The sequence below is a fragment of the Pongo pygmaeus genome, chromosome 1 (assembly GCF_028885625.2).
Source record: "Pongo pygmaeus isolate AG05252 chromosome 1, NHGRI_mPonPyg2-v2.0_pri, whole genome shotgun sequence".
NCBI lineage: Eukaryota > Metazoa > Chordata > Mammalia > Primates > Hominidae > Pongo > Pongo pygmaeus.
Window position 1 is genome coordinate 198,266,951 of NC_072373.2, and position 71,898 is coordinate 198,338,848.

The window sequence follows — 71,898 nt, forward strand, 5'->3', positions numbered from 1 at the left end:
GAACTTCCTTTTAATGGATGAATAATATTCCACCTGTGTGTGTGTGCGTGCATGTGTATGTGTGACATTTTTGTTTATCCATTCATTAGTTGAACATTTGGGTATTTTCACCTTCAGGCTATTGTGAACAGAGCTGCTATGAACCTTTGTGTACAAGTTTCTGTTTGAACACCTGTTTTCACATAACTAAATACACTTTACTCCCCTTCTAATGGAAAACGCTACAGCCACCTGCAGTTTTTTCCCCCATTAATTCTGGGAGCTCCTGGAAGTATATCATGTGCATTCTGTGGGGAAAAGAGAGAGAGAGATCAGATTGTTACTGTGTCTGTGTAGAAAGAAGTAGACATAGGAGACTCCATTTTGTTCTGTTAATCTATAACCTTACCCCCAACCCCGTGCTCTCTGAAACATGTGCTGTGTCAACTCAGGGTTACATGGATTAAGGGCTGTGCAAGATGTGCTTTGTTAAACAGATGCTTGAAGGCAGCATGCTCGTTAAGAGTCATCACCACTCCCTAATGTCAAGTACCCAGGGACACAAACACTGCGGGAGGCCGCAGGGACCTCTGCCTAGGAAAGCCAGATATTGTCCAAGGTTTCTCCCCACGTGATAGTCTGAAATATGGCTTCGTGGGAAGGGAAAGACCTGACTGTCCCCTAGCCCGACACCCGTAAAGGGTCTGTGCTGAGGAGGATTAGTATAAGAGGCAGGAATGCCTCTTTGCAGTTGAGACAAGAGGAAGGCATCTGTCTCCTGTCCGTCCCTGGGCAATGGAATGTCTCGGTATAAAACCCGATTGTATGTTCCATCTACTGAGATAGGGGAAAACCGCCTTAGGGCTGGAGGTGGGACATGTGGGCAACAATACTGCTCTGTAAGGCACTGAGATGTTTATGTATATGCATATCTAAAGCACAGCACTTAATTCTTTACCTTGTCTATGATGCAGAGACCTTTGTTCACGTGTTTATCTGCTGACCTTCTCTCCACTATTATCCTATGACCCTGCCACATCCCCCTCTCTGAGAAACACCCAAGAATGATCAATAAATACTAAGAGAACTCAGAGGCTGGCGGGATCCTCCATATGCTGAACGCTGGTCCCCTGGGTCCCCTTATTTCTTTCTCTATACTTTGTCTCTGTGTCTTTTTCTTTTCCAAGTCTCTTGTTCCACCTAACGAGAAACACCCACAGGTGTGGAGGGGCAACCCACCCCTTCACATTCCTCTCAAATTTCCTGCCAGCCATGATTTTATTTATTTAGGAGACATGTAGGTCAATTTTCCTGCCCCTCTCCAGGGCCCCTTCTCAGGGGACCTGTCCCCATGACCACCACTCATCCTTAGTCAGAGCCTCCTGCTTCCTGACCCAAGGGGTGCCATGTGATCTGAGGGAACCGATCTTTTGCTGGGCAGAAACTGAGGTGTTTTCCATTGGAAGATTTGGACTGGAGGACAGGACAGTGGTTAGGTCAGGGCTGGGCAGCACTTCTGAGCTGAGGAATGGGCAGGAGAAAGGTGGTCTTCTGAGAGTTGCCGGGGACCCCACACAGGCACAAAGAGAAGTGGACAGGAAACATGGGCAAGGCACATGACTGACCAGGAGCAGCCTCAGCCCTGCGTTCCAATTCCAGGTGATCTGCTGATTTCCTCTACCAGAATGATCATAAAGTCACTCACTTTAATTAGAAACAAATCCTCTTAAAACTATTCTCGGTCGGGCATGGTAGCTCACGCCTGTAATCCCAGCAGTTTGTATGGCCAAAGCAGGTGGATCACTTGAGGCCAGGAGTTCAAAACCAGCCTGGCCAACTTGGCAAAACCCTGTCTCTACTAAAAATACAAAAATCAGCTGGGCATGGTGGCAGGCGCCTGTAATCCCAGCTATGCAGGAGGCTGAGGCAGGAGAATCACTTGAACCTAGGAGGCAGAGGTTGCAGTGAGCCAAGATCATGCCACTGCACTCCAGCCTGGGTGACTGGAGCAAGATCCTGTCTCAAAAAAATAAAACAAAAAATAAAAACTATTCTCAAAACTTTAATTTTTATTTTATTTATTTTTTGTGGGACCGAGTCTCGCTCTGTTGTCCAGGCTGGAGTACAATGGCACAATCCTGGCTCGCTGCAACCTCTGCCTCCTGGGTTCAAGTGATTCTCCTGCCTCAGTCTCCCAAGTACCTGGGATTACAGGCTCCCGCCACCACGCCCAGCTAATTTTTTGTATTTTTAATAGAGATGGGGTTTCACCAGGTTAGCCAGGCTGGTCTCGAACTCCTGACCTCAGGTGATCCACCTGCCTCGGCCTCCCAAAGTGCTGGGATTACAGGCGTGAGCCACCGCGCCTGGCCTTATTTTTAGTTTTTGAGACAGGGTCTCACTTTGTTGTCCAGGCTAGAGTGTGGTGGTGCAATCATGGCTCACGGCAGCCTCGATTTCTTGGGCTCAAGTGAGCCTCCCCACTCAGCCTCCAGAGTAGCTGTGACTACAGGCACGTGCCACCACATCCAGCTAATTTTTGTATTTTTTGTAGAGGTGGGGTTTCATCATGTTGTCCAGGCTGGTCTTCAACTGGTGAGCTCATGCGATCAGCCTGCCTCGGCCTCCCAAAGTGCTGGGATTCAGGCGTGAGCCACTGTGTCCAGCCTATTCTCAAACTTTAGTTTGCATCAGAATCTCCCTGGATGATGCCGATCCTGCTGGTTCCGAGACCACACTTTATGAATCATTGCTTTAAGCTTGTTTGAGTGTCTGTTCCTTGAAGCCAAATGTGCCCTAACCAAGACAGGTTCTCTGGATTCCCTCTGTGAGGTTTGGCGCTGCATTGTAGGTGTCAGGAAAACTGAAATCCCAGCTGCCTCTAGTGTTAACCCTTAGAGCCCATCCAGCAGGGACTCAACCTCTCTTGCCCCTGCCTGGGCCACACCTGTACTGAGAACACCCTGAGGACATGCAGTGTTGCGGAAGTGCAGGGCAATGCCCCTGCCCTCCTACCTGGCATCAGGTGTTTAAAGCAGTGCAGCAGTATTTAAATTAAAAAAAAAAAAAGCAGTACAGTTTGAACTCCTAGCATCTCACCAAGATTATAGGTCATGCTCAGTTTCTGCGTGTAGCTCTCAGACGGAAGGCTTAGGCATACTTCCTTGGAGCTGAGCCAAGTGACCATCTTTCTCCTGGCCAGATCCTTCTAGTGACTTCTCTAAAAAAACTTCATACAGATCAGCGGTGCCCGCTCCACTGACCTTCATACATACCAGACATGTTTAAATCCTAGTGATGCTCACAGATTGGTCCAAAGTAGGGACTTATTCTACCTCCATCATCCCTACATAAGGAATAAAAGATCTCCTGTCCCACCCAACATCATAGGTAGGCAATTCTCTGTGAAGGGCCAGATAGTAAATATGTTAGGCTTTGTGGATAAAGGTGTCTGTAGCAACCACTCAACTTCGTCACTGATGGCATAAACAATGACAAAAAGGAATGGATGTGCCTGTCTTCCAATATAACTTTATTTACCAAAAAAACAGGCAGCAAGCAGGATTTAGCCTAACCCCTGCTCTACCTAGTAGCTTTTTTTCCTGTTACTAAATGAAGTTAATGAGTGTTTAAACAGATGGAAACATATTTAGTGTCAGCAGTTCTATATTATTATGGGAATCCTTTAAAAATTTATAGGCTATACATGTTTTTCTTAAGAGCAGGCAGTGAGCCCAGCTAATCTTAAATAAACCCAGCCTCAACATTTAAAAAAATGTAAAATTATATCAATACATTGCTGAAACTAAACCAACTTTCTGTCTTTAAAAGAGAAATATTTGAAACTGTTGTTTAAGCAGAAATAATTTTTAAAATAAAAATATGCACATGTCTTAAAGATTTATATAAAAAATGGAATGCCAAACAACTGAAAGGAGAAATCAGATTTAGATTATATCCACGAATTTATTCTCTCGTAATTTTAGTTCTTTATATATAAAAAAGTGAAAACAGCAAAACAATACAACCTGGGCAACACTGACCTATATAAACAGACCTGGTACATTCACTTAAAAACCAATTCAATTCCAAAAAGCAGAAACTTTCTTACTTCTTAAACAAGGTATTAGTTGCTATTTTTTTCATGGTCCAGATGATTTCCAACTCTGGCTCCTCTTTTTAATAAATATGTTTTGACAAGTGCCTTTGTAATGAACTAATCCATTTGCAAACTTGGCAGGCAAAGATAAAGTCAGTTTCTATTTTTCTTCCAAGAGTTGTTGGACAGTGTGTAACTGTAGAGCTCGGCATGTAGAATGGCTGCACTTCCTGTGATTTTTGTGTTGTCTGCCTTACTTTTTTCATACATTGCATCATCAATTACCCATTCATCAGACAGTAGTCAGTCTTCTTTCACAGAATCTAAAATGTCCCAGCTTGGGATAGTCTGCCAGAAATTGTCTCGTATTACTAAATTGTTGGTCCCAACACCGTGGGACAAAAAAGTGGGAAAAACGGTTTGATGGAAGTTTCTTCTGTTTAGAGCTCTAACAGTTCTCTTTATTTTGTGAGGTTATTTTTTTCCTAACTAAAATCTTGTCCATAAAATTCTCCATTAGAATTTTATATAAAATAATTGCCCCGAGAAAAACAGTTAACTAAAATTATGAAGGGTTATTAACTCATTAATGTGAGACGATCCTCAATTCCTTATTGTATTCATTCAATTAAAAAAAAAACTTTTTTTTTGAGACAGGGTCTCATTCTGTTGCCCACGCTGGAGTGTGGTGACATGATTCTAGTTCACTGCAGCTTTGAACTTCTGGGCTCAAGCAATCCTCCTGCCTCAGCCTTTGGAGTAGCTGGGACTACAGGTGTACACCACCACACCCAGCTAACACACTCATTCTAAAGAAACTGTTTTAACTATTTTAACCTTAGCCATTTTAAATTTACAGGTACCAAATTCAGGTCAGCTTCAAATTTGGGAAGGTACAGAAAATAGTTAAATTGTATTTGTTTCTGAGGACAAAATGAACAACAGAGGAACAAAGGACTTTTTCTTGAACGTAGCTGAGGCCACTCCTATTCTAAACTTGTAACTAGGGTGTTTCAATCTGACTGTATATAAATCAAAACAAAAATTTAGCTTAAGATTATTTCCATTTACTCCCAGGTTGATTTAACCAAATTAAAGATAATTTGCATTTTTGATGGCCCTAAGTTAATTTTAATCCCAAACTAGATAAATATTTCATTAAAAACCAGGAATACTGCATCTAGGTATTTTTAGATTAAGTGGCTAATCTGTTTTGCTAATAATTCTTATATATAATTGCAGCCCTTTAAATAAAACTAGCTTTTGCAGTAGACTGATTAAAATCCACTGAGTCAAGAAATACCTAAGAATACATTTTTACTCAATACCATCTTATCATGTGGGCTGCTGACTTAAAAATATGTGGTTTTCTGTTTCAAATAAGATTGTTCTTGTTACATTCCCTGAATCACACCCAATTTATATTTCAAAAATCAGTTAGAGGCCGGACATGGTGGCTCACACCTGTAATCTCAGCGCTTTGGAAGGCTGAAGCGGGTGTATCACTTGAGGTTAGGAGTTCGAGACCAGCCTGACCAAAATGGTGAAACCCCGTCTCTTCTAAAAATACAAAACTTAGCCAGGCATGGTGGCATACCTCTATATTCCCAGCTATTCAGGAGGCTGAGGCATGAGAACTCTTTGAACTCTGGAGGCGGAGGTTGCAGTGGGCCGAGATTGCACCGCTGCACTCCAGCCTGGGTGACAGAGTGGAACTCTGTCTCAAAAAAGAAAGAAGGAAAAAAAATCAGAGAGGTTGGAAAAAATCACTTCAAGTTAATAATATATATATTTTTACTTTTGAAACTTTTTACAAGTAAAATGAATACATTACAATCAAACACAGAACACATATTAAGTAAGTGGACAATAAATATTTTAATTTGCCTTTTGTGTGTATGTGAATGTGAGTGTGTTCCACGGTGGTTTATGTTTCAGATATGTGTGGTATTACAGGACAAAGAAATTAACTCCCCCATGCTCAAAATGTGATTTCCCCCTCCCTGTCTAAGCATTGCAAGAATGCAGACCATAATCACACAATGCATACTTTATCATATGAGACCAAAACAGCATTTTCCTCTCCTGTGCCTCTGGTCTGATGGATACCCAGGGAAACAAATGTTATCTATGAATGGTCTTTTCTGCCTGCCCAAACATGTCTGTCTATTATCAGCACTGGCCTGGCAGGACCTGGTTTCTGATCCTAACCAGCTGTGTGAGAACTAGAAATGTCATTTCATCTGTCACATGGAGTTGGACTAGAATATCTCTCCTGTCCCTTCTAACTTTCAAATCTCTTGATTTAATGGTTCTGTCCTATATGTATCCTGATTTCTCTCTTTTTTTTTTTTTTTTTTTTGAGATGGAGTTTTGCTCTCGTTACCCAGGCTGAATTGCAGTGGTGTGATCTCAGCTCACTGCAACCTCCGCCTCCCGGGCTCAAGCAATTCTCCTTCCTCAGCTTCCCAAGTAGCTGGAATTACAGGCTAATTTTGTATATTTTTAGTAGAGACAGGGTTTCACCATGTTGGTCAGGCTGGTCTCAAACTCCTGACCTCAAGGGATCCACCCGCCTTAGCCTCCCAAAGTGCTGGGATTACAGGCGTGAGCCCCCGTGCCTGGCATGTATCCTGATTTCTGGGGTATTAATTAGTTCACATGGCCAGCCAAGTCCCACTCCTGATGCAGTGGGGCTCCTCCCCATCTGTCACAGTACACTGGATCAACATAATGGGAAGTTATCTGTTGCTGTCATTTCATTTTTACTTGAAAAATAATTTACATACTATATTATTTTTTAAATAAGAAAACCATATTATTATTATTTTTTATTTTTTTGAGACGGAGTCTCACTCTGTCGCCCAGGCTGGAGTGCAGTGGCACTCTCTCAGCTCACTGCAACCTCTACCTCCCGGGTTCAAGCGATTCTCCTGTTTTGTATTTTTAGTAGAGACGGAGTTTCACCATGTTGGCCAGGCTGGTCTTGAACTCCTGACGTCAGGTGATCCACCCCCGTTGACCTCCCAAAGTGCTGGGATTATAGGCGTGAGCCACTGCTCCCGGCCAGAAAACCATATTATTTTTTAAAAAAGAAAACCACCCAGTCAGGCACAGTGGCTCACGGCTGTAATCCCAGCACTTTGGGAGGCTGAGGCGGGCAGATCATGAGGTCAGGAGATCAAGACCATCCTGGTCAACATGGTGACACGCCATCTCTAATAAAATACAAAAAATTAGCTGGGCGTGGTGGCACACGCCTGTAGTGCCAGCTACTCGGGAGGCTGAGGCAGGGGAATCACTTGAACCTGGGATACGGAGGTTGCAGTGAGCCAAGATTGCGCCACTGCACTCCGGCCTGGTGACAGAGTGAGAGTCCGTCAAAAAAAAACCAAAAAAAACAAACCTGATGCATATTTCCTAAAGACTACGACATTCTGATATTCTATGTATAGCATATATTTTTGCATAACTGAATAAAACAGGTAATTTAAACACTGTTAGCGACCGAAGCCACCATGTTTGAGAAAAGGCAAGAAATTTCAGCAACTGTTTAAACTGCTTATAAATATAGTATGCCAAAGCTGGAAGTTTACTGGATAGGAAGAGTAGCTTAGACAGAAAGCGTCTCTGAGGCTCTATGACTGGCTAGGTACCCAACCCACGCATTCTCAGAGTACCCTGTGCTTGTCATTATTGTCACACCCAACATGCTGTGTTCTAACTGCCAGTCTCTGTGATTACACACTGCAGGCTCCTTGAGGGCAGGGATTGTGCTGGTTCACAGAAGTACCCTTCATGCCTGAGTAAACACTCCATAAATAATTGTTTGATAACTATTGAATGAGTAACCAGCCATCTTCACTCATTGATCTGCTGGGAGCAACAGAAGCAGGCAAGAGTAGCACCACATGACACAGGAATAAGAGGCACGGTTTCCAAGAGCAGGCCAGACGCAGTGACTCACACCTGTAATCCCAGCACTTTGGGAGGCAGAGGCAGGAGGATTGCCTGAGGTCAGGCCGAAATCAGCCTGACCAACATGGTGAAACCCTGTCTCTACTAAAAATACAAAAATTAGCTGGGCGTGGGGGTGGGCGCCTGTAATCCCAGCTACTCAGGAGGCTGAGACAGGAGGATCGCTTCAATCCGGGAGGCGGAGGTTGTGGTAAGCCAAGATTGCACCACTGCACTCCAGCCTGGCAACAAGAGCGAAACTCCATCTTTAAAAAAAAAAAAAAGAGGCACGGTTACCAAGAGCCTGTGTTTGGTGTTTGCCAGGTGACCAAAGACTCCCATCAAAATATGACTGATGGAATACTCAGACATGTCCATTCAATAATGTCCCTACAGTATGACATGCTATACTCACCTATTATGAGTGACACCAAAGGATACATGATATTTTGGCTGGGATCATTTTAACTGTTAAGCCAACTCTTGCACACACCTTACCAAAATTTGCAAACTGTCTATTAATCACAAGCAACTAAGCACCAAGAACACTATTCAAGAAAGGAAAAATGAGTTAGGGTGGGTTATATTTTACTAGGAAATTCCTCTGGCTATATTCTATAGGAATTAGGTGTAATATCTATTATGCAATTGCTTAGCATAGTGTTTGTTAAAGGATTAACAAAGCCTCTTTCCCTTCTGCAAGAGAATTTTACCTTTCTTTAACTTTGTAGCTCTGTTCCCTTGGCAACCTAATAAAAATTCATATGTCAACTGCTAGGCAATGTTACATATGGTAGACATGACGCCCAATTGGTAAACTGCATCTGGACTGGGAGAACTATAAATGCCTGATAGGAAGCCTCAGCTCTGGGCTTCCCTAAGTACAGTGACGCTTGAAACAGGCATGTCTTTTATAGAGACCCTGGAGGCCATGTCTATGAAGCTGTTATAAGAGATACTTGTTCCTGTGGCACGAGGGGCTCTTAAGCCGGGGAAGCTTCCATACTTGCCCCATGTAGATCTGTCTCCTTGCACCTGTACTATGCCACACAGACAGCTGCAGAGACTTCCAGAGAAGAGCAACTGGTTCTGCCTTGCTAGTAAGCAGTGCTTCCCATTCTATATCCTTTTAAGTGAATCTGATGCCAAGTGTAGCAGTTTATAAATTTGAATGTTTCTAAACCTTCAGTTGGGCCTAAGACCCTTGGAGGGCACTGCAGTACTATTTGCATGTTTTTCTGATGGCAGTAGATGCTCCTCAGGGGCTATGGATGGTAAAAGATGTGAAACTGTTTGGTATGTTTTTCTACTTCCAAAAAAATCCTGACCATACCCTTCACTGTATGCATGACAGATAATCCATATCCATTACATGTCACCAAGACCTGTATATGAAATTGATGCCTTCCTTCAAAATCCCCAAGCTTGTTACTACGAAACCTTCCTCATCAAAGCACATAATCCCTGCCCTAACCTCCACTGATTAACTGACAAAGGTCCAGAAATCAAATGATGGATATAAAAATTGCCCCCCCCAAAAACCACAATTGTCAGTGAAGAATCGGCAGTAGTAAAATAATCTACCTGGAGAGTCAAGACAGATGCTAAATGTTCTCCTTCAGTTATGAAGTTTCCATGTCATCCGATCATGCAGTCGTGTGAGTTACTGTCACCTTTTAAAACTAGGATATATTTAGGCCGGGCGCGGTGGCTCACGCCTGTAATCCCAGCACTTTGGGAGGCCGAGGCGGGCGGATCACAAGGTCGGGACATTGAGGCTATCCTGGCTAACACGGTGAAACCCCGTCTCTACTAAAAATACAAAAAATTAGCTGGGCGTGGTGGCGGGTGCCTGTAGTCCCAGCTACTCAGGAGGCTGAGGCAGGAGAATGGCGTGAACCCAGGAGGCGGAGTTTGCAGTGAGCAGAGATTGCGCCACTGTGCTCCAGCCTGGGCAACAGAGCAAGACTCCGTCTCAAAAAAAAAAAAAAGAAAAGAAAAAAGAAAAACAACAACAACAACAAAAACTAGGACACGTTTAGGAACCAACCAAACTACTCTGACCCCAAAACATTTTTCGTTTTTCTCTACAGAAGCATCATTTGAAGAAAAGAATTCAAATTTCTAGCACTACAATGAAAGGTTTGTGGAACACAGTACTGTTGAGTGGAGAGAACTACAAAAGTAACAGAAATCAATGAAAACAGTGCCCATCATATGCACCTGAATAAAGTGTCCCCTTATCAGGTTAGAAGATAGTGTGATCACATCAAAACACAAGACAAGCTACAAGAGACCAGCAACAACAGGAAGCACAGTGGGAATGCTCAAAACAGAGCATAATAGGAACTTCTCACCCATCCCAACCGTTTGCCCCTCCCTACCCTATTACACTAGACTTCACAGAGATCATTCTCTTAATGCACAAGGGACACACACAAGAAAAATCTAGAGTTCCAAATATAACAGTCTGAGTTCAGTTAACCAAAGGCCACTCCACTCTTTCCTATAGCTCCCAGAACCAGTGCATGCAGCCCTCCTGTTGCCTTTCTCTCCCTGGGGTTTGTCACGACATCAATGAACAATAACAAAAGAACCCATCTCAGTATTCCAAACCACCAGAATACTCAATTCCACAACATGTTGCAGACCACTAGGTCAGTGGCTTCCTTAAGGAATATTCAAAGTCTGGTGGCCACCAAAATATTTACGTCAGAATGGCATCTTTCTGCCAAATGATCAGAATCATGATGCACTATGTCATTTCTTAATTATTATGGGTAAGGCCCTATTTACATTCCTTCTCAACTTTTGAGAAGGGGGTCCTCATCCCCCAAGAGAAATAACTTCCCAAGAATGCCATTTTGGAATTCCATTACAAGTAAGAGTCCTGTTCCCATTCATGCAATATATCTAATAGGAGACAAAAATATCCCTTTGTGAACTTGGGTGGAATGTGCCAGAATAGAAACTAAACCACTAACAGTCTGTGTTGGGCTCAACTGTAAATTTACTTAGTATAAAAATATAACCAACCCCACAAATTAAGCCTCAAAGACATTGTGATTATAAATACTGACCACCTAATGTGAACATAAATTTAAAAGAGGACCAATTTATGATCTGATAGTCTAAACAAAGGAAATATCTCCTTTAAAAGTGATAGAACTCAGTGATCCAGTTATTGCCAATGCCTGTACACAAACTCCAAACAGTCCACCAGAAATGCAACAATCTGAGATATTACGAAAGAAAGAGAATCATTTAAATATTAGGTGTCACATTCTGTTTTCTTCCCAGTGATTCTGCTACTTTAAAGATTAACAAAATAATCAGAACCTAGTAATGATTCTGGGTGTATGAATGAGTCAGAATTTTCTAAGTTTCCACATTATAAACCTAAATCAGATCTTGGGCAAGCTGTGAACCATCTGGCCTCAGCGCTTCATTTTACTAATCCACTATTTTCTAAAATTTGCAAGAGTGTAAGGGCCTATTAAATATTATGAAGGTCAGCCAGGCACGGTGGCTCACGCCTGTAATCCCAGCACTTTGGGAGGCTGAGGCAGTCGGATCACTTGAGGTCAGGAGTTCAAGACCAGCCTGGCTAACATGGTGAAACCCTATTTCCACTAAAAATACAAAAATTAGCCAGGTGTGGTGGCGCGTACCCGTAATCCCAACTACAGGCTGAGACAGAAGAATCTCTTGAACCTGGGAGGTGGAGGTTGCAGTGAGCCGAGATCACGCCATTGCACTCCAGCCTGGGTGACAAGGACGAAACTCCATCTCAAAATAAATAAATAAATACATAAAATAAAATAAAAAATAAATAAATATTATGCAGGTAAAAGGTAGCTTAAAATAGAACACAAAATTAAGTCCACTCATTAAAGATCCTTTAAAAAATCCTACTTTATCTTACAGCAGATTTTCTCAACCTTGGTATTACTGACATTTTGAATTGGAGAATTCATTGTTGCGGGGACTGTCCTGTGTATTTCAGGATGTTTGGCAGCTTCCCTGGCCTCTACCCACTAGATGCCAGTAGCCACCTGCAAGGCACGAAATCACCCCCAACTGAGAATCACTGTCCTACAGTGAAATCTCTAATGTAAAATGTTTTACCCAGGGATATGAAGAGGTCACGGAATCACTGAAGAGGATCATAGCTCCACTGGAGAAAGCAGGCAAAGAGGCTGAACTATGAGGTAGAAAAGTCATTAAAACATCAGAGATAATTTAAACAGAGAAAGCAAAAATATCAAACACTGTTCCTGGTCAAGTAAATCTTCTACACATCCATTTAAGTTTCTTTTTTGCTGAGATCCCTCTTTTAAAATAACAGCTAATATATATATACATTTTTGGAGACAGTTTCGCTCTTGTTGCCCAGACTGGAGTGCAGTGGTGTGATGTCGGCTCACCGCAACCTCCACCTCCTGGGTTCAAGTGATTCCCCTGCCTCAGCCTCCCGAGTAGCTGGAATTACAGGCATGTGCCACCATGCCTGGCTAATTTTGTATTTTTAGTAGAGACGGGGTTTCTCCATGTTGGCCAGGCTGGTCTCGAACTCCCGACCTCAGATGATCCACCCGCCTTGGCCTCCCAAAGTGTTGGGATTACAGGCGTGAGCCACTGTGCCTGGCCACAGCTAGTATTTTTATTTCAGATAAGACAAGTATCTCTGGTCCCTGATAATTTTCAATAAGTAACTCTTGATCTAGAATATTTTTATTTTATTTTATTATTATTTTTATTATTACTTTTTTGAGACAAGGTCTCACACTATGGCCCAGGCTGGAGTGGAGTGGCACAATCCCAGCTCACTGCAACCTCTTCCAGGCTCAAGTGTTCCTCTCACCACAGCCTCCTGAGTAGCTGGGATTACAGACACATGCCACCACTCCTGACTAATTTTTGTATTTTTAGTAGAGACGGGGTTTCGCCATGTTGGTCAGGCTGGTATCGAACCCCTGACCTCAAGTGTTCCACCTGCCTTGGCCTCCCAAAGTGCTGGGATTATAGGCGTGAGCCACTGCACCCAGCCAAGAATGATATTTATCGAACTATCTGTGATAAAAGAAGTTTTAAATTTTCCAATCTACTGCAGACCAATATGTGGTCCTGCTGTACAGGCTGGTATCCAACCGCTGCACCATGTGGCCCTCTAGCTGACCAGAAGTGAACTGGTCCATACCCCACTCAAGAAGACAAAGCCATGAGTCACAGCAATGTCAAAGTGTTATCAGCATTTCTATATGCGTATTCTTAATTTCTGACTTTCCTTGTAGCAGACTGGTAGAAAACAGTTTGCAGAACAGGGCCTCTCTGTGGGCCAGAGTTTGAGTTGCACAGTTCGTTTTAACTACTATTGAGAAGTACGACTTAAACACCTTTCTAATGCTTTGGCTAACATTTACAAGCCAATTTATAATGTTTTTGACTTTTTTGTTGTTCAAGAGGTAGAAATAAAAGTGACTTTTACCATCTTTTGAAAGACAACTACACTTAAAGGAAGACAAAAAGATTTCTTTTAAAATCCATTTTGGATATTTTAACATAAGACAAAATTATGGAAAGTGCCTTCAATTACATTCCGAATTCCTAATACTGCCTGCCCTTTAGCCCTTTAAAGAGTTCAGCCTCTTTTGTTACAATAATTGTGTGGCTGGAAAGTGGGTGAAAGGTAGACTGCTTTTAAAAACCTGTTCTTCTACTAACCTTCCCTTTCCCTCATGAGGATCTTTTAAAAGATGAACATTTTAGAAATGTAACTTGGCATTATGCGCTTATACTTTCCCTCCAATTAAAGTTCTAGGCAAGGAGGTAGAAGGCAGGACTCAACTCCAAAGGCCGGACTCAGACACGGACCAAATTGAGGACTAGCTAAAACAGGGCGGTGGTGGGAGGGTGGTGCAGGAAGCAGCTTTCCATAAGAAACGCTTATCACTGTGCCATGTCAATTACCATTGCCATGGCAACACCTGGAAGTCACTGCCCTTTATCATGGCAACCACCCAGTGGCTTGGAAGTTACCACCATTTTCCTAAATATTGCTGCATAATCTGCCCCTTAATTTGCATGTAACTAAAAGTGGGTATAAATATAAGTGCCGACCTGCCTCTGAGCTGCTACTCTGGGCACACTGCCTGTGGTGTAGCCCTGCTCCACGAGGAGCAGCCCCTTAGCTGCTGTTGGGCACTGCTGCTTCAATACAAGCTGCTGTCTAACACCACTGGCTTGCCCTTGAATTCTTTCCTGGGTGAAGCCAAGAACTCCTCTGGGCTAAGCCCCAATTTTCGGGCTCGCCTGCCCTGCATCAGCATAAACTAAGCAAAAGAATGCCAGAGGCAGCTACATTTCCAAGTTACACAGCTCCAACTTTTGGAAATTGCTGGAAAAAGTAGGGGAGCATTTTGAGTTTTGCCCAAATGAGTTGTTTTATGATAACAGAACAGGTTGTATGTGTAGAATCGTCAAATGCCAAACCAGACAGGGAAACCACCCAGACCTGGGGTCATAGCCTCCCTTCTCAGGGCTAACTTAAAATTTAATTCAACTGGGCAAGTCAGGATGCCATAATGAACCTTTCAGATCATTCCCATATTCATCTGCCCATAAGTATTCCAAGTCTTTAAAATTGCCGTTCTAGATTTAGGGAGTACCTTTTATGATCATGTAGCCAGACCGCCCTGCCTGCTTTATATCAATGAAGGTTTCTCTTTAATACCTTGCCAGAAAATTTAATGTGGAATTCATTAGGAAAGGCTTGGCAAAGGTAAACTTGATCCCAAAACTTAATGGTTTTTAGAGAAAGAGGATGATAACAAAGGAATGCAGAGAACTGAGTCAATATAAAAACAAGCGTGGAGATTTTCTTATCTTTCTCCTAACCAGAGTTTGGACACACAGCAAGAAAAACAGGAGACCTCAGGGCTTGCCTTAATTCACTCAGAATTAAGGAGTGGCCAGCAGAGCCCTCAGAAACCAAGGGCACCACACAAAAATGTTATCTGTCCTTTGAGTCACAAAATCCAACCTCTATCAGATAGTCTAATAAAAATGCACATATAATAGCAGTGAAAAAATGTTTCTCTCAGGGTTCCACAAAATTGGACAAACCAGAATGAGCACTAACAAGTTCTAAAACCTCTTCCCCACCAATTTATTGCTACGTAAGTGTCTCTCGGTCTGATAAGTTGGGCTGCATTTGTGGTTTGTCATCAGAATCATCTCCAGCGGGGTCATTTTCCTCACCCGACTCCACATAGATTGGCCAGTCATTGTCTGTGTCGCTCTTTTCTTGGCTTTCGGATGAAGCCTCCACCAAGCTAAGGTTGATGGGCATCAAATCATCGTCATCATCGGGTGTGTCTGTAACGCAGGTGCAGCTGTCACACAGCCCGAAGCGCCGCAGCCCCTGGGACAGGTGACTCGTGAATGTTCTCCTGCAGCCCTTGCAGATGATTGGACGGTTGGATCTGTGGACCTGTAATCACAAGCAGACACCGTAGATGTCACAGAAAAGGAGATGAGCGTTTCCCACAAGGCTCCATGTGATCTGGCCCCTGCCTGATCCTCCTGATTCCTTTTTCAGCACTCCACCTGCATTCTCTGCCACAGTCTTTGTATTAGTCTGTTCTTGCACTGCTATAAAGAAATACCTGAGACTGGGTAAGTTATAAAGAAAAGAGGTTTAATTGGCTTACAGTTCCACAGGCTGTACAGAAAGCATGATGCTGGCATCTGCTCGGCTTCTGGGGAGGCCTCAGGAAACTTACAATCATGGCAGAAGACAAAGGGGGAGTCGGCACTTCACATGGCCAGAGCAGGGGGAGAGAAAGAAGGCGGAGACACCACATATTTTCAAACAACCAGATCTCATGAAAACTCACTGTCACGATGACAGCACCAAGGGGGGAATGGCGTTAAACCGTGAGAAACTGCCCCCATGATCCAACCACCTCCCACCAGGCCCCACTTCCAGCATTAGGGATTACATTTCAACATGAGATTTGAGTGTGGACAGAGATCCAAACCATATGAGTCTTCATCTTACCAAGGTTCTTTCTACCCTGGAGCCACTGGACACATGTGGGACATTCCCCTCTGCCCATCATCAACCCTTCACCCCTTATGAACACCTTGGAAGGAGGTCTTTCCTGATGCTCTAGGCCAGTTAGGGCCCCCACCTAGCGATTCTCACCCATACTTCTTCCTTTGTTGTACTTCTCACAAATTGTTGACAAAATTCACTAGAGTGTAAGCTCTAAGAGGGGAGGGACAGAGTCTGTCCCATTCCTTACTATATCCCTAGTGCTTGGCAAACAAAGAGCACTCAAGTGAAAGTGAACTGATTGGGATTTTTTTTTTTCCAGAGACAGGGTCTTGCTCTGTCACCCAGGCTGGAGTGCAGTGACACGATCATAGCTCACTAAAGCCCTGAACTCCTGGGCTCAAGTGATCCTCCTCCTCCAGCCTCCCAAGCAGCTAGGACCACAGGCACCCATGCATCATCATGCCTGGCTAATTTTTTATTTCTTGTAAAGGTGGAGTCTCACTATGTTGCCCAGACTGGTCTTGAACTCCTGGCCTAAAGTGATCCTTCCACCTTGGCCTCGTAAGGTGTTGCGATTTCAAGCGTGAGCCACCATAGTTGGCCAGGATTTATTTTTAGAGATGGGGTCTTGCTATCTTGCTATGTTGCCCATGCTGGACTTGAACTCCTGGGCTTGAGTGATCCCCCTGCCTCAGTCTCCCAAGTAGCTGGGAATATAGGTGTGTGCCACTGCATCTGACTCTCATTAGGATTTTTGACATGGTTTTTTTTTTTCCCTCTCATTGGACACCTTTGGTAATTGACATTTTATTTTTTATTTTTTTATTTTTATTATACTTTTAAGTTCTAGGGTACATGTGCACAACGTGCAGATTTGTTACATATGTATACATGTGCCATGTTGGTGTGCTGCACCCATTAACTCGTCATTTACATTAGGTATTTCTCCTAATGCTGTCCCTCCCCCATCCCACCCATCCCTTGGATTGTTTAATTATTAGGAAGGCAGATTTGCTAGGGTAGACAGCTATATTCCCCAGATGTGCCAGCAGCTGCTTTGGGAACTACGTTTTTTTTTGTTGTTTTTGTTTTTTTTTTTTTTGAGACGCCATCTTGCTCTGTCGCCCAGGCTGGAGTGCAGTGGCCCGATCTCGGCTCACTGCAACCTCTGCCTCCCAGGTTCAAGCAATTCTCCTGCCTCAGTCTCCTGAGGAGCTGGGACTACAGGCACACGCCACCAAGCCTGGCTAATTTTTTTTTTTTTTTTTTTTGTATTTTTAGTAGATAAGGGGTTTCACCACGTTGGCCAGGCTGACCTCAAACTCCTGACCTCAGATGATCCGATGATCCGTCCACCCCAGCCTCCCAAAGTGCTGGGATTACAGGTGTGAGCCACCGTGCTGGGCCTAGGAACTATCTTTTTAATGTGTACACTTTTCAGGAACTCCAGCCAATAGGGGCTCTGTGAACCAATCACAGCCTCTCTTCTAGAGAGCTCTGGATGCAAGCAAGAGGCAGAGACGGGGAGAGGCTGATGCAGGAGAGCCACCCACAATTAGCGCAGTCCTAGTGGGTGGGAAGTGGCATCTCATGGTGGCTTTGATTTGCATTTACCCTATGAGTAATGATGTTGAGCATCTTTTCATGTGCTTATTGGCCATTTGTCCATCTTTTCCCAAGAAATATCTATTCAAATCCTTTGCCCAGGTTTAATTGAGTTATTCATCCTTTTACTATTGCATTATAAAAGTTCTTTATTCTGGATACTAGACTTATCAGATATATCCCTTGCAAATATTTTCTCCCATTCTGAGGGTTTTCATATTCTTTTTTTTTTTTTTTTTGACATGGAGTCTCACTCTGTCACCAAGCTGGAGTGCGGCGGTGTGATCTTGGCTCACTGCAACCTCCACCTCCCGGGCTCAAGCAGTTCTCCTACCTCAGCCTCCTGAGTAGCTGGGACTACAGATGCACACCACCACGCCTGGCTAATTTTTGTATTTTTAGTAGAGACAGGGTTTCACCATGTTGGCCAGGATGGTCTCCATCTCTTGATCTTGTGATCTGCCCACCTCAGCCTCCCAAAGTGCTGGGATTACAGGTGTGAGCCACTGCGCCTGGCCAGTTTTCGTATTCTTAAGAGCGTCCATTGAAGGTCAAACTATTTGTATGTTAGATTTCCCAAACACTGATTGTCTTGCTCAAAGATGATCATAACTGCTCATGGTGGCTCATGCCTATAACCCCAGCACTTTGGGAGGCTGAGGCAGGCAGATCGCTTGAGCCCAGGAGTTCAAGAGCAGCCTGGGCAACCTGGAAAAACCCTGTCTCTACAAAAAAAAAAAAAACCATTAGCTGGGCATGGTGGTGTGAGCCTATAGTTCCAGCTACCCACATAAGGGCTAAGGTGAGAGAATCACCTGTGCCTTGGGAGGTCAAGGCTGCAGTGAGCCGTGATCTCTGCAGCCTGGGTGACAGAGTGAGACTCTGTCTCAAACAAAACAAAACAAAAAAAGATGATCATAATATGCAACATCTGCAGCCATTAAAAAGAATGAGATCATGTGTTTTGTGGGAACATGGATAGAGCTGGAGGCTATTATCCTCAGCAAACTAACATAGGAACAGAAAACCAAATACAACATGTTCTCGCTTATAAGTGGGAGCTAAATGATGAGAACTTATGAACACAAAGAAGGAAACAGCAGACACCGGGGTCTACTGGAGGGTGGGAGGTGGAAGAGGAGCAAAGAGAACTAATTCCTGGGTGATGAAATAATCTGTACAACAAACCCCTGTGACATGAGTTTACCCATGTAACAGACCTTCTCGTGTACCCCTGAACCTAAAAGTTTAAATAAATAAATAAATGCAACATCTTTCTAAGTGGCCTGAATGGTTTTCAGCGGGTTGGAATCACCAGCTCACATGGAGACAATCCTAGGGGACAGCTTGTTAGAGGAGAGGGTCTCCTTGGGCTGGAGCCCTCTTTGTCTGCTGCCCACAGGTAGCTCTATACATGGCAGTATACCCTTCCCTTACCCCCAGGTGCTGGGGCTCAGTGGGAAACTGAGGATGCAGCTTACCTTTCGTATCACACTGGTAGGAAGAGATCCACAATCTTGTCTGAGCCCTGTTGTTCTCTACATTACAGTAATCACCTCTTATCAGGATCTAAACTTTCTTGGCTCTTCCCCTTAGAAAACTAGTCTAACTTGAAGTTAAAACTTAACGCTAACATATAAAGTTTTAACTTTCTGTAAGTGCCACCACCTGAGCTTTAATTTAGTAGTAAAAACATTAGTGGAAATTATTTGAAAATACCCCAGTCGTCAGAGAAATGAAAGACAGGCTGGCTTTACCCTTCCATTAGATGATATCATGAATCACTCTTGCCACGAGGGCATACACTTACACTCAGCGCGTGGCTCCGCAGGTGCTCTTGTCGAGTGAACCTCTTGCCGCAGGTCTCACAGGGGTAGGGCCGCTCGCCTGTGTGTGAACGGATGTGCCGCTTGAGGATGCCCTTCTGTTTGGCAGTGTAAGGGCAGAAAGGACACTTGTGGAGCTTGATGGGGACCACCAGCACATCACCTGGGGAACCAAATGCTTTCATTTAGCTGTGCTGTATGCAGTGACCAACCCTGGCTACCCGCCGGTGAATGGGATCCAGAGCTGGGGAATTCCACCAGCCCAGATGGAGGAGGACACCAACTCCGCCACCAGCCAACAGCAAGACATCATCTGCAATTCCAACTCAGTCTGGCTCCCAATCAGCCCCAGGGTAAAGTAAAGTGGACTCCTTATAATGTCGGGAATGCTATAAGGCACCAGCTTCCACACTTCTGTGTGACTCACAGTTAGAAACTCAGCTTGCATTACAACCTCAGAACACACATGCCTTATTTGGATAACTGGAAGTTTCCCAAAACAATACTCACCCTGATAGTGTTTATTCTGTTTGGTTTCATTTTAAGACTGCTGGGTGAGACTCTGTTATGGACTGAATTGTGTCCCCCTAAAATTCATACCCAAAGTCTGTGTTTGGAGATAAAGCCCTTAAGAAGGTAATTAAGGTTAAATGAGTTTATAAGGTGGGGCCCTAATGATAGAACTGGTTTCCTTATAAGAAGAGGAAGAGACACCAGAGATCGACTGATCTCTCTCTCTTTCTCCCTGCATACCCCCCGCCATTCCTCTCACCCCCACCCCTAGCACACACGCAGAGGAAAGGCTATGTGAGGACACAGTAGGAAGGCTGCATCTGCAAATCAGGAAGAGGCCTCACCAGAACCCAACTCTGCTGACACCTTGATCTTGGACTTTGAGCCTCTGGAACTATGAGGATACATTTCTGTTGTTTAAGCTTCCCAGTCTGGGGCACTCTGTTGTGGCAGCCTGAGCTGACTAATGCAACCCTCTGAATTGATCTCACTACCTTCAGAACTTGGAAAACGCTGTTATGATGGATCAGATTTCTAGACCAGAATTCATGCTTTCTTGGACAGTAGTTCCTAAGAATATTTTCCAAGTATACATAGAAGAGGCTTGCTTTGATGCAGACCCTAAATTGTTTGGAATTTATATTAACTCTATATATCTGAAATCATCAAATATCCAGGAATTCATTTAAATCTTTTTCCAATTTATTCCCTCATCTTGCTCATATAACCATTAAGGTGACAATGTAATTATCACTCACATGTATGGAAACTGTTCCGCTCAAGTTCTGTGAGTTACACTTACTGCTATAGTCATCCCTTGGTATCCACTGGGAACTGGTTCCAGGATACTCCTTGGATACCAAAATCCAAGGATGCTCAAGTCCCAAAGTCAGCCCTGAGGATCCTGTGAATACTGTATTTTCCATATGTGGTTGGTTGAATCCACGGATGCAGAAGCTATGGACACAGAGGGTCAACTATATTTCAAGATTTCTTTTTTATTTTTATTTTTTATTTTTTGAGATGGAGTCTCACTCTCGCCCAGGCTGGAGTGCAGTGACACTATCTTGGCTCACTGCAACCTCCACCTCCTGGGTTCAAGTGATTCTCCTGCTTCAGCCTCCAGAGTAGATGGGATTACAGGCACCCGCCACCATGCCCAGTTAATTTTTGTATTTTAGTAGAGGCGGGGTTTCACCATGTTGGCCAGGCTCGTCTCAACTCCTGACCTCAAGTGATCCACCTGCCTCAGCCTCCCAAAGTGCTGGGATTACAGGCATGAGCCACGGTGCCCGGCCCAAGATTTGTTCTCTCTATCCATGCCCTTCAAGATTTATAGACTTCGGTCATATCATATGATATCATATCACCTATGAAGGCACTAGTGACTCAAGCATTCCAGGTACAGAAACCTGGTTCAAGTCGTGGCTCTAGCACTGACCAACCGTGTAGCCCTGGACATCTCACTTAGCTTCTCTGTGCCTTACTTTCCTTATCTGTAAAACAGGTATGATAACAGTTCCCACCTCATAGGATTGTGGTAAGAATGAAATACAGTAACACATAAAGCATAGCACGTGGCACATAGTAAGCACTTGCAAATGTCAGCCATGTTTGTCATCATCGTAATCTCTTCAGAATTTTTTTATCAGGAAAGCAGTCCAGGCTCTTGTGGTCTCTGTCAACACTGGAGTAACTCTTTTCTCTGGGGTTGGCTTGGGATACCTAACTGGCTCTGTCTTTCCTGAGGTGCTATGAAAAGTATAGCACACTAAATTGAATGTGAGAGTCCAACATCCTTTACGTAAGGGTGGAAACTCTCTTCGGTAAGTTGCCATCCTAATAATGCCTAACATTTTGCATAATCTATAGTGACTCCGAAATCTGTTTCCCAGGATAAAAGCAGCAGCTCAAAAGCTCATCACTGCTCACATATGTGGAATTATTAAATCTTTCACTGCTCACATTGGTACTGAGATACAAGTAAAATAGGAATTTTTTTTTTTTTTTCTGAGATGGAGTCACTCTGTCACCCAGGCTAGAGTACAGTGGCACGATCTTAGCTCATTGCAACCTTCGCCTCCTGGGTTCAAGTGATTCTCCTGCCTCAGCCTCCACAGCAGCTGGGATTACAGGTGCGTACCACCACGCCTGGCTAATTTTTGTATTTTTAGTAGAGACAGGATTTCACCATGTTGGCCAGGATGGTCTTGAACTCCTGACCTCAAGTGATCCACCCGCTTCAGCCTCCATAAGTGCTGGGATTATAGGTGTGAGCCACCGTGCTCGGCCTGTTTTTTGTTTTTGACACAGGGTCTCTGTCACCCAGGCAGTAGTGCAGTGGCATGATCATGGCTCACTGCAGCCTCTACCTCCCAGGCTCAGGTGACCCTCCCACCTCAGCTCCCCAAGTAGCTGGGACTGCAGGTGTGTGCCACCACGTGCAGCTAATTTGTTTTTTGTTTTTTTTTTTAGATGGAGTTTTGCTCTTGTGCAGGCTGGAGTGCAATGGCACAATCTTGGTTCACTGCAACCTCCACCTCCCAGGTTCAAGTGAATCTCCAGTCTCAGCCTCCCAAGTAGCTGGGATTACAGGCGTGTACCACCATACCTGGCTAATTTTGTATTTTTAGTAGAGACCGAGGTTTTACCATGTTGGTCAGGCTGATCTCAGACTCCTGACCCCAGGTGATCCACCCACCTTGGCCTCCCAAAGTGCTGGGATCACAGGTGTGAGCCACCGTGCCCGGCCATGGGCAGCTAATTTAACGATTTTTTTTTTTTGTAGAGACAAAGTCTCGCTATGTTGTCCAGGCTGGTATTGAACTCCTAGGGCTTAAGGGATCCCCCATGCCTCAGGGTCCCAAAGTGCCAGGATTACAGGTGTGAGCCACAGCACCTGGCCAGGAATGATGACCTGTTTCCTAGGATCAAAGTAGCAGCTCATAGCTCATCACCCTGCTCACTCCTCTGGCACTGTGGAACTTCCTTGTTATTTATCTCCGTCACCTTGGCTTTGTACCACACACTTCTTCCTGATTGTCTACAAAAACATAGAATAAAATAGGCCCAGCATAAGTCCTTGAGAAAAATAACTGTTAACTATTTCTCCATCAGAAAAGTATGGATTGTCTCAACACTTTCTTCCCCTTTACTGATCTCCACTCCGCCAATACAACAGTTCACCTGAATCCTATTACGTGACAGGCCATTGTAAGACACCTGTTTCCTCCCTCAAGAAGTTAAGTCTAGCAGGAAAGATATGTAAACATATTCATACAATATGATGCACACATGCAAAGTTCAAAGTGATGAAGAAATATAAATAAAAAGTGATGATTTTCCCTAGGAGTTCAGAGAAGATTTCACAGAAGAGGTTAACTTTGAGCAAGGTTTTAAAAGATGAACAAGAGTTCACCGGGAGTTCAAGACAGAGAAAGGTATCTTGAGCAGGGGAAGAACACGTGCTTAGGCATAGAGGTAAATGAGAATATGAAGTATGACGTGGGGGTTAGGAATGAGGGCAAGGAAGGGACAAGAACTAGATTGTGATGGTCACATTCATTCATTCATTCAGCAAATTTATACTGAGCACTCACTATGTGTCAGGCTCTGTTCTAGGGTCCTGGGGATACAACAGTGAACAGAATAGACCAAAGTCCCTGCCCCTCATGGAGCTAACATGCTGAGAAACTTGGACTTTACCTGTAAGCAGCTTGGATTTTTTTTTTTTTTTTTTTTTTTTTTGAGATGGAGTCTCGCTCTGTTGCCCAGGCTGGAGTGCAGTGGCGTGACCTCGGCTCACTGCAACCTCCAACTCCCGGGTTCAAGTGATTCTTCTGCCTCAGCCTCCTGAGTAGCTGGGACTACAGGACTGAGCCACCGCTCCCAGCCAGCTAGGATTTTAAGCAAGGAAGGTACATGGTCAAACTTTCATGGCCAGTTTAAAAGATCCCTCTGGGCACAATTCAGGGAAAAGACTTTCGAGAGTCAATATTAAAGGTAGGAAGTCCAGGTGCGAGGGGACCATGAGTCTGGATGAGAGATGACAGGAGCTAAGGCAGTAGTTGTGGAGGTGGAGAGGAGACACACTGAGGAGGAGTGAAATTAACAGAAGGAAAAGCAGGTACACGAGGAAAGGGGAGTTCAGTTCGGATTTTACAGGGATTGAGGCTTGTGCAGAGCATCCAGGTGGGAATAAAAATTAAAAAAATAAAAGAAACTACCAAAAACCCCCCTATGACTAGGCGTGGTGGCTCATGCCTATAATCCCAACATTTTGAGAGGCTGAGGCAGGAGGACCACTTGAGCCCAGGAGGTCGAGGCTGCAGTGAGCTGTGATTGTGCCACTGCACTCCAGCCTGGGTGACAGCGTGAGACCCTGTCTCAAAACAAAACAAAACAAAACAAACCTGGCCAGGCATAGTAGCTCACACCTGTAATCCCAGCACTTTAGGAGGCTGAGGCGGGTGGATCACTTAAGGTCAGGAGTTTGAGACCAGCCTGACCAACATAGTGAAACCCTGTTGCTATGAAAAATACAAAAATTAGCTGGGCATAGTGATGCACACTGGTAATCCCAGCTACTTGGGAGGCTGAGGCAGGAAAATCACTTGAACCTGGGAGGCAGAGGTTGCAGTCAGCCGAGATGGCACCACTGTACTCCAGCCGGGGCAACAGAGTGAGACTCTGTCTAAAAAAAAAAAACCTCCCCTCTTTGCATTTAAGGTTTTCCATGATCTGACTCCAATCAATTTTTCCCTGTCCCTTCTTCTTACCTTCAGATGGCACTTTCAGGATGCTTCCCTGATCTCCCAGTAGGAAGCCAGTTCTCCTTCCGGACTACTATGAACTCATACCTCTGAGTGTCTTTCAACCCTAGTACCTTTCTAGCATGTGACGTCATTTACATTTGTGTCTTTTTTTTTTTTTTTTTTTTTTGAGACAGTCTCGCTTTGTTGCCCAGGCTGGAGTGCAGTGGTGCAATCTCAGCTCACTGCAACCTCCACCTTCCGGTTCAAGCAATTCTCCTGCCTCAGCCTCCCGAGTAGCTAGGATCACAGGCACTCGCCACCAGGCCTGGCTAATTTGTTTCTGTATTTTTAGTAGAGACGGGGGTTTCACCATGTTGGCCAGGCTGGTCTCGAACTCCTGACCTCAAGTGATCCACCTGCCTCGCCCTCCCAAAGTGCTGTGATTATAGGCATGAGCGACTGAGCCCAGCCCACATTTGTGTCTTATCTCCTATACAACACCATCAGCTCTTTGAGGGCTGCATCCACGTCTGACTTATCTTTATGTTTTCACACAAAAGGTACTCAAATATCTGAACAAATAAATGAATAACCAAACAAATCAATCCTACTCTGTGCCTTAGCACTTGGAAAAACTATACCCTGGAGCCGTATGAATGAAATAAAAACATGGTAGACAACAGGGCATGGCCAGGGGCCAGGGCAGCTGCCTTGTCACACCACAGCACCTTACAGCAAGAACCTTGACTTTCCAGACCAATAAGGACAGGACCTGAATATATTATAAGTGGCACAGAGCCAAATGCCTATTCCATGATACTTCTTGTGCTTACATGCAGAGGGGTTCAAAGAAAAAAATCATTGCACTGAAATCCTCTACCTACTTGTGTTGCTTTCACTGTTTGTTTAATGAATGAAAGAAGCCACTCCAGGTTTCTGGTTTTAGCTGGGCCACTTACTACTGCATTCTTACGAAACTCACTAAACCTTCTGGGTCACAGTTTCTCCATATTTCCTCTGCCAAACGCATGGCGCGCCATGAGAGACTTGTGGATGTGAAAGGGTGATCAGTCTGTGAAATGCCATTATACACACAGCAATGAGAATTTCAACAAGTTCCCACGGTGTGTTCATGGAAGCGGCCACTATCTTCCCAATGCTGGTGAAGCCAGTGTCTCTGAGAACCAGAAACGGCATTTTCAAGTTGTTTCTTTTTTTTTTCTTTTCTTTTTTTTGAGACAAGTTCTCACTCTGTCATCGAGGCTGGAGTGCAGTGGCACGATCACAGCTCACGACAGCCTCGACCTCCCAGGGTCAGGTGATCCTCCCACCTCAGCCTCCTGAGTAGCTAGGACTATAGGTGCATGCAACGACACCTGGCTAGTTTTTCAATTTTTTTTTTTTTTTTGTAGAGATGGGGTTTTGCCATCTTGCCTGGGCTGGTCTCGAACTCCTGGGCTCAAGCGATCTTCCCACCTTGGCCTCTCAAAATGCTGGGATTATAGGTGTGAGCCACTGCACCTGGCCATTTTCAAGTCTTTCAAGTCTTGTTTTAATCAGACATACTGAGTGCTCTTGCTTTTAAAAAAAAAATGAAATTTGAAGCCGGGCACGGTGGCTCACCCTTGTAATCCTAGCACTTTGAGAGGCCGAGGCAGGGGGATCACCTGAGGTCAGTAGTTCGAGTCCAGCCTGGCCAACATGGTGAAACCTCATCTCTACTAAAACTACAAAAACTAGCCAGGCATGGTGGCACGTGCCTGTAATTCCAGCTACTCGGGAGGCTGAGGCAGGAGACTCGCTTGAACCCAGGTGGCAGAGGTTGCAGTGAGCTGAGATCGCACCACTGCACTCCAGCCTGGGCAACAGAGTGAGACTCTGCCTCAAAAAAAAAATTAATAAATAAACCCAGAAATTAGAAAGTTTCAAGACAGGCCAGGCACAATGGCTCACACCTGTAATCCTAGCACTTTGAGAGGCTGAGGTGGGAGGATTGCTTGATCCCAGGAGTTTGAGACCAAATTGAGCAACATAGAGAGACCTCGTCTCTATTATAAATCAAACATACAAAAAATTAGCTGGGTGTGGTGGTGTATGCCTGTAATCACAGCTACTTGGGATGCTGAAGTGGGAGGATCACTTGAGCTCAGGAGGTCGAGGCTGCAGTGAGCTGTGATTATGCCACTGCACTCTAGTCTGGGCAACAGAGTAAGACCCTGTCTCAAAAAAAAAAAAAAAAAAAAAAGTCTCGAGACAGCCATTTAGTAATGAATAAAAATAGCTGATCTCCCTTTATTTAAAAGACTTTCACTTCAGAGAATCAGAAGCTAAAAAAACAAAAAGACTTTCACTACTCAATATTTCACTACTAGACTGCAATTCATGAATTTCTTGGCTTGAGGTTCTGTTGTTTTTTTCCTTTTCTTTTCTTTCTTTTTTTTTTTTTTTTTTGAGGAGTCTTGCTCTGTCACCCAGGCTGGAGTGTGGTGGCACGATCTCGGCTCACTGCAAGCTCCGCCTCCTAGGTTCAAGCTATTCTCCTGCCTCAGCCTCCAGAGTAACTGGGATTACAGGCGCGTAGCCGCCACGCCCAGCCTTGGCTTGAGGTTCTGGAAGCCACGTTTCATCAGTAAGCTGGCAGCCAAGTTTATTTTTGTCCCCTACAAGACACCTTACAACACAATTACCTCACCTGTTAAGAGGAGTTAACCATATTAACTCAACTCTCAGAACTGTTCAAAGGAACAACCAGGTTCTCTTAAAACACAAAAGCCTACCAAAGGATGTAAAAAATTAGCTCACATGATGTCAAATACTGGCTCTAAAATAGTCTCAAGTCAGCCAGGCGCAGTGGCTCACGCCTATAATCCCAGCACTTTGGGAGGCCAAGGCAGGAGGATCACTTGAGGTCAGGAGTTTGAGACTAGCGTGGCCAACATGGTGAAACCCTGTCTCTACTGAAAATACAAAAATTAGCTGGGCGTGGTGGTATGCGCCTACGGTAATCCCAGCTACTCGGGAGGCTGAGGCAGAAGAATCACTTGAACCTGGGAGGCAGAGGTTTCAGTGAGCCGAGATCGCACCATTGCACTCCAGCCTGGGTGACAGAGCGAGACTCTGTCTCAATCAATCAGTCAATCAAATAGTCTCAAGTAGATGGCATCATCAAGCATGCCAGGCTGGGTGCCTAGTCTCTGACAAGCACCTTGGCTGACACAGAGAAGTATAAATCTCTGGAGCATATGTCTCTGGACATTACTTCAATCACATTCTCCCCACACAAAACTGACCTCCCAGAATAGAGGAAATCTAAGATGATATGTGAGAAAAAGTTCTGAAAACTCTCTCATTTGGTCCCCACAACAAACCTGTGAGAGAGGCAGGGCAGGGATGATTATTCCCATTTTACAGATGACAAAACAGACTCAAAGAGATTCAATGATTTAACCAAGGTCCCACTGCCAGTTAGTGGAAGAGAGTGGGTTCCTCCCATGTCTCCAAACTGCCCCCAACACACTTACATTCCAGTTGTAGAGGTAAAACACAAACATATATGAAGAAATAATGCCCTGCATATAGCAGGTGCTCAGTTAATGCATAATGGTGGTGGTGGTGGTGGCAATAATGGTGACTGATGATGATCATAATGAGATGGTGATACTGGTGATGATGGTAGTGATGACAATGGTACTGATGATGATGGTACTGGTAATGGTGATGGTACTGGTGATGATGGTAGTGATGATGATGGTACTGATGATGGTGGTACTTTGATGATGGTAATGATGATGGTGATACTGGAGATGATGGTAATGATGATGATGGTACTGGTGATGATGGTAATGATGATGGTACTGGTGATGATGGTAGTGATGATGATGGTACTGATGATGATGGTAATGATGATGGTGATACTGGAGATGATGGTAATGATGATGATGGTACTGGTGATGATGGTAGTGATGATGATGGTAATGATGACGATACTGGTGATGATGGTACTGGTTGGTGATGATGGTAATGATGATGGTACTGGTGATGATGGTACTGATAATGTTGGTAGTGACAATGATGATGGTGATAATGATCATGATGATGGGAGAACACAAGGCACAGACAGTGTGTACTAAATCACTGGCAGGGCTGATGAATGCTAAGGGAGCTCACCTGAGTCCTCTCCATACCAGTCAGCCTGGACATCCATCATGGAACTCATGGCTACTCCTGCACCTTCTGGTCTTCCCTCCAAACTCCGAGAAAAGTGATGGTCCCCATCATCCTTGCTCGGGGCAGCGCTGTTGCGCAAGAGCGCCTCCAGGAACTGCTTCATGTGGTAGTTGCTGTAAGCCAAGTCAACAGCCTGGCCGCTTGGCAAGGCCTCCTCCACGTGGGCCAGGTTCAGCGGGGCAGCATACTGCTGCAGCTGTTCACCAATGTCCACCTCCACTGCATCAGCGTCAAATTCCACCTTGGGCTCTATCCGTTTGGGTGGAGTAGAGAGGTCGCTGTCAGCCGAGCCACCGCCAAGGCTGTCTTTCACCACCAGTTCCAAGGGGTGGCAGTCTCCGCAGTCACCGCAAGGGGACTCTCTCAGGCAGTCTACGCTCTTTTCTCCCTCGGCTGGAGAGGAGACCAAGCTCTTGGTACCACAGGAGGTCCCCTCCCGGCCTGAACTGGGGCTTCCACTGTCAACCTGATGAGCCGCCGCTGCCGCCGCCGCTGCAGCCGCCGCCGCTGCTGCCGCCACTGCTGCAGCCACAGCAGCCTCCTTCTCCATCTTTCGGCAAATGTCGAGGGATGACCTAATGTATGTCTTGCAGAAGTTCACCACGTCATTCATCTGCAGGTAGCTGGCAGCCGACATCACTTCAATCACATTTTCCCCACACAAATCCAACTTCCCAGAATAGAGGAAATCTAAGATGATGGAGAAGGCATCAGAGGTGACAATGTCCAAGGAGGCGGTGCTATGCCGCCCGCTGTCCTGGATATAGTGAATGAGCAGGGCTCGGAAGTAGCCGCTGTTAGCAAACAAAATGTTCCTGTGGGCCTTGAAGATCCGCCCTTCCACAATGATGCTGCAGTCACAGAAAAAGTCCCTCTTTCTCTGTTCATTCAGCTCCCCCAAAAGCTTGGCATAATAGGATTGCATCTCCATTGCTCCGCCAGCTGCTGCTGCTCCAGAGTAAACCTGTATCTCTGCCAAGATTTTTCTTAAGTTAATTCACAAATCCCAACCTTTACAAATAAGATTTCTTTTTTCTTTTTTTTTTTTTTTGAGTCGGAGTCTCGCTCTGTCGCCCAGGCTGGAGTGAAGTGGCGCGATCTCGGCTCACTGAAAGCTCCGCCTCCCGGGTTCACGCCATTCTCCTGCCTCAGCCTCCCCAGTAGCTGGGACTACAGGTGCCCGCCATCACGCCGGGCAAATTTTTTGTATATTTAGTAGAGACGGGGTTTCACCGTGTTAGCCAGGATGGTCTCGATCTCCTGACCTCGTGATCCGCCCGCCTCGGCCTCCCAAAGCGCTGGGATTACAGACGTGAGCCACCGCGCCTGGCCAATAAGATTTCTTTTAAAATTTTTAAACAATTTTTCCAAAACCAGTGGTCCAATAGTGTCTTTAGGATATGGGCTTCCCAGCACTTTGGGAGGACAAGGCAAGCAGATCACTTGAAATCAGGAGTTTGAGACCAGCCTGCCCAACATGGTGAAACTCCTTCTCTGCTAAAAATACAAAACTTAGCCGGGCCTGTAATCCCAGCTACTAGGGAAGCTGAAGTGGGAGAATCTCTTGAACCCAGGAGGTATATGCTGCAATGAAACAAGACTGTGCCACTGCACTCCAGGCTGGGTGACAGAGCAAGATTCTGTCTCAAAATAATAATAATAATAATATGGTCTGCTTTGGATCTAATAAAAATAAGAGGTTATCCAACTGGGTTAATTTATGAAGAAAAATAACTATAGCTAATTGCATGTGAGCACAGTGCTTACTGTTTTCCATGAATTCTTTCAATGAATTTATATAAAAACCTTGTAAGTAAATATTAATATTGCCTCCCTTGTTCTGATAAAGAAATTGAGGGTAGGAGATGACCCAGTTGTAACAGATCTGGGACTCAAAATCAGGTCTATTGGCCTCCAGAGCCAATGCTCTAATGTACTACATTCTACTTTCTTCAAGGCTCAAACTATAGAAAATATACACATCTAAGAATCATAGTTGAGGCCAGGCACGGTGGCTCATACCTGTAATCCTAGCACTTTGGGAGGCTGAGGAGGGCAGATCAGCTGAGGTCTGGAGTTTGAGACCAGCCTGGCCAACATGGCAAAACCCCGTCTCTACTAAAACTACAAAAATTAGCCAGGCGTGGTGGCGGGTACCTGAGTCCCAGCTACTTGGGAGGCTGAGGCAGGAGAATTGCTTGAACCCAGGAGGCAGAGGTTGCAGTGAGCTGAGACTGCGCCACTACACTCCAGCCTGGGCGACAGAGTGAGATTCTGTCTCAAAAAAAAAAAAAATTATACTTGAGTCTTTAGTGTATCAATCTGAAACTGGTTTTCTTTTTTAGAGACAGGGTCTTGGTCTGTCGCCCAAGCCAGAGTGCAAATGGTGTGATCATAGCTCACTACCCCTCAAACTCCTGGAATCAAGCAACCCTCCTGCTTCAGCCTCCCAAGACCTAGAACCATAAGTGCGTACCACTGCACCTAGCCAATTAAAAAAAAATTTTTTTGTAGAGATGGCAGTCTTGCTATGTTGTCCAGGCTGATCTCAAGCTCCTTGCCTCAAGCAATCCTCCTTCCTCCACCTCCCAAAGTCCTGAGATTACAAGCGTAAGCCACCACACCCAGCCTCCAGCATCCCAATTCAAAACTTTGAGACTGGTTTCCTTTTTTTTTTTTTTTGAGACAGAGTCTTGCTCTCTCACCCAGGCTGGAGTGCAATGGCGCGACCTCGGCTCACTGCAACCTCCACCTCCCAGATTCAAGCAATTCTCCTGCCTCAGCCTCCCTAGTAGCTGGGATTACAGGTATATGCCACCACACCCAGCTAATTTTTTGTATTTTAGTAGAGATGGGGTTTCACCATGTTACCCAGGCTGGTCACGAACGAGACTGGTCTCCTTTTATCATCATTACACAGAAGTATTTGGTGGATTCTTGGGCTAGCCAGCATGCATTCCCCATTCTTTTGGTTCTAGTGCCTTTTTTGGCTTTGATGGAAGCGTCCTTCCCCCATTCTTGGCCAACATGCTTTGCATAAAACTGGTGCCATCCTCAAGCACCAGGTGTGTAAGCTATAATGTAGGCTAATAAAATTAAGTCATCCCACCCTGTGACCACAGTGATTGGCTCGGAGATGGCCATGTAGTTTTCAGAGCCAATGAAAAGCAATGAAACATTTGCTGGAATTTCAAAAAAGAGCATTCTTTGCTCTGTGGGATGCAGGATGTGAGGGATGTTGCTGCCACACCACCAGGGAAGTCAGCCTAACAAAGATGACAGCCTAGCTCAGGCTGATGGAGCCTGGGGACAACATCAGAGCCCCAACTCAAGCAGTGCCAGAAGCCAATTAAGTTCCTTTTTGGTTTAGCTGGTCTGAGTTGGGTTTTCTTTTTTAAATATTATTTATTTATTTTTGAGATGGGGGATGGGGTCTCACTCTGTCACCCAGGCTGGAGTGCAGTGGTGTGATCTCGGCCCACTCTGACCTCCACCTCCCTGGCTAAAGTAATCATCCTACCTCAGCCCCCCGAGTAGCTGGGACTACAGGTACCCACCCCCACGCCAGGCTAACTTTTTTTGTATTTTTGGTAGAGACAGGGTTTTACCATGTTGCCCAGGCTGCTCTCAAACTCCTGGCCTCAAGTGATCTGCCCCCCTCGGCCTTCTAAAGTGCTGGGGTTACAGGTGTGAGCCACCACACCTGGCCTCTGAGTTGGGTTTCCTATTTCATGCAACTGGGAGACTCCTAACTGACTGATTCCACTACCCTTGGTTAACTCCTGCTTATTATTTATGTCCTGGCCCTTCTCTGTCAATGAACTACAAGCCCTTTGAAAGCATGAACCATGTCTTATTCAATTTTATATCCCTTACAGTATCTGGCAGAATGCTTTGGACAAAATAGATTTGTTAAGCAAAAAAGGAATATTCATTTCTTAACTGCTTAGTAGATAAACTATAAACCAAGTTTAAAATCCACTTGGGGCCGGGTGTGGTGGCTCACACTTGTAATCCCAGCACTTTGGGAGGCCGAGGTGGGCAGATCACCTGGGGTCAGGAGTTCGAGACCAGCCTGGCCAACATAGTGAAACCCCATCTCTACTAAAAATACAAAAAAATTAGCTGGGCATGGTGGTGGGCACCTGTAATCCCAGCTACTCGGGAAGCTGAGGCAGGAGAATCACTTGAACCCAGGAGGTGGTGGAGGCGGAGGTTGCAGTGAGCAGAGATTGTGCCACTGCACTCCAGCCTGGGCGATAGTGCGAGACTCCATCTCAAAAAAAAAGGTGTGTGGAGGGACTTTTGCCTTTCATTTTAAACCTTTCTGATAGAATGTTTTACTATGTGCATGTATTGCTTTTCTTTTCTTTTGAGACAGGGTCTCACTTTGTTACCCAGGCTGGAGTACAGTGGCATGATCACAGTTCACTGCAGCCTCGACCTCCAAGGCTCAAGCAATCCTCCTGCCTCAGCCTCCCAAGTAGCTGTGACTACAGGCATGCAGCACCATACTCAGCTAATTCTGAAAACATTTTTTTGTAGAGATGGGGTCTCACTATGTTGCCCTGGCTGGTCTCAATGGTCTCGAACTCCTGGACTCAAGTGATCCTTCTGCCTTGGCTTTTTTTTTGTTAACTAAGAAAAAAAGGAGGTAGGGCAGAGGGGTAAGGAGTTGGTAAGCCAGGTAGATAAATATGTAAGTATGCATAACACTTCTTAACTTGTAGTATGGTCTGATCTACAGGGGCTCTTCCCAGGGCACTTCCGTCTTTCACTGGAAGAGCCTCCTTTCCAGAAATAGCACCTAAAACCAATTTCTTTTGGCTTTCTTACTGAAATTATTTTTTAATATTGCAATTATTTTTATTCTACTTCCTGACTTTGCAAAAGTCTATCCATATAGTATTTTCTTCAAAATTTTCCCCAATCCTGTACTTGGTATATATTGTGTAAATATTTATTTATATCACCCCCATTTGCCTGAAGTGCTCTGCTGCCCCGGGAAGTGCTGAGGGTCACCACTTATTCCAGAAAAGCAGCTCTTAGGGCAGACTGCTCTCAGAAGCACATTTATCCGCACTCTGGCAGGGAACCTCCCAACCATCCCACGGTTGCAACTCAATTCAACGGTTACCGGCTACATACAATGCCTGACACAAGGAAGATGCCAGGAATAGAAAAATGAAACAAGTATAGTGCCTGTCCTCCAGGAGACAGCAGATGCCAACACAACTACCTGCAATACAAACTCTCATATACCCTTGAGGGAGTCCTAGCCAGATCACACAACTGTCTCTGTTCAGAGGCCAAAAGCAGCCTTGAATTCCACCCCCGACCCTTTCTGACAAGACTCCTCCAGTCCCACCAACCTGAGAATAACAAAAACCTGCTCCTCAATTTTAGTAAAATATTGAGCACTATTCCTTATAAAACACTATACAAAGTACAAGCATATTCATTTTACTTTTTAAATTAAATTTTTTAAAAGGCACGGTCTTGCTCTGTTGCCCAGGCTGGAGTGCAGGATCCTGCGCTACCTCAATGCAGCCTGGAACTCCCGGGCTCAAGAGATCCTCCCAACCTTAGCTTCCCGAGTAGCAGGGACTACAGGTGCGCGCCACCATGCCTGGCTTTTACAAGCACATTAGTTTTCACCTCACAGTAACCCAGTGCGACAGATACTCTAACTACATCCTCTTTTTCAGAGAAGGAACTGAGATTCAAAGATACAGATAACATCACCAAGTTAGGAATAGAACAGAGATCCGACTGACTCCCGGGTTGACATCCTTAACCACTATGCTAACCGGCCTCCCCAAACCCTCCAGGACAGGATGCGACAGGTTGGGGAAGTCACTCCTTTCTTTTAGGCATGGATCGGAGGAGAAGGACACTGGAGAAGTTTCCATTTCCACACGAAGAATTTCAGGGTCAACTGCATCTAAATTGCTCGCAAGACAGACCCTCCCCCGTCCAGCACCAGACGACCTGCAGAGGCCACCAGAACCAGCTACAGGGCACGGCCCCCGAGGGTGGGGCCCCGAGGCCTAGCCCCTCCCATGGCCTCCTGCGGACAAAGTGGCCATCGCTGCCACTGGCACTTCTCCAGTGTGGCCGAGCCCCCACGCCTGGGCACCATTCACCGTGGAAGAAGTCGGCGCCGCGACCCCCGGCTGGACGACGCGGAGGGCACCCAATGACAGGGAAGCTGGGGGCCCACGGCCGCGCCTGCCCCTCCCCACGCTGGAAGGGCTCGCGGGGCGGAGGTCCCAGGAGTTGCCAGGGCCAAGCGGTCCGAAGGAGGATGACTGAGTGGGGGCAACCCTGCCCGCTAACCCCAATCTCGGGCCAGCCTCCCAGGTGCTCGGAATCCTCCCCAAACCAACGAAAGCGGCAGCGCCAAACCGCTTCTTGGCGCTCACCTTCCAGCGGGTTCCAGCAGCGCAGCCACGGAGCTCCGCGCACCGACACGCCCCCCTTTCATTCACCTGGCGCCCTCCGATGAGAGGCGGGGCGGCTGGCCAATCGCGGGAGCTCCTGGCCTCGGGAAGGCGGGCCCTTCGGCCAGCAGGGTGGTCAATGGCGCTGGTGCCCCTCGGAGGATGCGCTCTGAAGGCGCCGGTGCTCGCAGGGTGATGGGAGTTGTGGTCTCAGCGCTGGCTTTTCGGGTAAAGATAGAGTGGACAAAACTACAAGTACCAAGATGCCAAAAGGGGCGAGGACCAGTGCTAGCGAAAGGCTGCAGCTCGGTTCGGTCTTTTGAGTCCCACTTGAGGGACTTGCCAAGTACCGGTCTCTTTGTCTGGAGAGCGAAAAGCACGTCGTGGGTATTAATGCAGCCCAGGGAATAAGAGCTGTGACTCATCAGTCCGCACATATTTCACCTACTGGCGCTCTCCGCAAAAATCTGGAAATAAGTGAAATGGTTTAATCGATTCAACAGGTTTTTATTGCATACCCGCGGTTTCCTTCACTGGGTAGTCGTTACAAAAGATAAAAGATTCAGCTCTTCCCTTGACAGGCTCTCCAGTTCATACATACTAGTGAAACGGTTAAATGGCAGTACTAGGTGCTAAGGTGACCGTACAGGCGTGTTCTTGTCAGCTGTGAGCAAGACAAGGCAGCTTACCGCTCTCAGGGAGCTTAGTTCTAATGGGGGTGTATTCGTTTGCTAGGGCTGCCGTACCTAAGTGTCACCAACTGGGTGGCGTCAATAACAGATCTTATTGTCTCACAATCCTGGGGGCATCTAAAAGCAAGATGTTGGCAGGGTTCGTTCCTTCTGAGCGCTGTGATGAAATGGTCTACCCCAGGCTTCTCTCCTGGGCTTGCATATGGCCATCTTCACGTTCACAGGGCATATTCCCTGTATATGTCTCCATGTCAAAATGTCCCCTTTTGGTTGCGGTGAGTCGAGATCGCGCCACTGCACTCCAGCCTGGGGCGACAGAGAGAGAGACTCCGTCTCAAAAAAAAAAAAAAAAAAAAGTATTTTTATAAGGATACCAGTCATATTGGATTAGGGGTTCACTCTATGCCAGTATGACTTTTTTTTTCTTTTCTTTTTTTTTTTTTTTTTTTTTTGAGACGGAGTCTCTCTCTGTCGCCGAGGCTGGAGTGGTGGCGGGTGGATCACCTGAGGTCAGGAGTTTGAGACCAGCCTGGCCAACATGGTGAAACCCCATCTCTACTAAAAATACAAAAATTAGCCGGGCGTGGACCAGTAATCCCAGCTACTTGGGAAGCTGAGGCAGGAGAATGGCTTGAACCCAAGTGGCGGAGATTGCAGTGAATGGAGATCTGGCCACTGCACTCCAGCCTGGGCGGCAGAGCAAGACTCTGTCTCAGAAAAAAAAAAAAAAAAAAAAAAAAAGGCTACCCCCTCCGCTGAGAGACCCTAATGAGGAGTAGTGAGCCATGCTAAGATAAAACAGAAAACCGGTTGGTACATATCTAAGAAACACGAGAATGCCATTGGGTTGAGGAAGTGGATGGCAGGTAGACCAGCTTCATGGGCATGCAACCCCTGCGGTGGCACAGGACCACACACTCAGAAAGGGCTGGTGCTTCCAGGTGAGGTTTTTTACTTTACAAAACAAAACAAAAAAAGAGCCAGGTGCGGTGGCTCACACTTGTAATCCCAGCACTTTGGGAGGCTGAGGCAGGCAGATCACTTGAGACCAGCCTGGCCAACATGGCAAAACCCAGTGTCTACTAAAAATACAAAAATTAGTTGGGCATGGTGACACATACCTGTGATCCCAGCTACTTGGGAGGCTGAGGCATGAGAATCACTTGAACTTGGAAGGTGGAGGTTGCAGTGGGCTGAGATCCTGCCACTGCACTGTTTCAAGGAGGAGGAGGAGGAGGAAGAGGAGGAAAGAGGGAAGAGGGAAGAGGGAAGAAGAAGAAGAAGAAGGAGGAGGAGGAGGAGAAGAAGAAGAAGATTAATTTACTAACAAAAAGAAAATCTAAATAAATATTTTAAAAATTAAAAAATGAAAGAAAGGGCTGATGCCTGGTTTAATGCTCTGCCATTGCCCTCTTAAAATTCTTAATAGTTTTTGAACAAGGAGCTCTGCATTTTCGTTTTGCATTGGGCCCCACAAGTTATGTAGCCAGTCCAGGTGACAGGAAATATGAATGGATAGAGAAGCAAAGGCCAGATTATGTAGGAATTTATAGGCCACCTTAAGGAGTTTGGATTTTTTCTTATAAATGTGAAGGGACACCTTTGAAGGATCTTAAGCAGGGAAGAGATAAGATGTGATCTCTCCCCTGCTGATAGATGCTGATAACTGGGGATAGGGTAGAGGTGGTAGAGATGGAGGGGTTTGTTTAGGATATATTTTAGAGCTTGTCAAAAATGTAATTGCAGTTCACTCTAAAGGTAACTTAATAATTTTAGGAGGTAAAATGTCAGCCAAACACCACTGTACTATCTATCAAAGAAAAGTAGTTTACCTATTTCTTGTAAAGCTGGATACCCAGAGAGGGACAGCAGCAGTTACATCTTTCCTCTTAGTGTGGCTGTCCTTGCCACCCAGTTCCCGAAGGCCAGCTCGGGTGCTGAGGACTTTTGGTCATCATGGCAGCAGAGAAAGCATCAGAAGTGAGGAGCACCAAGCTTCTCTGGGCTCAGCCTTTTGAATCTGCTCACCTGGGAAGTCATGTCATTGATGCCTTCACCTTAATTATGACTATACCTGGAGCTCACCCTAGTATTCATTCCACATCTCCCGCATCCAGGCTCCAAGTTTCGGGACCCAAATTTTATGACTATGGCACATGCAAGCTGTGCTGGATGACCTAGTAACATTCCAGACTGCTAACGTAAAAGGGCTTTTTGGGGTGGCCTGCATAGAGCATGCCCCTGACAACTAGGCATAGGAAATATCTAGAGGCCTTATGATCTCTAGATCTGATGTGGTCTGCTGCGGGACTTACTCTCTCCACCTAGACCAGCACAACCTTTAGTGTTAGATGCTCTGAACGTCAGTATATTTTTCAAGGTTCATTGAAACCAACCTGGCTAGTTTAAGCAGAAAGCAACCTGGCTAGTTTAAACAGAGAAGAATTCATATAAGGAATTAAGTAATACAAATTGTCAGGGAGGCTAGAGAATGACTCTGCAGGGATAACTCCAAACTGTCCCACCAGGGTAGCTACCCATTTTTGCTGCAGTCAGGAAGGTAAGAAATCAGGACATAATCACTGTACCTGTTAAGCTCAACAACACACTGCTGTGGCTGTGATTAAGGGATTAGAAGTCACCATCACCATTGCTGCCCCTGAAACAGCCTCTCGACCCCTACATGGCTAGTGACTGGACCCTGCAATCCTGCTGCAGACACGCCTCATGCCTCTGCTGCCATACTTCAGCAGCAAGCAGCGGGTGGGTGGCCTCCACCTCATTTCCAACTCCTGGCCATGACATTTTAACTCTCCAGATTCTGCAGCACAGGAAGGGACACTAGAAGGAGATGGGAATGGATACTGAGTGCTAATCGACAGTACCCAGCAGCATGAATGGCACAGCAACATGTCACTGAATCTAAAACTTAAGACCTCCAGAGCAAAAAATAGAGAATTAAAAATTGCTGGTTGGGTGCAGTGGCTTATGCCTATAATCCCAGCACTGGGAGAACGAGGCAGGTGGATCACCTGAGGGCAGCAGTTCGAGACTAGCCTGGCCAACATCGCAAAACCACCCCCCTACTAAAAATACAAAAATTAGGCTAGGCGCGGTGGCTCATGCTTGCAATCCCAGCACTTTGGGAGACCAAGGAAGGCGGATCACCTGGGGTCAGGAGTTTGAGACCAGCCTGGCCAACACGGAACGCCTCTTTAATAAAAATACAAAAAAATTAGCCAGGCATGGTAGCACGCACTTGTAGTCCCAGCTACTCGGGAGGCTGAGGCATGAGAATCGCTTGAACCCAGGAGGCAGAGGTTACAGTGAGCAGAGATGGTGCCACTGCACTCCACCCTGGGCAACAGAGCAAGACTCCATCTCAAAATAACAAGTAAATTAAAATAAAAATACAAAAATTAGCTGGGTGTGGTAGCACACGACTGTAATCCCAGCTACTTGGGAGGCTGAAGCATGAGAATCACTTGAGCCTGGGAGGTGGAGGTTGCAGTGAGCTGAGATGGCACCACTGCACTCCAGCCTGGGTGACAAAGCAAGACTCTGTCAAAAAAAAAAAAAAAAAAATCCTAAGGGATGACTTCCTGGAAAACAAGCAACTCTGTCTTCCCAAAGGGAAATGAGAAAGCATTGCAGCAGGCACTATTTGTTTCCCTTGCCTCTTCCTTAATTGTTTTGATTTAAGATATCATAGAATATTTGGAGCTGTTTATTAGTTTCTACAATGCCAGAGTAATTGATTGAAGTATCAGGGTATAACCCCTTCTCTGGTAACTGACACATTTTTGAGTACTGACTGATGTTGGGAGACAGCTTCTGTCAAGAAGTTGACCTTCTGGAGTGCTACAAAGGATACATTCATGAAAACCTCTAGTGGTTAGGGACAAATTGTGAATACCCACAGAGTGACTTTTGCACTATAAGAAAGCAAAAAACAGGCTGGGTGCAATGGCTCACACCTGCAATCCTAGTACTTTGAGAGGCTGAGGCAGGCAGTTCACTTGAGGTCAGGAGTTCGAGGCCACCCTGGCCAACAGGGCGAAACCCCATCTCAACTAAAAATACAAAAAAAAAAAAAAAAAAAAAAAGCCAGGTGTGGTGGTGCATGTCTGTAATCCCAGCTACTCAGGAGGCTGAGGCAGGAGAATTGCTTGAACCTGGGAGATGGAGGTTGCAGTAAGCTGGGATCATGCCACGCACTCCAACCTTGGTGACAGAGTGAGATCCTGTCTCAAAAAATAAATAAATAAATAAATAAATAAATAAATAAATAAAAAAAAATTAAAAAGCAAAAACCAAGCTCCCTACCCCTAACACCAGGACATGTTCTGGCCTGACAGTGCCCTGTAGAAGCACTTGCTCTAACTAGGTAAAGGGACAGTGTTATGATGCCAGCAGGCTCCAAGTTCCTAATGGTACAAGTACTTGACCCAGGACAGGATGCTATTGACTTATTTCTCACCAAACCACAACAGTCCTCCCACTAATATATGCACAGAGCCAAGAGCTGTGCTTGAGTAGGATGGGGAGCATGCTCCCTTTCATGGCAATGCTTTGTATGAAAACATAGCAGGAGAGTGATATGATTTGGCTGTGTGTTCTCACCCAAATTTCATCTTGAATTGTAGCTCCCATAACCCCCATGTGTTGTGAGAGGAACCCAGTGGGAGGTAATTGAATCATGGGAGCAGGGTGCTGTTCTCATGGTAGTGAGTAAGTCTCAGGAGATGTGATGGTTTTATAAAGAGCAGTTCCCCTGCACACACCCTCTTGCCTCCCACCATGTAAGACATGCCTTTGCTCCTCCTTCACCTTCCGCCATGATTATGAGGCCTCCCCAGTCATGTGGAACTGTAAGTTCATTAAACCTCTTCTTCTTTAAAATTACCCAGTCTTGGGTATGTCTTTATTAGTGTGAGAACAGACTAATACAGAGAGAAATGAGTATCGGGGGAACCCGCCCCCAATATTTCAACGTAGGTTCTTTCTATTTTCCATAAGTGTCGGCCGGTATGAGAAATAAAGAGAAAGAGTACAAAGACAGGAATTTTACAGCTGGGCCTCCAGGGGTAACATCACATATCGGTAGGTCCATGATGTTCCCTGAGCCACAAAACCAGCAAGTTTTTATTAGGGATTTAAAAAGGAGGGGGGGGCGGTGTACGAACAGGGAGTAGGTCACAAAGATCACATGCTTCAAAGGGCAATAAAGATCACAAGGCAAAGGCAAAATTAGAATTACTGATGAGGGTCTATGTCCCACTGTGCGTGTATTGTCTTGATAAACATCTTAACAGAAAACAGAGTTCAAGAGCAGAGAATCGGTCTGAGCAAAATTTACCATGCTGGAATTTCCCAATCCTAGTAAGCCTCAGGGTACTGCAGGAGACCAGGGCGTATTTCAGTCCTTATCTCAACCACATAAGACAGACACTCCCAGAGCGGCCGTTTATAGACCTCCCCGCAGGAATGCATTCCTTCCCCAGGGGATTCCTTGCTGGGAAAAGAATTCAGCTATATCTCTCCTACTTGCATGTCCATTTATAGGCTCTCTGCAAGAAGAAAAATATGGCTCTATTCTGCCCGACCCCGCAGGCAGTCAGACCTTATGGTTATCTTCCCTTGTTCCCTGAAAATTGCTGTTATTCTGTTCTTTTTCAGGGTGCACTGATTTCATATTGTTCAAACACATGTTTTACAATCAAATTGTACAATAGTGGTCCTGAGGTGACGTACATTCTCAGCTTACGAAGATAACGAGATTAAGAGATTAAAGTAAAGATAGGCATAAGAAATTATAACAGTACTATTAGGGAAATGATAAATGTCCATGAAATCTTCACAATTTACTCCTAGTGAGGAGTACTCAGAACAATAGAGAGCCACTTGAGGAACTATACACAATTCACCTCTTCTCAGGGGTTCCCTAAGTTTCCACTGAGAGTGAATGTGTGTGATACTTGAATAATAGAGTCAGGAGCAGCTGGGCACTTCCCAAAAAGATGCAAGAATAGAAGCTGCCCACCTGGTCAGGAGGCGTCTGGTTTATCAGGAGCAATATGGTAGAGTGTGGATAACTTGTGTTGCAACAGATGTAGGCTCCACCTGCCTTCATCCAACAAGGTGCTATAATGTCCTTGCCTGTAACTGATACCAAAGGCAAAACCATCCCCTCTGCATCTCCAGGTTCTGGGCCACCATCTCTCCTCTCCTGGGAGGAATCATGAAGTGGTCACCACAAAATATGTTGCACCTCAATGGAAGTCAGTGTTTGTTTGTTTGTTTGCTTTTAGAGATGGAGGTTTCACTATGTTGCCCAGGTGGAAGCACAGTAGCTATTCACAGGCATGATCCCCCTACTCATCAGCACAGGAGTTTTGACCTGCTCTGTTTCCAAACTGGGCCAATTCACCGCTTCTTAGGCAACCTGGTGGCCCCCTGCTCCCAGAAGATCACCATATTGATCCTGAACCTAATGCAGACACCCTGTATGTATGTAATGCATAGTACATTACAGCCCAGAACTCCTGGGCTCAAGTGATCCTACTGTCTCAGCCTCTTGAGTGGCCAGGACTACAAGGCATGTGCCACTTTACCCAGATAGGGTTTCTTATTAATATTAATTTAGGCTGGGCGTGGTGGCATGTGTCTGTAGTCCCAGCTACTCAGGAGGCTGAGGTGGGAGGATCACTTGAACCCAGGAATTCAACACTAGCCTGGGCAACATAGTGAGACCCTGTCTCCACAAAAAATAAAAAATTAGCCAGGCATGGTGGCACATGCCTGTTGTCCCAGCTACTTAGGAGGCTGAGGTGGAAGGATTGCTTCAGCATGGGGGGTTGAGACTGCAGTGAGCTCTGATTGTGCCACTGAACTCCAGCCTGGGTGACAGAGTGAGGCCTGTCTCAAAGAAAAAATTCCATTTAACCCAAGGGCAACTCTGGGTTGTCCCTGCTAATGTAGGGCACTCACATTTATTCTTAGGTGTATGCATTTTCCCCTGGATTAGGTACAGTGGCCACTGCCTCTTGAGTCAATTCCAAACACCCTCTCAATCTGTATTTTACTCCCAGTTGAAGCCCTGACTTTATAGAAAATGTTATAGATGGACGTTTGGACAGGATGGCAGGAACAGGAATGGTCCTCTGGTGTGATTGCCTCAATTTGGTTGTTGTTGTTTGATTGTACTTTTTGTTACAGAAAACTTTTCATATACAAAGTATATTTATTGTAAATATCCTTTATGAGATAAAGAAAGTTCCATTATGGGACAGAAAGACTTAACAGCAGGGCTGCAACCCATTCCCTCTCTTTCCTGGGGTCTGGGGAAAAAGAAATGATCCTGGTCAAATCTTATAAGCATGCTACTAACTCATACCCTTGGTAAACACATGAATAGAATTTACTGGCCGAAAAATAACAGAAAATCCTTATTTATGAAACATTCTTAACCGGATATACCTGGCCTGCCTAGGTTGCTTACTATACATAATCCTGGAATTTACAGATTTATGAGGAACTTGGCTAGCCAGAAAATGGAGGATAGTCATATAATAAACTGTGTAATTAACTGGATATAAGATGGAGATGTTCCATAACCAAAATGTTTCCCTTTCTATAAGTAATGGCATCCACTCCTTGGCCTTGGCCTTGCTTCAGCATGCTCCACAGCTGGGCCCCATCCTGGCCACCCTGGCCTCAATGTCACTAGCGAAGCCTCTCCAGAAAGTTACTGCGGTTTCCCATTCCAGGGCCCCTGCGGCTTCTGGGCCCACCCGCTGCACCAGCATCATCCACCATTTGGTGTTTTCTCATAGAAGATGCAATTTGCTAATATTTTGTTTATGATTTTTGTATTGATATCCATGATTGAGATTGACCCTTCATTTTTATTCTTGTCATATTCTTACCAGGTTTGGTTTCATGGTTATGATGCAGCACAGGTGAGCCCTGTCCTGTATCATAACCATGAAACCAAAAGGTGCTTTTAAAAAGTCTTGGAGCAACTTTTATCGAAGCAGCAGTGCACAGCGGCAGCAGAGGTACCACTCCTTGCAGAGCAGGGCTACCCCATAGGCAGTGTGCCCAGAATAGCAGCTCAGAGGCAGGCCTGCACTCATATTTTTACTTTTAATTATATGCAAATATGATCTTTGCATATAATATAATAAGGGGCAATTTGTGCAGAAATTTCTAGGAAAAAGGTGGCAACTTCCTGGTTATCAGAGTCATTGCCATGGAAAGGGGTGGTAAATTCTGGGTGTTGCCATGGCAGTGGGAAACTGACATGGCATACTGGTAGGCAAGTTTTATGGAAAGCTGTTAGCTAGTCCTCAATTTGGTCCAGAGTCTGAGCCCCAGCTCTGGAGTCCAGTCCTGCCTCCTACGTCAGTTATGCCAACTTCATGCAATGCACTGGAGAGTTCTCACTTTTTCTCTTCTCTGGAAGAATTTGTATAGGATGGTAATTACTCAGTCTCTGCCACAGTCCACTTTTTGACTACTCAACATCCACACTCATTCTTCTTCCAAAATATAAAACACATTGATCTTCTCCCTGAGAGGTAATCTAAGGTCCCATCCAAAGTTACTGTATCATACTTAAAATCTCGGTATGACATGTGGCCTTCTCCATCAAATTCAGATGTATAAAGACGTTATCTGTCTATCACTCAACACTCCCAATATACAATGAGAGAGAAGAAAGGAAGACTACAACTTTTTAAAAATCTATCATTCAAAGGCTGGGCACGGTGGCTCACGACTGTAATCCCAGCACTTTGGGAGGCCGAGGCAGGTGGATCACAAGGTCAGGAGATCAAGACCATCTCGGCTAACATGGTGAAACCCCGTCTCTACTAAAAACACAAAAAATTAGCCGGGTGTGGTGTAGTCCCAGCTACTCAGGAGGCTGAGGCAGGAGAATGGCATGAACCCGGGAGGCGGAGCTTGCAGTGAGCAGAGATTGCGCCACTGTACTCCAGCCTGGGCGACAGAGCGAGACTCAGTCTCAAAAAAAAAACCTATCATTCAAAAAGCAGGTATTATTTTTGTTTGTTTGTTTGAGACAGGGTCTCGCTCTGTCACCCAGGCTGGAGTGCAGTGAGCATCAAGGCTCACCGCAGCCTCCACTTGCCTGGCTAAAGGGATCCTCCCTCCTCAGCCTCCCAAGTAAGTGGGACTACAGGTGTGCATCACTGGGCTCAGCTAATTTTTAAATTTTTTGTAGGGATGAGGTCTTGCTATATTGCCTAGGCTGGTCTCAAGCTCCTGGGCTAAAGCAGTCCTCCCACTTTGGCATCCCAAAGTGTTGTGATTACAGGCATGAACCACCATGCCCTGCCGGTTGTTAGTTCTTGATCAACCAATTAGCCAGCCCCTGGATAGATTCTCTGGAAGGATCTTCCTAGTCCATTTTTCTCTATGTCCACCTCCAGGGGGGCATTGGAGAAAAAGTTCTTGGCAGCTGCTCAGCTGTGCTGATTACTAATCTGTTGACTCTTGGCTTTAAACCCACTGTCTATGCTCTGCTTTCTAATGCCAGAGCTGAAACTGAAAACCTCCATTCTTTTTTTCCAGCTGCCAGTGGAGTACACTAGAGGGAAACTGCAAAGCTAGAAGCTCCTGTCAACTTCTTATACCCATCAGCATCCCCTCAGCAATGATTTTTCACCTGGTAGCTGCAGTTTATTCCAGTATAAGCAGTTGATTTGTTTGCACTTTTCTACCATTCACAGAATCATCAACTTCACTGTGGTCCCCTCAAAGACACCTGTCACTGCCAAGCAGCCTCCTTGCCTCAGATGTCAGGGTTCCAGCTAGGGTTGCCAGACTTAGCAAAGAAAAATACAGAGCATCAGTTAAATTTGAATTGTAGATAAACAATAAATAATTTTAAAGTATAAATATGTTCCAAATCTCACATGGTGCATAGACTAAAATTATTCATAGTTGGCTGGGCACAGTGGCTCATGCCTGTAATCCCAGCTCTTTGGGAGGCTGAGGCAGGTGGATCACCTTAGGTTAGGAGTTTAAGACTAGACTGACCAACATGGTGAAACTCATCTCTACTAAAAATACAAAATTAGCCAGGCATGGTGGCGCATGCCTGTGATCCCAGCTACTCGGGAGACTGAGGCAGGAGAATCGCTTAAACCCAGGAGGCGGAGTTTGCAGTGAGCCAAGATCGTGCCATTGCATTCCAGCCTGGGCAACAAGAGCAAAATTCCATCTCAAAAAATAAAAAAATAAAAAATAAAAATAAAGTATTCATAGTTTTTCTGAAATTCTAACTTAAAGGAGTGTCCTGTATTTTACCTCGCAATCTTAGTTCTAACTTCTAAATTGGAATAACCTCACCCTCTTCCCTATGGTTCCCAGATATAAGGGTGGCAGCTACTTCCTCTTTATGATTCTCTTCATGATACTTTAATTTCCCTTTTTGCCTTTGGTTCTCTAATACCTGCTTTAAAAATATTTATAGGGCTGGGCGCGGTGGTTCACGCCTGTAATCCCAGCACTTTGAGAGGCTGAGGTGGGCAGATCACGAGGTCAGGAGATCGAGACTATCCTGGCTAATACGATGAAACCCCGTGGCTACTAAAAATACAAAAAATTAGCCGGGCATGGTGGCAGGCACCCGTAATCCCAGCTACTCAGGAGGCTCAGGCAGGGGAATTGCTTGAACCCAGGAGGCGGAGGTTGCAGTGAGCCGAGATTGCTCCACTGTGCCATTGCACTCCAGCCTGGGTGACAGAGCGAGACACCATCTCAAAACACACACACAAACACACACACACACACACATATATATATATAATGTTAGCTGGGCACAGTGGCTCACTCCTGTAATCCCAGCACTTTCGGAGGCCAAGGCAGGCAGATCACCTGAGGTCAGAGTTTGAGACCAGCCTGGCCAACATGGTGAAACCCCATCTTTACTAAAAATACAAAAATTAGCCAAGCATAGGGGCCCACACCTGTAATCCCAGCTACTTGGGAGGCTGAGACATGAGAATCACTTGCACCCTGGAGACAGAAGTTGCAGTGAGCAGAGATCACGCCACTGCACCCCAGCCTGGGCGACAGGGCAAGACTCTGTCTCAAAAATAATAATAATAAAATAAAATGTATGTTAAATTATTTCTTAAAATAATTGAAGTCATATTGGATCCTGACTGATAGACCATCAATCACAGCCCACTTCTTGCTGATGTGGATTCCGGGGACACAGGAATGACCTTAAAAGTTGAAAGTTCACAGACTTTTATCAGCCAGGCTCACAGTGTTGTGTTGCAATATGTTTGCTCAGAAATTTAGTAGGCTTTGAAGTCGGGCATGGTGGCATGCACCTGTAGACCCAGATACTTGCGAGGCTGAGGCCAGAGGATCACATAAAGCCAGGAGTTACAGGCTAGCCTGAGCAACATGGTGAGAGTCATCTCTAAAAAGCAAACAAACAAAAAAATTCAGTAGGCTTCTAGCCTTTTTGCTTCTAATAAATATGCTTCTATATTGAAGAAGCTACAGCCCAAACTCTCTTCTAGACATAGTTTTAAAGCCTGAGAATTGTTGCTGGTATTGCTGATCTCTGAGCTCTGCCCATCAACCCTTCTCCATGGCCACCTCCTTAAGTCTCCTTGAAACAATAGGTAAGCTCATTCCCGAGTGCTGCCAAGTGAAAGGTGCTTTTTTTTTAAGATGCCACATTTTTAACTCCTTCAAGGATGCTCCTTTGCTGCCATCACTAATAACTTATCCAGCAGGCGCAGTGGTTCACGCCTATAATCCCAGCACTCTGGGAGGCTGAGGCAGACAGATCATCTGAGGTCAGAAGTTCAAGACAAGCCTGGCCAACATGGTGAAACTCTGTCTCTACTAAACATACAAAAATTAGCCAGGCATGGCAGGACACGGCTGTAATCCCTGCTACACAGGAGGCTGAGGCAGAAGAATCACTTGAACCCAGGAGGTGAAAGTTGTGGTGAGCTGAGATCGCGCCACTGCACTCCAGCCTGCGCAACAAGAGTGAAACTCCATCTCACAAAATAAATTAAATAAATAAATAAATAAAAAGCTATCCGATTATGGACAAACAAAACAGTGTGTAACTGATATAAGGATAGACATAGAGATTAATAGAATCGAATTTAGCATCCAGAAATAAACCCAAACATCTATGACCAATGAATTCCAACAAAAGAGTCAAGACCAATGGGGAAAGAACAGTCTCTTCAATAAATGGTCATGGCACAACTGGAAACCACATGCCGAAGAATGAAGTTGGATCCCTACCTCATTCCATATGCAAAACATTTATTCAGAATGGATCACTAGCCTAAATATAAGAGCTAAAACTATAAACTCTTAGAAGAAAACATAGGTGGCCACTGTGAAAAACCTCAATTCCAGGAAAGCCTCTAAGATTTTTAGTTTATTCTTCCTTGTGTAAGATTACATTCTTCCCATAAATCCTTCCCTTAAGTCAAAATAACCTTCATGTTATTGAAGTTTGGTGGATTCCTCAAAAACTTAAACATAGGATTAGCATATCATCCAGCAATTCCACTCTTGGGTGTATACCCAAGAGAAATGAAAATATATGGCCAGGCTTGGTGGCTCATGTCTGTAATCCCAGCACTTTGGGAGGCTGAGGTGGGTGGATCACCTGAGGTCAGGAGTTTGAAACCAGCCTGACCAACATGGTGAAACCCCATCTCTAGAAAAATACAAAAATTAGTTGGACACAGTGGCAGGCACCTGTAATTCCAGCTACTTGAGAGGCTGAGGCAGGAGAATCACTTGAACCCAAGAGTCCAAGGCTACAGTGAGCCAAGTTCACACCACTGCATTCCAGCCTGGGCTACAGAGTGAGACCTTGTCTCAAAACACAAACAAACAAACAAACAAATTAGCCAGCATGGTGGCGTGTGCCTGTAATCCCAGCTACTCGGGAGGCTGAGGCAGGAGAATTGCTTGAACCAGGGAGGGATGTTGCAGTGAGCCGAGAATGCTCCACTGCACTCCAGCCTGGGTGACAGAGTAAGACTCCATATATTAAAACAAATTATATATCCACAGAGTAACTGGCACATGAATGTTTATAGCAGTTTACAACACCACTCCTGTAATCCCAGGACTCTGGGAGGCCTAGGTGAGAGAACAACTTGAGCCCAGGAGTTTGAGACCAGCCTGGGCAACATGGTGAGACTATGTCTCTAATTGAAAAAAGAAGAAGAAAGAGAAGAAGAAGGAGTCAGAGAAAGAAGAGTAGGAGGAAGAGGGGGAAGAAAGAAGAAAAAAGAAAAAGAAGAAAAAAATAGGGGTAAATCTTCATTACTTTGGATTTAGCAATGAATTCTTAAATTTGACACCAAAAGCACAAGCACAAAATAAAAATTGGTAATTATCAATTGATAATTGATAATTGGACTTTAACAACTTAAAATTTTGTTTTATCAAGAATGTGAAAAGATAACCTACAGAAAGGGAGAAAATATTTGCAAATCATGTATCTGATAAAGTTGCTGAATATATAAAGAACTCTTACAACTTGGCCAGGCATGGTGGCTCATGCCTATAATCCCAACACTTTAGGAAGCTGAGGCAGGAGGATGGCTTAAGGCCAAGATTTCTTTTTTTTCCTATTTTCTGAGGCAGAGTCTTGCTCTTGTCACCCAGGCTGGAGTGCAATGGCATGATCTCCACTCGCAACCTTCACCTCCCAGATTCAAGCAATTCTCCTGCCTCAGCCTCCCAAGTAGCTGGGATTACAGGCACCTGCTACCATGCCTGGCTAATTTTTGTATTTTTAGTAGAGGGGTTTCACCATGTTGGCCAGACTGGTCTTGAACTCCTGACATCATGATCTGCCTGCCTCAGCCTCCCAAAGTGCTGGGATTACAGTCAGGAGCCACCGTGCCCGGCCAGGCCAAGATTTCAAGACCAGCCTGGGACACATAGCAAGACCCCCATCTCTACAAAAAATTTAAAAATTAGCTGAGCGTGATGACACATCCCCATACTCCCAGCTACTTGGGAGGCTGAGGGAGGAGAATCACTTCAGCCCAGGAATTGGAGGCTGCAGTGAGCTATGATTGCACCACTCCACTCCAGCCTGGGTGACAGAGCAAGATCCTGTCTCAAAAACAAGCAAACAAACAAACAAAAAGACTCTTAAACTCAACAACATGTTAGATATGAGTTCTAAATTTATGTTCGAAGAATCAATATGTCAGTATGTTCAATTCTTTGCCTTCTACTTTTAAACTTAACTTCCTCATAAAGGAATGTTTTTCGATTACCTGCTCCACCCTGACTCACTCCGACTACCTGCTTTACCCTGACTCATTCTGATTACCTGCTACCTGCTCCACCCTGACTCATTCTCCACCTGCATAACCATTTTTCCTACCAAACCACTCACCCGGTCACTCTCTTTAAATTAGTCAGTCGGAATTAGTTTAGCCTGTGCTGTGTAACCCTAGCCAACAGGGGAACGACACAGCAGCAGGGGCCACATGCGTCAGGGATAAAAACCCCTTCCCCTCCCTTGTCCAAGTGTGTGCTCACCATTGCTCCATCTGTAAGGGTGCACCCTTCTATAGAAGTACCTTGCCTTGCTGAGAATTAAAAAGAAAATTTTATATTCGAGTGCTGTATATTTTGCAGCACCGAAACTTTATTTACAACAATTTGGGGGCTCATCCGGGATTACATTCCCCTCCAGGGGTGGTCTCTGGTTCTCTCTCCTGAGGAGGCATGCCCCGCCCTCTAGTGGCGGCCTCAAGGGTGAGAAATCAAGACCCACCCAGTGCAAGGAATAACCCCAGCTCTCAGCAACAGGGAAAAACAAAATGGCCAGCAACCTAGCTTAAATGATCCTCACATACTGCAGCGATGACTCTGTAGGATCCAGCCTTAGAGGGCCTTTGGGTTTTCTCTTCATGTGCAGAGACAAGAGATAGTAGAAATAAAGACACAAGACAGAGAGAGAGAGAAAGATAGCTGGGTGCGGGGGCCACTACCACCAAGATGCGGAGATCGGTAGTGGCCCCAAATGCCTGGCCATGCTGCTATTTATTGTATACAAGGCAAGGGGGCAGGGTTAGGAGTGTGAATCATCTCCAAAGATAGGTAAGGTCATGCAAGTCCCATGTCCACCAGACAGGGGGCCCTTCCCTATTTGGTAGCCGAGGCAGAGAGAGAGAGGGGACAGCTTACGTCATCATTTCTTCTATGCATTTCTCAGAAAGATCAAAGACTTTAATACTTTCACTAATTCTGCTACTGGTATCTAGAAGGCGATCCAGGTGTACAGAATGGAACATGAAAGTGGACCAGGAGAGTGACCGCTGAAGCACAGCATCACAGGGCCTCCGGATGGCTGTGGGCAGGCCTAACTGATGTCAGGCTTTCCACAAGAGGTGGTGGAGCAGAGTGTTCTCTAACTCCCCCAGGGAAAGGGAGACTCCCTTTCCTGGTCTGCTAAGTAATGGGTGCCTTCCCAGGCACTGGCACTACCGCTAGACCAAGGTCTGTTAAGTAATGGGTGCCTTCTCAGGCACTGGCATTACCACTAGACAAAGGAGCCCTCTAGAGGCCCTGTCCGGAAGTGACAGAGGGCTCACACTCTTGCCTTCTGGTCACTTCTCACCGTGTCCCTTCAGCTCCTAACTCTGTATGGCCTGGTTTTCCTAAATTATAATTGTAGAACAGAAGTTATTAATAAAAGTAATGCTACAAACTAAAGATTAATAATATTAATATATAATCATGTCTATATTCTATTTCTAATATAACTATTGTTATTCTAATTATTTATTTTATTACACTGGAACAGTTTGTGCCTTCAGTCTCTTGCCTTGGCACCTGGGTGACTTACTGCCCACACAGACCAAGGAAGGAGAAGTGGCGGGAGCCAGTAAAGTGTTTCTTTGGTGGTCAGGACTAAGGAAAAAGCCGCGGGGTGGTAAAGCATTCCTTGGTTAGGACATACCAAGGAGAGAGAAACTGCAGGAGCAGTAAAGCATTCCTTAGTCAGGACTAGGGAAAGAAAGCCTTGGGGGGCGGTGAGGTATTCCTTAGTCGGGATGTCTTGGAGGTTAAGAAGAGGTGAGAAATCCCCATGAGTGGGGCTTGAACCCCAGAAAGAGGTGAGAAATCCCCATGGGGGGGGTTGAACCTCAAAAAAGAGGTGAGAAATCCCCATGGCAGAGGGGTTGAACCTCACACAACCCCCCCTCCAACTTTCCTTTCTTCTGGGGGAAGAAAAAGTAGCTCCACTCTCCTAGGTGAAGGGGAAGGAAGGGGGAGAACAGCAGCATAAGTGGCTGGCGGAGGCAGGGAAAGACCAGCAGAGAGGAAAGAGAGAAAGAGAGGCATGGAGAGGGGAGAGATAAAGAGACAAAGAAGGAGTCAAAGAGAGAGAAAGAGACAGAAAGTCAAAGAGAGAGAAAAAGAGAGATAAAAGTAGTAAAGAGAAAACAGTGTACCCTATTCCTTTAAAAGCCAGGCTAAGTTTAAAACCTATCATTGATTATCGAAGGTCTTCTCCGTGACCCTATAACACTCCAATACAACCTTGTTCTCAGTGATAACAAGGGTGTAGCCGAAAGGCACTAAGGCCACTGACAACCTTTAGCCTTCCTATCAAAAATCCTTGGCTGGGCGTGGTGGCTCATGCCTGTAATCCCAGCACTTTGGGAGGCTGAGGCAGGCAGATCACCAGGTCAAGAGATCATTAGATCCTGGCTAACACAGTGAAACCCCATATCTACTAAAATTATCTGGGCATGGTGGCGGGCACCTCTAGTCCCAGCTGCTTGGGAGGCTGAGGCAGGAGAATTGCTTGAACCCGGGAGGCAGAGGTTGCAGTGAGCCGAGATCGCACCACTGCACCCCAGCCTGGCAACAGAGCGAGACTCTGTCTCAAAAAAAAATACAAAAAATTAGCTGGGCATGGTAGCGGGCACCTGTAGTCCCAGCTACTCGGGGGGCTGAGGCAGGAGAATGGCATGAACCCGGGAGGCGGAGCTTGCAGTAAACAGAGATCGCGCCACTGCACTCCAGCCTGGACAACAGAGCAAGACTTCGTCTCAAAAAATAAATAAATAAATAAATAAATAAATAAATAAAAATAAAAATCCTTAACCCAGGAACCCGCGGATGGCCCAAATGCATTCAATCTGTAGAGGCAACTGCTTTGCTAGCAGAAGAAAGTACAAAAATAACTTTTAGAGGAAACATCATTGTGAGCACACCTCACCAGTTCAGAACTATCCTAAGTCAAAAAAAAAAAAAAAAAAAAAAAAAAGCGAAAAGGTAGCTTACTAACTCAAAAATCTTAAAGTATGGAGCTATTCTGTTAGAAAAAGATGATTTTATATTAACCACTGATAATTCCCTTAACCTAGCAGGTTACCTAACAGGGGATCTAAATCTAAATTAATTACCATACAAAGGCCCTACCAGACCTAGGAGGATCTCCCTTCAGAACAGGATGCTAGATGGTTCCTCCCAGGTGATTGAGGGAAAAAAACCACAATGGGTATTCAGTAATTGATAGGGAAACTCTTGTAGAAGCAGAGTTAGGAAAAGTGCCTAGTAATTGGTCTGCTCAAACGTGGGAGCTGTTTGCACTCAGCCAAGCCTTAAAGTACTTACAGAACCAGAAAGGAACCGTCTATACCAATTCTAAGTTAATTTGGACTAAATAAGGTCTTATTAATAGCAAAGGATAATTGAAATCCCAAACTTACAAGGTTTTCAACAAAAGTAAAATTTGCTAAAAGTTAACAGTGTAACTTGTATTATCCTAACTTCTAATCTTGTGGCCTTAGGCAGTCTAGTCCACAGACATGAAGGAAGTTTGCTTTGGAGAAAATTTTTTAAAAAAAAGGAGGGGAAGAATTTATATAAAAAGAATGTTATATGGTAAATTCTTATCCTAAAATAAATTAATTGGCTGTTTTAAAAAAAAGGATGTTTGCAACAAGTCAGAAGGTTGAGGCATGTCGACGATTGTGAAAGTCGTAAAAGAAAAAAGTTATAAAAGGGAATTTATGCAAGAAATGTTGTATAATTTAGAAGTAATTAGGCCTCCTGAATGTAAAACTATTGAAGAAACAGTTTATGTGCAAGGTGTACAAGGAAACTAAAATATACTTTTGGTAAAACGATTATAAGGAGGCATAAAAATGTGAATTTTTACCTACATTAAAAGGTTAAAAAATTTGTTTTATAGGTTTGAGCAAGTTTTAAAATGTTAATTGTAAAGGAAATTCTGTGTGTAAACATATTGGCTAAAGTTAAGGGAGTATCATCCAGTTTTTCTGTGAACTGGACATTAAAATAAAAGCACAACAGGTTTTTTTTAAAGCACTAACCTGTTCTTTTTCTTTCTTTCTTTCTTTCTTTTTTGAGACAGAGTCTCGCTCTGTCACCCAGGCTGGAGTGCAGTGGCACAATCTCGGCTCACTGCAAGCTCCACCTCCCGGGTTCATGCCATTCTCCTGCCTCAGCCTCCCAAGTAGCTGGGACTACGGGTGCCTGCCACCACGCCTGGCTAATTTTTTGTATTTTTAGTAGAAACGGGGTTTCACTGTGTTAGCCAGGATGGTCTCGATCTCCTGAACTCGTGATCTGCCCGCCTCTGCCTCCCAAAGTGCTGGGATTACAGGCGTGAGCCACCATGCCCGGCCCTAACCTGTTCTTTAACAAAAATTATAAAAGGTTTAAAAGAGCCTATAAAAATCTTACCTTATGGTCAGACATTAAAATTGAATAAATATGTCTACAAGGTTTTATTAAAATTGTGTTTAACATTAATAACACCTAATATAAAGGTGAAATTTAGCTTATCTGGTATAAAAATCATACAGGAAGCATTGTCAAATATAAACTGGTGTTTGGCTTTCTTTGGTCTAAAAACTAATAAAAATAGATGCTAAAGGAAATTTCTTAGTAAGAAGGCATCAAGGACGATAAATTCCACTGCTGATGTCCCCACATTTAAAACAAAAGATCAGTTTCTTAGAAATTATATACTTGGTTTATCTTCCACTTTCCTTTCTCTCAAAACTAAAAGTCTTTTAGCACAGGTACCACCCCTAAAATTTCCGGTAAACCAGCACCAGCCTGAGAATCATGTTCTCATCAAAGGGTGAAAAGAAGGAAAACTCGAGCCAGCCTGGGAAGGACTCTACCTTGTGCTGCTAACCACCAAGACTGCTGTTCGTTCAGTGGAAGGGGGATGGACTCATCACACCCTAGTCAAGAAAGCGCCGCCCCCTCCAGAGTCATGGGCCGTAGTCTCAAGGGAAAACCTTACCAAACTAAAGCTAAGAAAAATTTAACTCTCTTTCATCTAGTCTATTACTCTTTCTTCTTTCCTCGCTCTATTGTTGACCATCTAGTTATTAACATAACCAAGTCAATTTCACCTCAAACTATTGCATTTAATGCTTGCCTTGTTACACCCTGTGGGGACTTGCCAAGTCAAAGACAGCTCTCTACTTCAGAAAAGTACCTCTGTCCCTCCTGACTCTTCTCAGACTGGGCATTAGTGAATTGGGACCATTTAATCCGGGGAGATTTCAATAAAGACCCCAATGTCAACCAGGAGTCTTGCTCCTCGATGGAGAGCTTTTATACCGTAATTGGTCCAACATTCTGTGGACCACTAAAGAGCAAGGATGGACTGCTCCAATCGGTTTTTGTAATTTCCTAAAATCATACCTTCATTTTACTAGAGGGACAGCCCCCACCCCACCGCCAAATGTCAGCTAAACCAGTGCAATCCCATACAGGTTATTATCTCAAACCCTCAAAATTCTTCCCCTTTTATAAGCCAGTACGCTTCTTTAAGCGGGTTTTATGGTATATGGGGGCTAAGGTTTCAGGGACTGACCCTATTGGATTCTTCGAAATGCATTTCTTTGATCCCCTGCCACCTGCACCTTCCTCTAAGCCTTCTTCCCAAACCTCTCACAAACGGAACAATTGCTCCTCCTCCATCTAACGACAAGACCAAGATAGCTATCATAGAAGTTAAAGATTTAAAACAAACTTTGGCAATTAAGACAGGATACCAAGATGCAAATGCCTGGTTGGAATGGATCAAATATTCCATCCATATGTTAAAGAAAAGCAATCGTTATGCTTGTGCACACGGCGGGCCAGAGGCCCAGATTGTCCCCTTTCCACTAGGGTGGTCCTCCAGTCGACTGGGCGTGGGCTTCTTAGTGGCTCTTTTCCAGGATTTTACAGCTTGGAGTAATAAGTTGTGCCACACTCTCTCTCTGCTATATCCCAAAGTCCAGTACCTTGCAGATCAGCCCCCGAGGGCCATCCAGTTTTCATCTCCCAACACTAAGTTCACTTCATGTCTCTCACAACAGGAAACTTAGCATTCCTTGGAGACCTGAAGGGATGCAGTGAAGTTAAGAATTTTCAAGAGCTTATCAGTCAGCCCTTGTTCATCCCCAAGCAGATGTGTGGTGGTATTGTGGTAGACCTTTACTGGACACTCTGCCAAATAACTGGAGTGCTTTAGTCCAGTTGGCTATCCTTTTCACCCTGGCATTTCATCAACCAGAGGAAGGAAAAATAAGACATCATAAAGCGAGAGGAGCCCCTTATGGGTCTTTCGACTCTCACGTCTATTTAAACACAACTGGAGTCCAATAGGTAATACCAAATCAACTTAAAGCCTGAAATCAAATAGCTGCAGGATTTCAGTCAATATTTTGGTGGGTGGCAATTAATAAAAATGTAGATTGGAGAAACTACGTCTACTACAACCAACAGCGATTTGTTAACTACACTAGAGATGCTGTTAAAGGAATAGCTGAGCAATTAGGGGCTACTAGCCGGACAGCTTGGGAAAATAGGACAGCCTTAGACATGATATTAACAGAAAGAGGAGGAGTTTGAGTCATGATTAAAACTCAGTGTTGTACCTTCATCCCAAACAACATCGCCCCTGATGGAAGCATAACAAAGGCATTGCAAGGTCTGACTGCTCTATCCAATGAGTTAGCCAACAACTCAGGGGTAAATGATGCCTTTACAGGATGGCTAGAAAAGTGGCTCAGTAAATGGAAAAGAATAATAGCCTCAATTCTTACTTCCCTCACAGCCGTAATGGGTGTACTTATTCTTGTCAGGTGCTGTCTCACACCATGCATCTGTGGTGCAGAGTTCATAAAAATGGCACTTACTAAATCCTCCTTAACTATCCTCCACCTTATCCAGAGAAGCTTCTTCTTTTGGAAAATCAAGCAAAACAACTAAGCCAAGACATGTTAAAAAGAGTTAGAAAAGAAAGAGCTGTAAGGAAATGCAAGAGAAGGGGTTGTTAGATATGAGTTCTAAATTTCTTTTCAAAGAATCAATATGTCAGTACGTTCAAGCTTTGCCTTCTATTTTTTTTTTTTTTTTTTTTTTGAGTCGGAGTCTCGCTCTGTCTCCCAGGCTGGAGTGCAGTGGCGCAATCTTGGCTCACTGCAACCTCTGCCTCCCGGGATCAAGCGATTCTCCTGCCTCAGCCTCCCAAGCAGCGGGGACTACAGGCACCTGCCACCATGCCCAGCTAATTTTTTTGTGTTTTTAGTAGAGACGGGGTTTCACCGTGTTAGCCAGGTTGGTCTCGATCTCCTGACCTTGTGATCCGCCCGCCTCGGCCTCTCAAAGTGCTGGGATTACAGGCGTGAGCCACCATGCCCAGCCGCCTTCTACTTTTAAACTTAACTTCCTCATAAAGCAAACTTTTTCGATTACCTACTCCACCCTGACTCATTCCGATTACGTGCTACCTGTTCCACCCTGACTCATTCGCCACCCTGCATAACCATTTTTCCCGCCAAACCACTCACCTTGTCACTTGCTTTAAATTAGCCAATCGGAATTACTTTTACCTGTGCAGTCTAACCCTAGCCAATAGGGGAATGACACAGCAGCAGGGGCCATGTGCGTCAGGGATAAAAACCCCTTCCCCTCCGTTGTCCAAGTGTGTGCTCACCATTGCTTTATCTGTAAGGCACCCTTCTATAGAAGTAACTTGCCTTGCTGAGAATTAAAAAGAAAATTTTATATTCGAGTGCTATTTATTTTGCAGCACCAAAACTTTATTTATAACAAACAAAAAGATGAAACATCTCGTTTGAAAATAGGCAAAAGACTTGATAGATATTTCTCAAAAGAAGACGTATAATCGTCCAATACATACATGAAAAGATGCTCAACATCATTGGTAATTGAGAAAATGTAGGCTGGGCACAGTGGCTCATGCCTGTAATCCCAGCACTTTGGGAAGACAAGGCAGGCAGATCACGAGGTCAAGAGATGGAGACCATCCTGGCCAACATAGTGAAACCCTGTCTCCACTAAAAATACAAAAATTAGCTGGGCATGGTGGCACACACCTGTGGTCCCAGCTACTCAGGAGGCTGAGGCAGGAGAATTGCTTGAATCCAGGAGGCAGAGGTTGCAGTGAGCCGAGATCGTGCCGCTGCACTCCAGCCTGGTGACAGAGCGAGACTCCGTCTCCAAAAAAAAAAGAAAGAAAGTGTAAATCAAAACCATAATGAAATACCACTTCATGCCTTCACACCCAACAGGAGAACTTCATCAGAAAAACAGATCGGGCGTGGTGGTTCACACCTGTAATCCCAATACTTTGGGAGGCTGAGGCAGGCCGATTGCTTGAGTGCAGTTCAAGACCAGCCTGGGCAACATGGCGAAACCCTGTCTCTACAAAAAATACAAAAATTAGCCAAGTGTGGTAACACACGCCTGTTATCCCAGCTACTCAAGAGGCTGAGGTGGGAGGATCGCTTGAGCCTAGGAGGCAGAGGTTGCAGTAAACCAAGATTGAGCCAAAGCACTCCATCCTGGGTGACAGAATGAGACTCTGTCTCAAACAAAAACAAAAACAAAAAAACAAACAGATAATAACAAGTATTGGCAAGGGTAGAGGACAAAGCAATTCTATTCTGGATGTTAATCTACCATGTTGACTTCTGATTAACCTCAGTTCCAGGAAAGCCTCTAAGATTTTTAGTTTATTGTTCCTTGTGTAAGATTACATTCTTCCCATAAATCCTGCCCTTAGGTCAAAATAACCTTCATGTTCTTGTACTTTCCATGAGATCTGCCTGTAAACAATTGTTCTACACATCCCTTCTGAATTACATGTGCCCTTTCCCTACGGTAAATAAGCCCTGGGTTTGGAGGGTAATGGCACAGGTAACCATTATCTCATCTCACTGCTGCCCAAGACACAGACGTGGCTTCTGTTTGTAAGTCCCTATTACATGTCTTTTTTTTTTTTTTTTTTGAGATGGAGTTTCACTCTTTGTTGCCCCAGCTGGAGTGCAGTGGCATGATCTTGGCTCACTGCAACTTCCGCCTCCCAGGTTCAAGTGATTCTCCTGTCTCAGCCTCCCAAGTAGCTGAGATTATAGGCACCTACCACCATGTCCAGCTAATTTTTGTATTTTTAGTAGAGATGGGGTTTCACCAAGTTGGCCAGGCTGGTCTTGAACTCCTGACCTCAGGTAATGCGCCCACCTCAGCCTCACAAAGTGCTGGGATTACAGGCATGAGCTACCATGCCCAGCCCATATTTTTTGTCTTAAAAGAAAAAATTAAAATAGGCTGGGCACAGTGGCTCATGCCTGTAATCCCACCACTTTAAGAGGCCAAGGTGGGTGGATTGCTTGAGCTCAGGAATTCAAGACCAGCCTGGGCAACATGGTGAAACCCTGTCTCTATAAGAAATACAAAAAGTAGCCAGGTGCGGTAGCATGCATCTGTAGTCCCAGTTACTTGGGAGACAGAGGAGGAAGGATCATTTGAGCCTGGGAGGTCAAGACTGCAGTGAGCCGTGATCACACCACAGCACTCAAGCCTGGGTGACAGAGTGAGACGTTCTCTCAAAAAAATTAATTAATTAATTAAATAGTGTTGAGGTCTCACTATATTGCCCAGGCTGGTCTCAAACTCTTGAGCTCAAGTGAGCCTCCTGCCTCAGCCTCTGAAAGTGCTGATATTATAGGTGTAAGCCACCATGCCCAGCCAAAAGGTCACATTTTATATGATTTCTTTTATGTAATTTATTAGTTGAGATTCTCCAAAAAACAGAACCAAAAGGAGAGAGAGAAATTGATTTATTATGAGAAATTCCTCATGGTGAAACCACCTTTGCAAAAATTATGTCAGTGAGAAAATGATGACAGTGGGGAAGACTTGATTTAGTGTAGCCAATCCCTCTCTTACCTTTAGCCTTGCTTTGGGAGACATTTAGGTTACAATGTAAATGATAATAGCCCTTCCCCAAAACTCAGCCACCTTTGTAAAGCTAATGAGAGACCACCAGGTTAGGAGGAAGAGAGGAGCCTGAATTCTGCTAAGGTGTAGACATAAATGATTGCTAGCCATTATTTCAGGAGTCACAAGATATACAACTTTCCCAATTACTCCTGCAAATAACATCACTGTTGTAGAACCCAAGATTGGCCTTGTGAGATATCTTTTCAGGTTTTTTGCATGTCTGACACCTAGTTCCACCTGGACCCATCTGCCGATGGCTCCTGTAGCCCTACCCAGAAGCAATTTGGCATGCAGGAGGATGATTTCTCACACCCCTATAATTACACCCCAACAAATAAGCAGCAAGCACCCATTTCCTAGCCACCCCTACCCCTTCCCCCAAACTGCCTTTGAAAAATCCCTAACCTATGAGTTTTAGATGATATTGATTTGAGTAATAACTCCATCTCTTGCATGACATGACCAGCCTGCCATTAATGAAACTCTTTCTCTACTGCAATGGTGTAGTCTTCATTTGTGCAGCAGGCAGGAAGAACCCGTCAGGTTGTTACAGTGGAATTATAAAGGCTTAGAAAGCCATGATCTGCCATCTGTAAGCTGGAGACACAGAAAATCAGTGGTGTAATTCAAGTCAAAGGCAGTAGAACCAGAGGAGATGAAGGTATAAATCCCAATTTAAGTGTAGCATAAAATAAGATGTCCCAGCTCACCAGGCACAGTGGCACACGCCTGTAATCCCAGCACTTTGGGAGGCTGAGGCGGGTGGATCACCTGAGGTCAGGAGTTCAAGACCAGCCTGACCAACATGGAGAAATCCCATCTCTCCTAAAAATACAAAATTAGCCAGGCGTGGTGGTGCATGCCTGTAATCCCAGCTACTTGGGAGGCTGAAGCAGGAGAATCGCTTGAACCTAGGAGGTGGGGGTTGCGTTGAGCCGAGGTGGTGCCATTGCACTCTAGCCTGGGCAATAAGAGTGAAACTCCATCTCAAAAAAAAAAAAAAAAAAAAAAAAGTCCCAGCTCAAGCAGTAAGACAGAAAAGAAGCTGTGGGCTGTGAACAGTGGTTCATGCCTGTAGTACCAGGACTTCAGGGGGCCAAGGTGGAAGGATTGTTAGAGGCCAAGAGTTGGAGACCAGCCTGGGCAATATAGCAAGACCCCTTCTCTACAAAAAATTTAAAAATTAGCTCAGCAAGGTGGTGCACACCTGTAGTCCCAGCTACTTGGAAGGCTCAGGCGGTGAGTTCAAGGTTGCAGTGAACTCTTGTCAATGAAAAGAGTCGAACTCTGTGAAATATTTGAAGAGATTTATTCTGAGCCAAATATGAGTGACTAATGGCCCGTGCCCATGAGACACCCCCAGGAGATCCTGAAAACATGTGCCCAAGGTGGTTGGGCTACAGCTTGGTTTTATACATTTTAGGAAGACGTAAGACACCAATCAATACATGTAAGATGTAAACTTTCTGGTTTGGTCCAGAAAGATGGGACAACTGGAGGGGAGTGATAAAGGGACTTCTAGGTCATAGGTGGATTCAAAAATTTTCTTTTTTTTTTTTAATCCTATTCTGTTGGTCCTGAGGGTCCAAAAATATTCTAATTAGCAATTGGTTGAAAGAGTTTACCTAAAGACCTGGAATCAATGGAAAGGAATGTTTGGGTTAAGATAAGGGGTTGTGAAGACCAGAGTTTTATCATGTAGATGAAGCCTCCAGGTAGCAGGCTTCAGAGAGAATAGATTGCGAATGTTTCTCATCAGATTTGACTAGCCAGTCTTAAGGTCTCTGCAATGATGTTAATCTGGCCAGCTGTGCCTGAATTCCAAAAGGGAGGAGGATATACTGAAGCGTGTCAGACCCCCACTTCTCATCATGGCCTGAACTAGTTTTTCAGGTTAACTTTGGAATGCCCTTGGCCAAGAGGAGGGCTCACCCGTTGGTTGCGGGTTTAGAATTTTATTTTTGGTTTACACTATCATTGTGCTGCTGCACTCCAGCATGGGTAACAGAGCAAGACCCTGCCTGTCTCAAAAAAAAAAAACAAAAGAAAAGAAAGAAAGAAAGAAAAGAAGCCCTGACTTCCATGCGCATCCGTGTGACGAGACAACCAAACAGGATTTGTGTGAGCAACATGGCTGTTTATTTCACCTGGGTGCAGGCGGGCTGAGAGTCAGCGAAGGGAGATAAGGGTGGGGCCGTTTATAGGATTTGGGTAGATAAAGGAAAATTACAGTCAAAGGGGGTTTGTTCTCTGGCGGACAGGAGTGGGGGTCGCAAGGTGCTCAGTGGGGGAGTTTTTGAGCCAGGATGAGCCAGGAAAAGGACTTTCACAAGGTAATGTCATCACTTAAGGCAAGGACTGGCCATTTTCACTTCTTTTGTGGTGGAATATCACCAGTTAAGGCAAGGAACCAGCCATCTAGATGTGTACATGCAGGTCACAGGGGATATGATGGCTTAGCTTGGGCTCAGAGGCCTGACACTGACTTCTTCCATGCTCTGACTTTTGTTCTATTTAGGCCCTCAACAAATTAGATTATGCCTACCCACACTGGGGAAGGCAAGCTGTTTGACTGAGTCTGGAGATTCAAATGCTAATCTCATCTGGAAACACCCTTAAAGACACACCCAGAAATAATGTCTAACCAGATGTCTGGGGATCCCCTGATCCAGTCAAGTTGACACATAAAATTAACGTCACACATGATATATCCAGAATAGGCAAATCCATAGAGACAGAAAGACGATTAGCAGTTAACAAGGCATGGGGGAGGGGGAAATGAGCAATAATTACTTAATGGGGATGGGGTGTTTTTCTAGGGTAGTAAAAAATGTTGAAATGGGCCAGGCACAGTGGCTCACGCCTGTAAGGCCAGCCCTTAGGAGGACTGAGGAGGGCAGATCACCTGAAGTCAAGAGTTTAAGATCAGCCTGGATAACATGGTAAAACCCCATCTCTACTAAAAATACAAAAAATTAGCCGGGCATGGTGTCAGGCACCTGTAATCCCCATTACCTGGGAGGCCAAGGCAGGAGAATCGCTTGAACCTGGGAAGTGGATGTTGCAGTAAACTGAGATTTCACCACTGCACTCCAGCCTGGGTGACAGAGCAAGACTCTGTCTCAAAAAAAAAAAAAAAAAAAAAAAAAAAGTTGAAACTAAGGAGAGTTGCTGGTGTACAACATTGTGAATACACTAAATGCCACTGAATTGTACACTTTAAAATAGTTAATTGTATGTTGCATGACTTTTACTTCAACTTTTTAAAAAAGCATAGAAAACTTTCTCTGCTGCTGTGTAGTGACGCAGAGGCAGAGGCTTGCGTGCATTGAAGATTTGGCTTCACCTGTAACCCACCACCACGGCGAGGAAGGCATTGCTGCAGGAGTTGTTGTGGACATCAATACTGCTTTACAAGAGGCTCTGAAGATTGCCCTCAGCCACAATGTTCTGGCACATGGAATTTGTTTATTTATTTATTTATTTTATTTTATTTTATTTTTATTTATTTAGACAGGGTCTTACTCTGTTGCCCAGGCTGGAGTGCAGTGGCCCAATCATGGCTCAGTGCAGCCTGGACCTCCTGGGCTCAAGCGATTCTCCCACTTCAGCCTCCCCAGTAGCTGGGGCTTCAGGTGCGTACCACCACATCTGGCTAATTTTTATATTTCTTCTAGAGACAAGGTTTTGCCATGTTGCCCAGGCTTGTCTTGTACTCCTGAGCTCAAGCAATCTACCCACCTCAGCCTCTCAAAGTCCTGGGATTACAGATGTGAGCCACTGTGCCCAGCCAAGACTAGGTTAGATTTCTTAGTGAGAATTGTCTACTGAGAGTAGAGATGCAATGAGAGAGTTGTCTACTGAGAGTTGTCTACTGAGCCCTAAGAAAGTGTTCCCGGCCAGGTGTGGTGGTTCATGCCTGTAATCCCAGCATTTTGGGAGGCCGAGGCGGGTGGATCACCTGAGGTCATGAGATTGAGACCATCCTGGCTAACACGGTGAAACCCTGTCTCTACTAAAAATACAAAAAATTAGTAGGGTGTGGTGGCAGACATCTGTAGTCCCAGCTACTTGGGAGGCTGAGGCAGGAGAATGGCGTGAACCTGGGAGGCAGCGCTTGCAGTGAGCTGAGATGGCGCCACTGCACTCCAGCCTGGGCGACAGAGCGAGACTCCGTCTCAAAAATAAAAAAAAGAAAAAAGAAAGAAAGTGTTCCCTTCTCCTTTGCCTGAAGAATTTACTGAAGAATTTGATCCTCCTTTAATTGGGAAAATTATCCTAATTGCTGGAGAAAACAGGTCCCTTTTTGCCCTTTAGCCAGAACTAAAGTCCACACCTAGCATGTCCTAGGGGTTGAAAAGTAGACAAATATAGGGCAGAATAGGTCTTCCCAAATAAAAAAATTACAGGAATTTGCTACTTTATTTAATGAGAGGGCAGGGGACTATTTATGGAAGTGGATTTGGAAGGTTCTCAACTAAGGAAAATCTGAATATAATTTTAGATCAAAATGAATTTATTGATTCGAGTGTACTTACTGGCGATTCTGCATCCGATGCTCTCCCACTGACAGCTGGCAACCATTATTGCAGAAATTCGAAGTGTTAGTTTATGCAAACCTGGATATGATTCTGGCCCATCATCAATTTGTACAACAGTGGAAGTCTCTTGACATAAATTAGAGGAAGAAATTTAAAGACCTCAAGAGGCAAGAATGATTTACTGAATCTATATATGTATGTTGCTGAGCAACCCAATAATTATATTCCTTGAAAAGGCCCAGAATTCACTTTCATTACCAAAGCTAGAGGACAATTGATGAAGAAAGTGCCAAAATCATTAAAAAGCACTTTCCTGACCATCCTCTCTAAGCCCAGAATAGTTGTGGATGGGTTCACCATTGCAATGGCTCTGACCTCAAGGAGGATGGGAGGATTCTGGGTTGTTAGAGGCCATGAGGTGACAGTGAAGCAGCTACATCATCTGGTGTATATACCCTGGGGTTCATTGTTGTGTGCCAGGAAAATTTAGGACACGGACCCACACATGTTTAGGAGTGGAGGTTTAATAGGTAGAAGAGAAGAGAAAGAGAAACAGCCTCCTCCATGGAGGAAGGGGTCTCCAAGCGGAAAGGACCGAGTGGAAAAAGACTGGCTGTCGATGAATGCACTGAGTTTTATAGTCCAGTTTGAGGAGGAGGTGTCTGATTTATGTAGGGCTTAATTGGTTCAATCAGGTATGACATTTACATAGTGCACAGGGAAGACTGGTTGCCTCATCTTAATCTTATTATGCAAATAGGCTTTCCAGTTGATTGGCACCATCATGTCTGCTCCTTTACAATACACGTGGCTGGCAGAGAAGGGAAGATGGAGCTGCCATCTTAAACATGTCTAGTCCTTAGTTCCTTCCTGCCGGCATTCACCCATGCAAGCTCCCAGCTTGCAGGCTGCTCTTTGTTAGAAAATGATTTGGAGGGCCGGGCACAGTGGCTTACACCTGTAATCCTGGCACTTTGGGAGGCTGAGGCCAGCAGATCACTTGAGGTCAGGAGTTCGAGACCAGCCTGGCCAACAAGGTGAAACCCCGACTCTACTAAAATTACAAAAATTAGCCGGGCGTGGTTGCACACACCTGTAGTCCCAGCTACTCAGGAGGCTGAGACATGAGAATCACTTGAACCTGGGAGGCGGAGGTTGCAGTGAGCTGAGATTGCACCACTGCACTCTAGCCTGGGCCGCAGAGCGAGACTCTGTCTCAAAAAAAAAAAAAAAAAAAGAAAGAAAGAAAGTGATTTAATGATTTGGGGCTGCTTTTCATTAAAAAGAAAAGCCTTACTGAGGACTCCCATACCTTTACTATCTGCCTAAGTAATTTCTTCTTAACTCCTGTATCATTCCCCGCTCTGGAGTGGTAACCCTAACTGCTGTTAAGGGGTGTTGGGCAATGACTCTTTCTGGCTACTTCCTTCTGAAAAGGGGTGTCATGTGGGGAACAGCAGCTAGGACTCCTCCTGAGGTCTATCTAAGGGTCCTTGGAAGGAAGGCGTGCCCATGCATAGTTCAGCAGCAGCAGTGCCCATGCATAGTCCAAATGCTGCAGCAGCATCTGGAGTTTGATTGCTTCTAGGCAAGAGGAAAGAATTTGAGTTATAATATTGAGCAGACAAGGTCACATGAGCAAGAGAGGGCTTAGTAATGGAGCTAACCAGTTCCACAAAGAAGACTGGAATTCATTAAAGAGGGACTGTAGCCATCCAGGGCTGGAGCCTGCATTTTCTCTTAACCTGTCAATGATTTTTACTTGATCTTTAAGCATCTGTAAGTTTTCTTCTACTTGACTGGAGGTGTTTATCCAGAAGCAGCATGTTTCATTTAAGACTGCACAGGTACCCCACCTTTGCTGTAAGGACATCGAGGGCCAGTCTATTCTGTGTTCCTACTGAAGCTAAAGAGTCTATGGATTGTTGTGCTTCCACAGCTCATAATGTTGCCTTCCAACCTCGTTGCGTCATCATGGAAATATTAAGTGCTGACCTTTCAAGGAGAGGAATACCAGTAAACCGGAAGAGGTCTCTGGTTATGGAATTCCCCATCCATCGTCTTTCTAAGATGAGATTGTCATGTGCATGCCCTCCCAATCTTCTCTTTCAGTTAAATCTCCACATGAGGGCACGGAAATGATAGGTCTCTTTGCTCGGCGTATTCAAGATAGTGCACTTTTTTTTCTGAGAATTACAATAGGTACCTTTTATTGAAAGCTCACTGTTTGCAAAGCAGTGCACATTCATTATCAAATTAAATCATCAAAAAACCCTAAAAGGTAGGTATCAGTAACTGCAAATCTAGACCTATCATTTCCGTGCCCTCATGTGGAGATTTAACTGAAAGAGAAGATTGTGAGGGCATGCACATGACAATCTCATCTTAGAAAGACCATGGATGGGGAATTCCATAACCAGAGGCCTCTTCCGGTTTGCTGGTATTCCTCTCCTTGAAAGGTCAGCACTTAATATTTCCATGATGATGCAAGGAGGATGGAAGGCAACATTACGAGCTGTGGAAGCACAACAATCCATAGCACTTTGTGATTATGCCAGACAATGAGTAATAAAATAGGTAAGAATGGCTGTGGGGGAAGCCAGCTGAGTTCTAGTTATAGTCGCATTTCAGGAAATTATTTAACATGTTGACTTTAACAACCTAAGCGTCTTCTCCATGTGTGCACATAGGGTAGACCTCTGAAGAGTGGCGCTGTAGCTTCTAGGGTAAAGGCTGTGTTAAGTCAAGGCAGGATGACAGTTCGGCCTCCTCCCAGGCTAGTGCAAAGGGCTATTCACTCAGATTAAGGCCTTCTCTCTCAGATTGAATTGCCCACCCCCCAAAACCCCTCCTACAGAAAATTTGGAGTCCTCGCTTGTTCCCTGGCAGCCCGTACCTAATAGGGTGGTGAATTAATTATCAAACATGCAACAGAGGATATCGAAAGTTTAGCGAAAATGGCAACATTTTGGAATAAATGACCATAACGTGTGTTCTGCCTGCCACCCTAACTGGCGCAGATTTTGCAGGTCAGTTGTTTTCCCTGGAAGCCGTATTGGCCAAGAGGAGGAAGAGTATCTCTCGGATTTCAGCTTGGAGGAGAAAGAATTCAGGCTGCCAGAACTGGACTAGCACGTCTGAATATCCCGAGGTGAGGTCCCTTGACTTCCTTGGGAAGCTCTGCCGCGCCTGCACCCCACCCCACCCTACCCCACCACCACCACCAACCACCACCACCACCACAATAGGCTGCTGGAGTCTTGAGACCACCAAGGTCTGCTGCCCAAATCCTTCCTCGCTTAGGGGAGGGGAGGAGTGTTCCTGCGGGGCGGGGCGGGGCGGGGCGAGAAGGGAGGCGTGGGCAGGATTGTGGGATGAGATCGCCCTGGTGACGATCTAGACCTCAGCCTAATAAAGGTTGCTTATAAAGGACGGGGCGGTGCCCACGGTTGCTAGGGGTGCTAAGCGTCTTGAGGCTGCCAGAATGGCTCCAGCTGTGTGCGCGGCGCCAGCGCATGTCATGTCCCGGCTGTATCTCTGGCTCCCAAGGCCCCCTCCTCACGTAGCAACTATTGTGGCTACTCGTCCAGGGGGCTCAGCCTCTGGAATGGGTCCAGGACCCGCTGCAGCTGATCTCCGACGCCCTGTGGCCGATGAGCCCTTGTCTTCCCGCTCCTCCAATCTTCCACCCGAATCGCCCCATGCGCTTACCCTCCCCCCACCACGCAGACCTGGGGTCCTCTGCTTCCTCCCAGATGTCAGCTCTGCCTCAGGAATCGACTGAGACTTTGACCAAGACTTTGGTTCCATTCCTGGACACGGATACAGCTGGAGAGGTGCCCGCGTGGCCAGAGCAGTTCGTTGCTGCACACCAGGATCTGAATGACAAGCTGACTCGGCGAGAAAGGCTCCCAGAGGTGGTCCCAATGCTGGACTGGGATCAGAACCAGGCCCTAGCTCGGCCTTTTCGTCTCAAAAGTATGATTAAAACTGCAAATCTAGATCAGGCTGCAGATCATCAGGCATGTGAAATACTTGTTCTACCTCTAGATAGAATTCAAAAGCAACGAACCTTATTGTTTGGCCCAAGAACCTGAAGAAAGGTCTAGCTCAGCATCGGAGGCTTGCTAAGGTTGTGGCTGGAACTCCACACCGATTTGTATAAAAACCTTGCGTCAGAAACAAACTTTGCAGGATATTTAGATTCAAGTATGGATATACTGTATCCAGGCACCCTGTCCCCAGAACTCCAGGTGAACTCAGATGAGCCTCCAGGGCCCCCTGAGCAAGTTGGACTTTTTCAATTTCATCTAGAGCCCGAAACTCAGAATCCAGAGACCTTGAAGAGATCCAGTCCTCTTCACCCCAGCAAGAAGCCCCAGAGCAGCTTCCACAGCTCCCTGGGGAGGTAGAACCTTCTTCAACCCAGCAGGAGGCCCCAGCTCTGCCTTCACAGTCCCTTGAGAGGGTCCATTCTACTTCAACAGAGCAGGAGGCCCCAGCACAGCAGCTACCTACCTCTGAAGAGATTGTAGCTCAGCCACCAATACATTATGAGGTAAATGTTCTATTTAAAAGTTGGAGTGAACCAGCCAGGCACGATGGCTCATGCCTGTAATCCCAACATGGGAGGCTGAGGTGGGAGGATCACAAGGTCAGGATTTTGAGACCAGCCTGGCCAAGAGACCAGCCTGGCCAATATGGTGAAACCCCATCTCTACTAAAAATACAAAATTAGCCGGGCGTGGTGGCGGACGCCTGTAATCCCAGCTACTCGGGAGGCTTAGGCAGGAGAATTGCTTGAACCCGGGAGGCAGAGGTTGCAGTGAGCTGAGATCACGCCACTGCACTCCAGCCTGGGCAACAGAGCAAGACTCCGTCTCAAAAAGAAAAAAAAAAAGTTGGAGTGAAGCTCAGCACTCACACTTGCCCAGTGTCACAGTCAAACCTGTGGATGTGGAGCTTACAGTAACTCCAGAGCCAGGTAAGGAACTTACGTCAAGCCAGGAACAGGCCACAGCTCAGCCTCCAGAGCACCCTGAGGAGGTGGACTCTTCCTCAACCCAATTAGAGGACCCAGCTCAGACACCAGAGCACCCTGAGGAGACGAAACCTTCTGCAACCCACCAAGGGACCCCAGCTGAGCCTCCAGGTCCTCCTGTGGAGGCTGAACTTTCCCCAGTGAGCAGGAGAAGCCAGCTCAGCATTCTGAATTTCCTAGGGAGGTGAACCTTCTCAGACCCAGCAGGAGGCCCCAGCTCAGCCTCCAGAGTCCTCTGTGGAGAGTGCAGCTCAAACTCCACCGAATCATGAGGTGACACTTCACCCTCCTTGTGAGGATCAAGCTCATTATAACTTGCCCACTGTTATAGTTAAACCTGCAGATGCAGAGGTTACTATAACCTCAGAGCCTACTGAGGAGACTGAATCTTCTTGGTAGCCCAGCAGGAGGCCCCATCCCAGTCTCCAGAGGAGGTAGAACCTTCTGCAACCCAAAAGGAGGCCCTAGCTGAGCCTCCAGGTCCTCCTGTGGAGCCTGAACCTTCTCCAGAGAGCAGGAGCAGCCAGCTCAGCCTTGTGAGTCTTCTGGAGAGGTTGAACCTTCTCCCACCCAGGAGGAGATCCCAGCTCAGCCTCCAGACATCATGAATTAACAGTTTTATCTCAAGCTCAGCATTCAGATTTGCCCAATGTCACTGTTAAGTCTCCAGATATGCAGCTCGCCATAGCAACGTAGCCTACTGAAGAGGTGGAAACTTCTCCAATCCACCAGGAGGCTACAGCTCAGCTCTCAGGGCCAGTTAATGATGCAGAACCTTCCACCACCCAGCATGGGGGCCCATCTCTGCCTCCAGAGTCATCAGAAGAGGCTGGACCTTTACCAGTTAAACAGTAGACTTCAATCTCCAGAGCCTATCAAGGATGAGAACCCCTTTCTAACCCAGCAGGAGGTTGCAGCTGAGCATCCACAGACCCCTGAGGAGGTTGAGTCTTCTCCAACCCACCAAGAAGCCCCAACTCAGCCTTCAGAGCCCCCTAATGAAGTTGTAGCTCAATGTCCAGAGCATCATGAGGTAATAGTTTCTCCTCTAAGTCATGATCAAGTTCAGCCTCCAACATTGCACAATGTCACTGTTAAACCTGCGGATCACATGGTTTCCATGACTCCAGAGTTCACTAATCAGGTTGAAATTTAACACAACAGGGGGTCCCAGCTCAGTCCTTAATGTCCCCTGAGCAGTTTCAACATTTGAAAGACCAGCAAGAGATTATAATTCAGCAGCTAAATACCCCTGAAAATGATGAACTTCCTCCAGTCCATCAACAGCCCACAACTCAGCCTCCAACTCAGCTCTCCTCAGACTTTAAGTTCATTGAATGATGAGATGGTATTTTCAACTCTAGATCTGTCTTCAATATTCAGAAGTAATTCAACTTTGACTAATGCTAGGGTCACCAGACTGTTCTCTTTCCTTCCCACAGACCTTACAATACAGTCCCTTGTGCTCTCCACACAGCTACCTCAGGGCAAAAGACAAACCCCCTTCACTGAGCCCTCCAGTAACTGTCCAGAAGATTTCAGCTAAACTGGCAAACAGTTACAGTACGCGGTTAACATGTCTGCTAACCTCGCTTAACAAAGCTGGCAAAAACATCTCCAGGAAGCAGGCAGAACACCTGCTCCCAACTCAGTTCACACACCCCGACCCAGTTCCTTGCCCTGTAAAGCCCTGCTGCAGCCTGTAAGCAGGGCTGTCTCCTCTGCTAGTCAAGGAGCAGCCCGGCAGGACAATAAAAACCTGCCCACCTGACTTTGGGTCTCCTTGTCCTTTTCCTCGGCTGACCTTA

The 71,898-nt window shown here is 45.3% G+C and overlaps 1 protein-coding gene and 2 pseudogenes across 2 annotated transcripts; 2 read left to right on the plus strand and 1 right to left on the minus strand.

Annotated features, from left to right (window-relative positions):
- Positions 1-250: 250 nt before the first annotated feature.
- Positions 251-35,809, minus strand: ZBTB8B (zinc finger and BTB domain containing 8B). Of its 2 annotated transcripts, XM_063666380.1 has the most exons (5): positions 35,448-35,809; positions 28,963-29,994; positions 19,513-19,691; positions 15,296-15,527; positions 251-287 (listed from the first exon to the last, which is right to left on the minus strand). In XM_063666380.1, exons 2-5 carry the CDS (start codon positions 29,951-29,953, stop codon positions 277-279), a joined length of 1,413 nt encoding a protein of 470 aa, XP_063522450.1. In that variant the 5' UTR covers positions 29,954-29,994; positions 35,448-35,809; the 3' UTR covers positions 251-276. The 2 variants fall into 2 exon arrangements, with proteins under 2 accessions (XP_063522450.1, XP_054320500.1); XM_054464525.2 differs by lacking the exon at positions 251-287 and having other exon boundaries at positions 13,547-15,527.
- Positions 35,810-68,533: 32,724 nt separating this feature from the next.
- LOC129020345 (leucine-rich repeat-containing protein 37B-like) lies at positions 68,534-69,291 on the plus strand (annotated as a pseudogene).
- Positions 69,261-71,777, plus strand: LOC134737745 (leucine-rich repeat-containing protein 37A3-like; annotated as a pseudogene).
- The last annotated feature ends 121 nt before the right edge of the window (positions 71,778-71,898 follow it).

Coding starts and splice junctions, on each gene's coding strand:
- ZBTB8B (XM_054464525.2), bottom strand. CDS start 29,953: ATGGAGATGCAATCCTATTATGCCAAGCTTTTGGGGGAGCTGAATGAA. Junction 19,692..28,962: donor CTGGTATGGAGAGGACTCAG/GTGAGCTCCCTT, acceptor TTGGTTCCCCAG/GTGATGTGCTGGTGGTCCCC. Junction 15,528..19,512: donor TGCGGAGCCACGCGCTGAGT/GTAAGTGTATGC, acceptor TTGTGATTACAG/GTCCACAGATCCAACCGTCC.